The sequence below is a fragment of the Eimeria tenella genome, genomic scaffold, assembly GCF_000499545.2.
Source record: "Eimeria tenella Houghton genomic scaffold, Eth_scaff13, whole genome shotgun sequence".
Taxonomy (NCBI): Eukaryota; Apicomplexa; class Conoidasida; order Eucoccidiorida; family Eimeriidae; genus Eimeria; species Eimeria tenella.
Window position 1 is genome coordinate 103148 of NW_013541502.1, and position 71326 is coordinate 174473.

Here is a 71326-nt window from a genome sequence, read left to right on the forward strand (position 1 = left end):
GTGAAGACATAAATCGATCAATTCAAGGAATTAGAGACAGCAAGTACGGACAGCCACAGACAATGACGCAAGCAAGGAATAAATGGGGAAAGGGCAATATTACACACGCGAGAAACGACGCTACACGCTGCATTGTCAGCACCTGTTGAAAACATGGCACGCAAACCTTGGCTATCAGTTCGCTAGCTCAGATGTTAAAAACAGAAGCGACTACATCCCATACGAATTGCTTCAAAGCTTTTGTTTAACAGAGTTTTGTTTGATGAACATCAAGGCAGATAACTTGTACAAACTCACGCGAACGTTTCCTGTTTGTCTTGGGTTATGTGTCTTCTTTTCGTCTAAACCTGTTCCTCTTCCTGTCTGCCACCGTTAATACCTGCCTCCGTTTTCTCCCTTTTGTCACAACTCTTCTGTTTTACTTTGGTGCTTCATTCCCACATCGGCCCTCTCTGCCTGCATGTGTACTTTCCCACCCCTGTCCCTATTTTTTAATCTTCGTCTCTCTTTCAACCCCACCCTGCCTAGGCTTGTCCCTATCTTGCTTGTTTTGCCTCATTCTCCATGTGTTGCTCTGTTTGCGTGTGTCCGTCTCCCGGTGCATGCCTCCTATCTGCATGACTATCAATGTCTTCTCCAGGAGGAGTTGATCCCTCCAAAACTGCATGGATGCCGATATTCTGTAAAGGTTGCCTCTTTAGCTGCTGCTTTTGGAAAATCTCTTCATCGTGTCTCCAGGCGTCGTAGGAGTATTCTGTGAATGGCTTGGGGGCCGAGGGTGAACAAAAAAGCATACGCTTTAACGCGATTACTTCTTCTAATGATGGGCGAAGTCCCTGTTTATATATACGTATCGCGGAAAGCAGCCGGTTCGCTAATTGTGTGTTGTAGTTGCGGACGCGGGGGCGGACAGAACCCCCCCCATGAAAGTAATAATTTGTTCGGAAGCCACCAACGAACCTTTCCCACCATGAGGACAGTTCCATGGCCTCTCCAAACAATTGTATGGCAGAAATGATGAAATCCATGGCGAGAAAATCCTTTCCCAGCACGGACACGGCCACAGCTGGTCGCCTCTGCTGGGACCTGCCCTGAGCCTGGGTCCACACAATATCTATCAACCTCTCCAACGCGTCCATAAACGTTTCAGTTCCTGCTTGATCAAGCGAATTTCGGGTCAGTAGCTGCCGCAAAGTCTTCATATAGGGTAAGGTCGATAGATTGCTGCGATGGTGCAGGAACAGACGCTGTGGTACCAAGTGTCGTGGCTTGACACCAAACTCCACAGACGGCAAACGCACAAAAGGATGACCAGCACAGGGATGCGTTTTTGGAGATGATATACGGAATTGCTGCAAAGCACTATGTGAGCACGCTCCCTCAACTTGGATAGCTGAGATCGGTGAAACCACGCCCAGGCCTCCATGGAGATGGTAAATTATATAGCTCCGCTCAGAGGTATTTCCTCCTGCAGAAGATATTGCTGGAGGCGCCGGGATAAGAGCGGGCCTTGCAGAAGAGTCGCCGTCAAGTTGGGGCAGATGAGGACCTAGGCTAGTAGGCGCTGGATTGGCCGCGCCCTCAGACGAGGAATGCATCACACCTTCGGGCTTCTCTACGCACTTTGTTTCTTCCGTACGTTGCTGCTCGTGGGCCTCTGCCGCTTCCTGCAACATGGCCACAAGGCTTTCTATCATTGATGCGGATTCTGTGCCAGCAGTGGCTTGTGCCGATGGCTGAGCTATACCCATATCTGTTTCCAGCTCCAGGCAGTGTTCCGCTATCTGGCAAAGTTCAGCACTTTCGTCTGGTAGCCATCCAGAGGCCAGACGGCGAGGTGTTGATCCTGGCTGCCTCTGCGGAACCTCTCGGGCAGCTTTGCAGATGACCCCAATGACCAGAATGGACAGGATTAAAGCCGTAGCAGCTAGAAACCGCGGCAATGAGTTTCTGCGCCGATCTTGGAAGCGGCGTTGTGGATGACCTGTGGTGGACCGAAGAGGCCCATGCGCTAGGCTAAGATGTGGAAGAGAAAATGCTGTTGTCTTATCGTCACCTAGAACTCGGTAGTCCTGCGCGTCACCCCGCAGCTGTCGCTGCTCTTTGTGAGCAGAAACTGTAGCCAACATTGAGAGGTTATCAAAAGGTATGCAATATGGGTCTATCAGTGATGAGGAGAGGCGAAGAAGTCTGTCTGTGACGCCTTACAGTGCAGCCCACGAACATGTAAACTTTTTTCCAGAAAGAGCGCAGATATTTCCACCGACAGGGAGTTCTGTAAGAGCCCATAAACGTCGTGAAAGGCATCAAACTATAACTTTTTGTTCCTTATATGTCGACCGCAGTGCAAATCAGGGCGTGGCGACGGTCTTGACCACCAACGCGCATCGAGAATGCCATGGGGTCTCCCAAAGCAGAGACTCCTATGAGCCTGAAGCTAATCAAACTGCGCTCAGGAATAAAGTAGAAAAAGAAAAGAAAGGGACAAAGGTAACTGTGTTTTCATGCAGACAGCTACGCTACTCACGGGTCACAGGTAGAGCATGCCCAATGATTAAAGCGACAAAAAGGCAAGAGCAGACGAGCTATCCAAAAATTGGTAGAATATATCAATTGTTACCTGCATTGTTCGCGTCTAAACCTGTGTTGCTGCTGCAGCACCGTTTTCAGCTTCTATCGATCCTTGTGCAGATCAGTGACAACATCGACACTGTTCCGCCCTGTTAACTTGCTGCGTGGAATTGGGTGAAACACAGTTACAAGTGGACACGCTCAGACAAGTGTGAACCGAAACAGAAAAGAATAGAGGAAGAAATAGGGGAAACGGGACGGGAAAAATACTTCAAGAGAGGGAAAAACCAGACGAAACAGAAGGAGACCTGTTTTAGCATTCCGCTCACGGGCGAAGAGTAACATGACCACTACAGTAGCAACGACTGGCATAGCCGGAAGGCATGGCACAAAGGGAACATCGACGGCATCTCTTATGCTGCTCCTGTATGTAGAAACCGTTTCACATTCAACTGTTAAGTGGGGTTTGCACGCCTTACGAGGACGAGAGACAATTGAAAATGCTTATTCTGCACACACCTCTACGATTTGAGAGCTGAAAATTCGAATTTTCGTAAAAGCTCGATGAATTACATTAAAGAAGGAACGGAAGTTAAGTGAACCAGGATGGTAGGAGGTCAGTCAGTCAATTTCCATGCGAGTATTGGTTGCAGTCGCAGCAGCTCCTGTCTTGACGAGTCAACTGATACGAGTTGAGCAGCCTATTTACCATTCTGGCGCAACTTGCAGTCGTATTAGAAATTCTTTTTCAGGACAGTTATTTTGTAGAACGCCAGTGTGCCAGTCTTCAACAGAGCGCGTATGCTAGTCCCCAATACTGGCTAGTCCATACTCTGTCAGTACTCACGCACTCTACTACACATAAATAGACATATTAAACATGTAGGAATGCCGGGGAATCCAGGTGAGTCCACAAATACAATTATACTCGATGGCCGGCTGTCACATGGTCATGATGTCAACGCAGAACGTGTGTGAAGAACTCAGGGAATTGTGGGACGCAAATTCTCCATAGTCCATGAATGCAAATGTGTAGGTAGGGCGGCACAGAGCGAAAGGTGAATTGACGAATGCGGGACTCCATCTGAATGGCGTCTCCTGCTTGTTTCGCAGCGGCTTTTTTAGTGGGCGCGGAAAACAGGACGCTCCTAGTAAGCTTGCGGCAATGAGTGGGGGTCAGGAGGGTCTGCGTGTGTCTTCGTTCTGGGTATAGGGTGTTCCGACTCTGGAATGGGTTCCGGTGGCGGAGGTGGAGGTGGGGATGGCAGGTTGCGTTGTCTGGGTCATCGCAAACGAATGACGGCGAGCTTCCTGTAGTTCTCAGGCCGACCACGAGAGCGAGGAGCCGGGTGCGGTTGTTGTACTACAAGCATCAGTGATGTTGGCGGTGTATCGTGCGAGCAAGTGTTGGGAAGGCCTGGGCGGCGAGACAAGGCACCAGCCATCTGATTGGGCGCTAAGTGATGTGCAAATCCGGGAACTCGGCTTGGAAGTCTAACCACCGCGCAGTGCGTCCGCGCAGAGGCTTCGATGCTTGGAGTAGTTGGAGATGGCAGAAAGCTTGATGATCAGTATACGCCGTAACCGTGGCAACAAGGAGCAAGTTAGACCACTTCCTCAGGGCCCTGACCAACGCCAAGAGTTCTTGATTGTAGATCGAGTACTTCTGCTGCGTAGGGTTCATGACTTGACTGCAGAAACCGATCGTGTAGTGCACAGGCAATACAATAGGGTCTGCTGGTGATCGTAAGAAAATAGCTAGCTGGCGGCCTACAGGAGGTCAAAACGCTGAACTAGGACAGGACCCTTTTACTAGTATCGGAGTAAGGCAATTTATCAGCAAATTAGCATGTATACACTAGAATGGTCTGTGAATACCTGGAGATTGGGGCTGGCGATAGCGCCGCCACCGGTGCAGGCCTCCTCCCCACAGGGCCAAAGAGGAAAGAACCCCGAGTGGGGAGGATCTTCAAGAAAATAGATGTTGAGAAACTTGAAATAACTACATTTTGTGATATGTCGATTGTTGTTTCAAGGAGACGCACCGAAGGAAGACGGTTATCATATGCCCCTACTCGTGGGGCGGGTAGCAGCGTAGTCGCAGCAGTAGGTGTAGTGCACAGGCACTACAATCGGGCTTGCTGGTGACCTATAGAAGATAGCTAGCTAGCGACCTACAAGGCGTCGCAAGTGGAGGAGGACAGGACCCTCCTACTAAGATCAAAGTAAGGCAATTCGTTTGCGAATTAACATGCATACACTAGAGGTGCCTGAAAATGCGTGGAGACTGGGGGCGATAGCGCCGGCACCAGTGAAGGCCACACAGGGCCTAGGAGGCGAGCACCCCGAGTGGGGCGAATTGAACGACAACAGATTTTGGAAACTTAAGAATAACTGTATTTCGATATATATAAGCTACTGTTTCAAGGAAATGGGCCAACGTTAGGTGCCGACCATAGGCCCTGCTCGAGGGGGCAGGTAGCAGCGTAGGCGCTGTGCACTACATTTGGGGCCTGTTCCGGGATTGAAATCTTAGTTCTTTCCGGACTTGGGAGTAGAAATACTATATTTTAATAACTCACGCCTAGAATTCTTCTCTCGGTAAGGGATGCATCTCCGCAACGGCCGCGTTATCGGCCCCACACCGCAGGAGACTTCTACAATGTCAGTGAACAAAATGCCGAGCGGGACGCCGGCCCATCATCGCCATGCTACTCCGAAGTCCACCGTGGCAGAGCGGCTGCATGGGCATAAGGAGGCGCCCCCGCAGGTGATACCTATGACCAATGTTATGCCACGGGACAGTCCCTTCGTCACGTGCGACCAATTCCAATCCGCTATGAGTGTGATAAGAACTGTTATAGAGGGGACCGTGGAATCCGGCGCAACGACTCCCATACTACCAGGAGACGGCAGCACTATGCAGGCCTTTCTGCTGCGCATCGAGCACCGGTACACCCAGATGGGACTGGAACCGCGCGAGGAGGGAAATGCACTTATTGACCACCTCGTGAGCCTGGCTCTAGCGTATTGGATGTATCTACGGAGAACTATCGACCTAGGCGGCTAGGCGACAGTACATCGCAGGCTTTTGGAGCAGTTTGACAAAACAATGTCGCAGAGTCAATTGTTAACGGAGTTGGCTAAAGTACGGTGGAATGGTAGCCCGAAGGAATACACGGACCCGTTTGCGGCTGTAGCGGAGCGTGGTTTGGGTGTTGCCCCCGACGAACTCGCTGACTATTACTGCACCGGGCTACCGACAGACCTCCACCTTCTAATAACCAATAACGGACAGGTGAAAGTCAGTCGTGGGAACAAGTGGCGACAGCCGCAACACGGCTCTACGAGCCCAGGCAGAGTATGCTGGACTTGGACAAAGGACCAGTCGAGCCATTAGGGCTGCTATCCAAGCTAATGGACTCCAGGGGCGCCAGGAAATTTAAAATCGACCTGGGGGAACCCACGCGAACTGCTGTGAGTGTCAGGGTCGCGGACATCCGGCACGTGTCTGCCCCAGCAAAGGGGAACGTACGAAACGTCCGGGGGAAATATGCAAGAAGTGTGGCGGTGTGGGAACTTATGTTCGGAACTGTCCTACGTATGAACGAGGCCGGCCCGAGCCGGCGGGCAAGAGCAGTAGGGAGCCCACCCGTCCTAGTACTGAGAAGACAGAACGGTTAAACATGCGGGCCTAGGCGTGGTTGGAGACGAGCGTTCTAGGCCGCACAGCCATGGCAAAGGGATGATATGTGCGGCAGCAGCAGGCCCTAATGCCATTCCAGTCTCCCTTGAGTCGGAAAGCCAACTCCTCAGCACTGCGAGAAGAACTAATACGACCGATGGGCACGCAGAAGGGACTGAGCCGCTTTCGGAAACGCGGTGGGAGTATGGGTCGGCGTCGATTCTGAGTGAAGAGGCTCCGGAAGCGACGACGGATAGCAGCAGAAGTCTGCAGAGACAACGGAGAACGGCAATAGATCAGACGCGACAGAGAGTGTGCCACACTGGTGGAGGGAGACTTTTCCGAAAGAGTCTCACGACCAAGGGGGAGCATTGTGTTGTGCGGGTGCGACGGCGGTACTTCGCGTTGACCTCGCAGGGAGTCCTTGTGAGGCCCTCTTGGACACTGGGGCTTCGAGAAGTTTCATTAGTCCTAAAACAGTCGAACGACTGCAGCTGAAGGTGCGGAGACTTCCAGAAGAGCATAGGTTTGCCGTAGCTACAAGTGAACAACTACGCATTGATCGGGTTGTGACGGGATTGACGATGTGGTGCCGACATGCACGTTTTTTCGGGAACCTTTTAGTGGGAACCGTTCCCTATGAATTAGTCTTGGGTTTGGATTGGCTGACAGAACACAAGGTGGCGTGGTATTTTCAGTCTGACAAACTCCGAACCTATGTGAATGGCCAGTGGTGCGAGTTCCCGGTCGTTCGGACTGGTGAAGCAAAGCCGCAAGGTGACAGTCCCACCGTAGTCCACCCAAGGACCCCAGCAGAGCAAGCATATGAGATATTGGCCAAACAAGTGGCAGGTATGTCAGCCGAGCAGGCAGCTATACTCCTACGCCCGCCTCCAAGGAGGTATACGTCCCACGCATAAGTCCCACGGGAAGACTACGACGAAGGCGCCGATAACGTCGCTCGTTCGTCAGGCGGCGGCTGACACAAAGAATCTCAGGGCTCCATTGCACGGTTTGCATCTCATACTGGCTTTGCCCGAAGGCGGTTCGGCGGTGCCCCTAAGGTTCTCGGATGAATAGCAAGGCGCGCTTTGTTGCGCGTTAATTGGGAATCAACCCACGTCCTCCGGCTGGCGTAGTCCTTTGGCCTCAACCGCCTCGGCGGCAGCGGAGAGTGACGAGGAGTCTCCCTGGCCGATGGCAAAACTCGAGCACACTCTGTTCGACGAATGGATAAATTCGACAGAGGCGCAGGATATTCCATGTGAGAATGCCCAGGTGTTGCACGAGCATCGCGCGGTTTTTCCGGATAAATTACTAAAGGGATTACTGCCGAAGCGCCCTCATGATCACCATATTCTACTTGTGCCTGGAAATCTTCCAGCGAAATCTGCAATATACCGTATGACCCCAGATCAGCGCACATTCCACAAACAGGAGTTAACTAAATTATCGGACAGTGGTTGGATCGGAGCGACCTACTCGTCTATTTGCTCCCCTACGATCATGGTAGACAAACGTGATGATGGTTCCGGGGAGCGGAAGATGCGTATGGTTGTCAATTTCCAGGCTCTAAGTGCCCTTACGATAGCCCCTGATTTTCCACTACCTCCCATTCAAACCATTCTGGAGATGCTGGGAGGCGCCAAGTATTTTTCTACTTTGGATCTTGAAGCAGGATTCCATCAAATACGTATGACTAAGGAAGACCGGTGGAAGACGGCTTTCCGGTCCGTTCTGGGACTGTTCGAGTACCGAGTAATGCCCTTTGGCCTTAAGGGTGGTCCGGCTACGTTCCAGGCCAATACTAATGCCTATCTACAACCTTTGTTGGGATAGGGCGTTATTGCGTACCTATATGATGTACTTATCTATAGTTCCGATCTCTCTGGGCACGTTTCTCTGCTGCGACAAGTCCTTAATATTTTTTTTAGGTATCAATTCTACCCAAAATTCCGCAAATGCAAGTTTGCAAGGCAAACAATTACATATTTGGGTTATACCACTTCTGCTGCGGGGATCAAACCTGCAAAAGACAAAATTGAAGCCATCCGGCATTGTCCAGAGTTACTGGAGAACAAAACGCAAGTGCGCCAGTTCCTCGGTACCATAAATTACTGTCGCACGTTCATGGGACCGGACTATGCAGACGTTGCCCGGCCGCTGGTTGACCTTACGCGTAAAGACGTTAGTTTCGAATGGACAGAGCTTCACACGCAAGCGGTGCGGCAGCTCAAACAGCGCTTAATCGACTTCACTACATTACAAGTCCCTGACACCACGAAAACCTTCGAGTTATACACAGATGCCTCTGGTTATGCGATCGGAGTAGTTCTGGAACAAGACGGCAAGCCCATCGGCTTCCTCAGCCAAGTCATGAACCCCACGCAACAGAGACACTCGATCTACGATCAGGAACTAACTCTTGGGGTTGGTCATGGCACTGGACAAGTGGTCGCACTTGCTCCGTGTCTCCAAGGTAACGGCTTACACTGATCATCAAGCTCTCACCCATCTCCAACGAATCCAAGCATCGAAGCCTCTGCGCGGACGCACCGCCCGGTGGCTAGACTTTCTTGCGGAGTTCCCGGATTTGCACATCACTTATGTTCAAGGAGCGCGCAATCAAGTTGCTGATGTCTTGTCTCGTCGTCCCGGTCTTCCTAACACCTGCTCGCACCACTGATGCTCGCAATAGGACATGTGAGCGCGGCTCCCCGCTCTCGTGGGCGGCCTGCCAACTACAGGGAGCTCGCCGGAATTCGTTCGCGACGACCTAGACGACGTAGCCTGCCGTCCGCACCTTCACCTGCGCCGCCGGAACCCAACCCAGAGGCGGAACATCCTACACTCACAGCGAAGACACCAGCTGACCCTCCTGATGTGCGCCAATGGCCTCAAGCTTACTCGAAGTGTCCCGTTTTTCGCGTTCCCTACAATGCCGCAGCAAAACAACCAGGAGAAACTCTGCAAATCGAGTTTCGTGATCGCCAATTCACCTTTCGCTACGTAGAGCCTTACCTGCACATCCGCCTTCATGGACTGTGGCGCATCTGCGTCCCAAAATTCCCTGAGTTCCTTACTCAAGTTCTGCATTCACATCACGACAATGTCATAGCCGGCCATCGAGGCCAGAAGAAGACCTTTGCGGCTCTCAGCAAGCACTACAACTGGCCAGGAATGCGCGCCTACACTACTGCTTATGTTGAGTCATGCACTCACTGTCGAGCGTCAAAGTCTCTTAACCAGAAGCCTGCAGGCCTTCTTCAACAGTTGCTCATCCCTTCTCGTCGGTGGGCGCACGTGACTCTTGACTTTATCACAGATCTTTCCCTTACAACGAACAGGGCACGACTCCATTCTTGTCATGGTCGACTCCCTCAGCAAGATGGCTCATTTCGTTGCTGCAAAGAAGCCATTCACAGCAGCAGACACTGTGGAGCTTCTCGCAGACCGTCTTATCCGCTATCACAGCTTTCCAGAGGTGCTCATATCGGACCGCGACCCCCGTTTCCAGTCGGATCTCTGGAACCAACTCTGTCGCCGCTTTAACATCAAACGGCGCATGTCCTCGTCCTACCATCCCCAAAGCGACGGCCAAACTGAACAGGTTAACCGCACACTGGAGCAGATGCTTAGTACCTATATCAGATCTGACGAACGCGAGTGGGAGCGTTTGCTTCCGGCCTTGGAACTTGCCTACAACACAACAAGTCATTCATCTACTGAGCTCTCTCCCTTCGAGGTCATGATTGGCGAGAGCCCGTTGACTGCTGCGGACCTTGATATCGTAGGCGAGTTAGCTCCTACGCTCACTCCTCCGGTGACTAAGCTTTTCCGGCAGCTCTGCGACAGAGCACAGAGTCACATCCTGAAGGCAAAATGGCAGCAGAAGTGCTACGCAGACACAAAGCGTCGAGCAATGGAGGAGACAAGGTCTGGCTCAGCAGCAACCACCTACGCCTTTCAACAGCTGCCCTAAGTTCGAGCCCCGTTACCGTGGAGCCTTCGAAGTCATCGAACGCATAGGAACTGTCGCTTACCGTTTCGCTCTGCCTCCCACCTATGAATGCCATAACGTTTTCCACGTTTCGCAGGTAGTTCCCCACCGCCCCCGCCCTCCCGCTTTGGTTCCCCCGGCAACCGACGGCGCCTAGCCTCCTATCCACGATGTAGCAGGCAATCCCACTGAGGAATACGAAGTCGGCTATATTATGGACAAACGCGGCTCGGGAGATGCAGCCCAGTACCTCGTGAAGTGGCGCGGGACCCCTGCAGATCAAGCCACATGGGAGCCAGCTCACCACCTTACAGGCTGTCCTGCTTTGCTTCGCGCTTGGCGCCGCGGCCAAAGAAGACATCTTCAGGCTCGAAACAACATTGGTCCTTCCGAGGCGTAGAGGTGTGGGTCCGTCACATTCCACTGCCTGCAGCACGGGCACCCTTCAATGAGGAAGGGGGAGGGAGCGCCGCGCACCGTGTGCACTCACGGCGTTAGCTTTAGAAGAGCGCAGAGATTGAAAAGGCAAAAAGTAATGCATTTCCGTGTAGTTCTCTTCAGTCCGGCAAGGGGGGAAGTTGTAGTGCACAGGCACTACAATCGGGCTTGCTGGTGACCTATAGAAGATAGCTAGCTAGCGACCTACAAGGCGTCGCAAGTGGAGGAGGACAGGACCCTCCTACTAAGATCAAAGTAAGGCAATTCGTTTGCGAATTAACATGCATACACTAGAGGTGCCTGAAAATGCGTGGAGACTGGGGCTGGCGATAGCGCCGGCACCAGTGAAGGCCACACAGGGCCTAGGAGGCGAGCACCCCGAGTGGGGCGAATTGAACGACAACAGATTTTGGAAACTTAAGAATAACTGTATTTCGATATATATAAGCTACTGTTTCAAGGAAATGGGCCAACGTTAGGTGCCGACCATAGGCCCTGCTCGAGGGGGCAGGTAGCAGCGTAGGCGCTGTGCACTACATTTGGGGCCTGTTCCGGGATTGAAATCTTAGTTCTTTCCGGACTTGGGAGTAGAAATACTATATTTTAATAACTCACGCCTAGAATTCTTCTCTCGGTAAGGGATGCATCTCCGCAACGGCCGCGTTATCGGCCCCACACCGCAGGAGACTTCTACAATGTCAGTGAACAAAATGCCGAGCGGGACGCCGGCCCATCATCGCCATGCTACTCCGAAGTCCACCGTGGCAGAGCGGCTGCATGGGCATAAGGAGGCGCCCCCGCAGGTGATACCTATGACCAATGTTATGCCACGGGACAGTCCCTTCGTCACGTGCGACCAATTCCAATCCGCTATGAGTGTGATAAGAACTGTTATAGAGGGGACCGTGGAATCCGGCGCAACGACTCCCATACTACCAGGAGACGGCAGCACTATGCAGGCCTTTCTGCTGCGCATCGAGCACCGGTACACCCAGATGGGACTGGAACCGCGCGAGGAGGGAAATGCACTTATTGACCACCTCGTGAGCCTGGCTCTAGCGTATTGGATGTATCTACGGAGAACTATCGACCTAGGCGGCTAGGCGACAGTACATCGCAGGCTTTTGGAGCAGTTTGACAAAACAATGTCGCAGAGTCAATTGTTAACGGAGTTGGCTAAAGTACGGTGGAATGGTAGCCCGAAGGAATACACGGACCCGTTTGCGGCTGTAGCGGAGCGTGGTTTGGGTGTTGCCCCCGACGAACTCGCTGACTATTACTGCACCGGGCTACCGACAGACCTCCACCTTCTAATAACCAATAACGGACAGGTGAAAGTCAGTCGTGGGAACAAGTGGCGACAGCCGCAACACGGCTCTACGAGCCCAGGCAGAGTATGCTGGACTTGGACAAAGGACCAGTCGAGCCATTAGGGCTGCTATCCAAGCTAATGGACTCCAGGGGCGCCAGGAAATTTAAAATCGACCTGGGGGAACCCACGCGAACTGCTGTGAGTGTCAGGGTCGCGGACATCCGGCACGTGTCTGCCCCAGCAAAGGGGAACGTACGAAACGTCCGGGGGAAATATGCAAGAAGTGTGGCGGTGTGGGAACTTATGTTCGGAACTGTCCTACGTATGAACGAGGCCGGCCCGAGCCGGCGGACAAGAGCAGTAGGGAGCCCACCCGTCCTAGTACTGAGAAGACAGAACGGTTAAACATGCGGGCCTAGGCGTGGTTGGAGACGAGCGTTCTAGGCCGCACAGCCATGGCAAAGGGATGATATGTGCGGTAGCAGCAGGCCCTAATGTCATTCCAGTCTCGCCTGAGTGGGAAAACCAACTCCTCAACAGTGTGGAGGGAACTAATACGAGCGAAAAGGACGCGGAAACGACTCAGAGTGAAAAGTAGACGCTTTTTGTGTCCTCATTCGGTAAAAAGATATAAGTTAATTTGATCGGCCAACACGATGACTTTTGTAGCGTTCTAATTATCAAGGGTGCAGTGAGAGTCAGCAGCAGTAACAGCAACAGCAGCAGCTATGGTATGAACAGCACTAACAGAATACCGCTTACTCTGTGTTACGTTTTGCTGTGAGGAAGAGCAATTAAGAAATAAGCAAGCGAAATTGCACAAATATTAGAAAAAATGAATGACTAAAGAAACTGAAAGGCATACGAGCAGTAGGAAAGAGGGAAAAGCTAGACAGAAAAAATTCACAGGCGACCAGCCGAAAAGTTGGAACACATATCTCTCGACTGAGGCAAGTGAACCGAGAAGTCAGTAGGGACGCACGCAAAGAAATCAGAACAGAAGCTAATAGCCACACACAGAGAAGAAATTTAATAGGGGAGAAAAAGGAGCAAACTGTTAAGGGGATGCAAGCCAAGAACACTAGGTAGAAGTCTCCTTAGCTCAAACAACAAGAGCTTCAACGATTAGATCCTGACACAGGCAAAATAAGTAAGAAAGTTAAATTTCGGTCTTGGCAATCAAGAGAGGGGATCAGTTTCTCACGAAAGTGACCCGTTTGGATATTAACATATCCACCAGGGAACACCGTAGAGCACGTGGCTTTGGCAGGACACACCACAAATGTAGCTTCAATCTCAAATGAAAGGCTAGAACCATTGTACTAGAAAGCCTCACAAAGAAAGTACGAGAATTTGATAATTAAATTTGTTGATACTGCGGAAACCGTCCTCTGCTGCGCTGTTCACCTGGGGTGGTTCGGCTTTCCCCACGTCAGGCATAATGCACCCGCTCGAGGCTCACGGATGAAACGTTACGAAACTAGTCTGGTATTCGCTTTTCAATATGATATAATGACTAACGCTACTGTATAGTCAGCAGTCGGCAGACGCTGCTGTTGATTGTGCAAGCCGCACCTGCCGACTGCAACTTGATGATCTGCTCCTGACCTTAAAAGGTCAGGAGCAGAGGCACGCCAATAGTGGCCACGCATTGAAGGCTTCTTGTGTTATTTCCTTAGTGTCATAGTCTAATAATGTCTGTTTAAACTTTAAATTGATGCAACATAGACTGCGGAAGTATCGTCAGAATCGAGTGCCTGCGTCTCAGTTGTACCTTGAGTGGAGCGATGCAGATCAGGGCAGACACACGAGGCAGAGCTCAATAAAGTGTGATTTTCATGACACTGTATGGAAAGAAAGGGCTTTTTCCAAGCATTGCTGCATTTCGTCGACCAAGATGTATCGCTGGCTCTCGGTCTGTTTCACCTTGATCGTTGCCGCTACGGAGAACCTGTTCTTCGAAGTAGAAGCTACACATTCGCCTACTATGCAGGCCCAACACCCTGAAAATGAACCATATAGGCAGATGTGGAAGACTCCTTTAATTTTAGGCCGGAGTGGACAGTCTTTTACACCTTTTTTCGCGAGCCTCATCTTCATCTTGGCAGCAGTAGCTGTCGGTTTTGTCGTAATGCAGTGTTATAAGTCCCTAAAAGCTCAATGGAGAGACAGAAATGGCGGAGATCGTGGGCGGCGAATGTCGATAGATGACAATATACGTGACTCTGTAAGCTAGATATTTCAAATTCCGGAAACAAATCGCGGGATCAGTCCCATTCATTCCGGATTTTTTATTGTGGTGGAATCAACCATCCTAGCCTCCTTTTTCGCTTGCACTGAGTATGGCCTTCATGGTATTTTTGGCAGCGCGATGCCGAAAAAGCATATTTGGGCACGTAAAAAACAGACGATGAGTGTGACATGAGACACTTTATCTGTTTGGGCGTTCCGCATGGCTACCAACTTATCGTTCGGGACAAGCATTCGTTTGATTCTCCCTGAATCTCCCTTTACATCTCATCAAGCATACACTGCGAGGAACCGTTGTCTTCTTAATTTTGTATTGGTGGGGCGTGGATACCTGTGGTAGTCACTTCCTAGCGGAAAGAAGTGTTGTTACACGAAAGGATTTTGGCTAACTGCAAATGCGGCAAGGCAGGTAGAATTCATACGGTGCTCCGTGGCGAAAGTAGCAGTACAATTTACAAATTCCAAAAATGCGAGCGCAACAAAATACAACTGGGCCATATTGTTTTCAGCTTCTAGGACGCTCGTGGAGCATCCTAGAGAATGCACGAGGTTGCTGAAGTGCCGCGATGCTTATCGCTTTTGCGCGCTTTTCTTGACCCGAATGCCCTTTTATCGTCTTCCGCTGGTCTTTTGTTTCGGCTGCTGCCATACTGTTCATGTACTGAGCCTAGGGGCTGGCGATCATGCTTGTGCAAACAATAAAATAAACGACAAGTGGACGCGACCCCAGGGATGGAATTGAGTAATGCCGATTGACATTTCTTTCAGTAGACACAAACAGGGGATGTTGGTTGACTTTGAACATTGCACAGGCCATGCCTTCTGGCTCTGGAGGTGTACTGTGGTACACCACGCAATTAGCTGATGTGTTGGTACAGATCGAACTACTGAGGACGACGTGGGATCAAGCACTCACAAATAGAACTACGGCACAGAATTGCCAATAAACGCTGAGAAATTGCAATGGATGGCGAACTGTTCAGGAGTCGACACAACGCACCCATAGTGCATCCGGTTACTTAGGATGCCTCATCTGAAGAACTGTTGAAGTAACAATCGACGGTGAAATATGGAGAGGTAGTGGCCCACACTTTGCATAGTTGCAGTGCTCATGGGTCTGAGGTTTCTACGGAAGCTCGTATGTGCATCAGGCGATGGGCCCAAAAGTCCGCAAAACTACGAAGACTCAGAAGACTCTGACCCATCAGAAAAAAGGAAACCATCCAGAAAACCACAAAATAAAACCTCAGAAAAAGTAGGAATTTATCGAAGAGACAATGAATGGCTACCTATGCTGAAGGCGTCAGTCTACACGCTATCTACTGGTACAGTTTCGACGTTTTGGCAGGCGTCTCTGCTCGGCGTTGCACGGTAGTGGCACTAGTAACACGCTGCAGTGAAGCATCTAATACCACCCTGCTGAGCGTGCTGTGTCTTGGTAACTTGACGAGTGAGATATCTGAAATTTTGTGTTATGCAGTTCGACCTTCAGGGCGCAACAATGCCTGAAGTGTTGTACTTGCCGCGCTGTTGCTTAAAACACTCGGAGGATATTGGATGCTGAGGACGAAGGTGGCGTGCAAACAAGGGAGCTGCCGTCCGATGAAGATTGCTATGGACCACACAACTCATAACTGGCTTTCATTTTATTCAGTTTGAGTGCAAATTAGAGATTCTACGAAATTTCGTTGTTTCGCTGGAGGTGTCCACGTCTTTTAGCCGTATACATGAAACAACACGCTGTTCGCACGTTTGCGTATTTTCATAATGGAATCGAAGTGAAGGCGAGTTCTCAACATGTTGGCCAAAACCACTTCCAGCGTCTGTGTTGGCTTGAATACCCTGCAAAACTTGTCTCTGAGAAGCTGCTACATGGAATAGTGAACGTGCCTGTGCTCAGACGCAACCCCATGGAAACACGTATTTAGACCGTGTATCCTTTCATCACATTCCGGCAACGATACGCACTGGCTGTAGGTATGGTTTTAGCCAATTAATAGTTTGGGACTTCGCCATGCATGCACGGTGGATCTGTGGCGCTAAAGAGATTTTAGTCGGGAACTCCTTCCTGTTTTTTCGTTCTGTTCGTTCGCGTGAAGGGTGCGCTGCAATCCATAATTCAGGCTTGCTTTATCTCGGCTTTTAGGAGAGAATTCCGTGCCCCTGGAAGCTTTTGTGGGTGCGAACGCTTCCGATTGTGACAATGCTGTCCAGATGGAGACCATCAATCCCATCTTTGGCGCGTGCCTTGACGAAGTCTTCAAGGCAAGCTGAGGTTCCACTGGCAAGCTGTAAACTGTTGTGGAAAAGCGAATGCTCCTGAAGTGCAGAAACATACGTGCACCCCTCGCGTACCACGTTATTACACTACGTGCAGTACTTGCTTAACCGGCAAATGCACTCTTTTCTAGGCAACAGTGTATCCTTCAACATCATTATTCCATATTCAGTCTGCGAAACAATTGTAGTTGCCTTTGACGCAGGCAATTGTCACATTTTGCACAGCTCAGGCAACTGTGGATACTGTCAATAGGTGCTGACAAAAGCTTGTCTTCGTCTAAGCTCCTTACACCGGAGCTTGTTGCCTGGTTCCCAAGAGATTTTTGGCTTCGCTTTGAGGTGGCATTCCCTTAAGCATGTGAGGGTTCTGCGTGGACTTTTGTAGCGATGCGGGCTGCAACGTTCTTGTGCTTACAGCGAGTGCGTGGGACTAGACAATCTTTGCTTACGCACTTCTTAGCTTAGCTAATTGTGTTTGTTTTTGCCAATTCCCAGCTCACTTTTATGCAGTTCAGCTTCTGTAACATGCATGGGCGGCGACCAAGGAAGAAGGTCCAGACACGTCGTTCCTCTCACTTATCCTTTGCATACAGTGCCATGTGTTTTCGAGAATAAGACAAAAGATCAAAGTTGTCTCACTAAGATTTTTACTGCTTTCCTAGGTAAGCTCAGATACCGCGTTACTGGTTGATTTTGACTTTGTGAAACACTGCACGATGATGTGTCCAATGATTTCAACGCCAACGAGAAAATGTGCTCGCTGCAAAGGAGTTCAACTGTTCGCTGTCTTCATAATGTGATATACTGGTAATGCAGACGAAAAAGGGGCTTTATTTCTTTTTTGGGCGATATTAGCAAAACAAAAGTCTGGTGCGCAGGATATATAAAATGGCCGTTCGCGCGAAGCACACCAGTGTATTCAACAAATATCAATCTCAAGTAATTCGAAAACTACTTGGCTAGTTCAACCAGCACCGCAAAACCTGGAATTTAGCGCTTTTAGCGGAGATGCGGGCACATTGAAGCACCGCGTATAAGCGCGTCCACACACAAACATGGTGCCTCCGTCTGCCGCCATGTGTGCATGCCTATGAAGAATGAAGGGTACTTCAAGAATGACTGGTTATATATCTTTCAATGTAATAAACAACATTCGTATTGGCCTTACGATTGTTGTTTATTCGGGCTTGGGCTGTTGTCAGTTGATACTTTGGTTTTTGAAGGCGAGGAGCACGGTTCGGTGCTCTTATGTCCTGCATTTTGATGTACTTCATGTTTTTTGTGCCTATAGAGAGTGAGAGAAACTAAACATACTTAGTGTGAACCCACAGGTGTCTGCTATGCTGCGTGAGTTGAGTGTTGTAAGTGACAGAGATCATATAGAGATGCGTGTTGTAAGTGACAGATCATATATTCCTGGAAAGAAGATGGAAGGGACCGCAGTCAATGTTCACACTTTCGCTGCACTAAAATTGTTTTCCATAACGGGTCTTTTGCAACCCCTAAGTAGGGTCTAAGCCAGAGCAACGGGCGGGGCAGGAACTCACAGTTCATTATGTGCACGCTTCGAGGAGATGTGACATAAGCTTCTTTCAGGTGAAGATATTAATTGCCCTGTCTTGAGTGAATAATGAGTAGTACACAGATCAGCAGCTCCCTTAGGCTTTGTCCCTGTGTCTCATGCAATCAGAAATCCTAGGCATATATAGTATCGGGCTCAATTTTTTCTTAGCTGCCTGGAGTATGTTCTCGTGTTCAAGCGCAGTGAAGCACGGCGCAGCATGCCAACTTTTAAAGGGCCTTCGTCGTCCTAAAGGATGCCGAATCTTGTAGATAAAGCGCAGTGCCAGCAACTGCTAGCAATGCGAATGGCATATTCAGAACACTAAGCCAAACCAAACCAATTACGGGTTGCATATCATACATCAACTTGCCAAAACGAAACGGTTTGCCTCATATTCTGTTATGCAAATTCCGGTCAGCTACTGTCGAGTCCTTGGCATTTGCGATGGAGCAGGGATGGCGTCAGGGGGTGACGTGGGGCGTTGTAATGTAGCCGGGAGCAGGGGCAAGTTTACAGCTGGAGTGGGACTAGTTGACTTGGCATTGGCTTTGGCGGCCGATTTGTTGTTGACTCGAGTGTTGCATGTCGCTCCATGAATTGCGGTTTGTGCAGACAGTCCAATGGTTTTGGGATTTGCTGCCGGTTTATCTGCGAAGACTGGGTGCTTGTTTCAGAGTGTGGTTGGAGTAATGGCAACCTGTGTCATGAATTGTTACTTTTGTGTAAGGGCGTTTGATACGCTGCTTGGCGTTTAGAGCTGTCGGCAAGTTACGCCGAATTGTCGAGAAAACTTGTTTGGGCAAACCAGACTGTAGGAGGCAGAGCGTGATTTGGGGAGTCGAGGTTGCCAGTGGACCCGTGTGTGTGTGTGTGTTTCGCAAAAGTAGGGGAACCTATTTTGCGATTTTGCGATTTGGTTGAGTAGTTTGTTGCGTCAGCAGGGCGTTGGCCGAGTGCGTGCGCCTAGTGTTTGATATGGGTTTGCTCGCGAACGGAACGAATAGCTGACCATTTGGCTCTCCACTTTGTCGGTCTTGAGCAAAGAGGATGCTCGTGTCGACAGTTTTTGGTAGCTTTGTTCCCGTATGCTTTTTTGAACGCAAGACGTACCAAACGCATGACAGCAGGCCTAGAAAAGCCCAGTGCTCGCTTTGTTCCTGGCGGCACCGATCGGCATTCGTATTTGTGGATCGACTGCGGTGGGCTAGAATTTTTGTGCGAGTGGGTTGCAGCGAGTTGACAGGTGGTGTGGTTGCTTGTGTTTATGGGCTGGGCCGCGTGTCATGATTCGTTTTGCAGCATCTGAAACGAGTCAATATGACCAAATGACGAGCCGTGTTGCGTTCTGGAAATTCCAGTCAGCTACTGTCGAGTCCTTGGCATTTGCGATGGAGCAGGGATGGCGTCAGAGGGTGACGTGGGGCGTTGTAATGTAGCCGGGAGCAGGGGTAAGTTAGCAGCTGGAGTGGGACTAGTTGACTTGGCATTGGCTTTGGCGGCCGATTTGTTGTTGACTCGAGTGTTGCATGTCGCTCCATGAATTGCGGCTTGTGCAGACGGTCCAATGGTTTTGGGATTTGCTGCCGGTTTATCTGCGAAGACTGGGTGCTTGTTTCAGAGTGTGGTTGGAGTAATGGCAACCTGTGTCATGAATTGTTACTTTTGTGTAAGGGCGTTTGATACGCTGCTTGGCTTTGAGAGGTGTAAGCAGGTGACGCAGAATTGTCGACAAACCGCCTTGGAGCAAACCAGACCCTGCGGGACCTACCACAATGAGGGATCTAGAATCTAGGAGCGTGCATGGCTGTGTGCCACTTAAGAAGGTATGACGGGGTATTGCACGGCGTAGCTGATTAGTTGCGTCAACAGGGCGTTGGCCAAGTGCGTGCGCCTAGTGTTTGATATGGGTTTGCTCGCGAACGGAACGAATAGCTGACCATTTGGCTCTCCACTTTGTCGGTCTTGAGCAAAGAGGATGCTCATGTCGACAGTTTTTGGTAGCTTTGTTCCCGTATGCTTTTTTGAACGCAAGACGTACCAAACGCATGACGGCAGGCCTAGAAAAGCCCAGTGCTCGCTTTGTTCCTGGCGGCACCGATCGGCATTCGTATTTGTGGATCGACTGCGGTGGGCTAGAATTTTTGTGCGAGTGGGTTGCAGCGAGTTGACAGGTGGTGTGGTTGCTTGTGTTTATGGGCTGGGCCGCGTGTCATGATTCGTTTTGCAGCATCTGAAACGAGTCAATATGACCAAATGACGAGCCGTGTTGCGTTCTGGAAATTCCAGTCAGCTACTGTCGAGTCCTTGGCATTTGCGATGGAGCAGGGATGGCGTCAGAGGGTGACGTGGGGCGTTGTAATGTAGCCGGGAGCAGGGGCAAGTTAGCAGCTGGAGTGGGATTAGTTGACTTGGCATTGGCTTTGGCGGCCGATTTGTTGTTGACTCGAGTGTTGCATGTCGCTCCATGAATTGCGGTTTGTGCAGACGGTCCAATGGTTTTGGGATTTGCTGCCGGTTTATCTGCGAAGACTGGGTGCTTGTTTCAGAGTGTGGTTGGAGTAATGGCAACCTGTGTCATGAATTGTTACTTTTGTGTAAGGGCGTTTGATACGCTGCTTGGCGTTTAGAGCTGTCGTCAAGTTACGCCGAATTGTCGAGAAAACTTGTTTGGGCAAACCAGACGGTAGGAGGCAGAGCGTGATTTGGGGAGTCGAGGTTGCCAGTGGACCTGTGTGTGTGTGTGTTTCGCAAAAGTAGGGGAACCTATTTTGCGATTTTGCGATTTGGTTGAGTAGTTTGTTGCGTCAGCAGGGCGTTGGCCGAGTGCGTGCGCCTAGTGTTTGATATGGGTTTGCTCGCGAACGGAACGAATAGCTGACCATTTGGCTCTCCACTTTGTCGGTCTTGAGCAAAGAGGATGCTCGTGTCGACAGTTTTTGGTAGCTTTGTTCCCGTATGCTTTTTTGAACGCAAGACGTACCAAACGCATGACAGCAGGCCTAGAAAAGCCCAGTGCTCGCTTTGTTCCTGGCGGCACCGATCGGCATTCGTATTTGTGGATCGACTGCGGTGGGCTAGAATTTTTGTGCGAGTGGGTTGCAGCGAGTTGACAGGTGGTGTGGTTGCTTGTGTTTATGGGCTGGGCCGCGTGTCATGATTCGTTTTGCAGCATCTGAAACGAGTCAATATGACCAAATGACGAGCCGTGTTGCGTTCTGGAAATTCCAGTCAGCTACTGTCGAGTCCTTGGCATTTGCGATGGAGCAGGGATGGCGTCAGAGGGTGACGTGGGGCGTTGTAATGTAGCCGGGAGCAGGGGTAAGTTAGCAGCTGGAGTGGGACTAGTTGACTTGGCATTGGCTTTGGCGGCCGATTTGTTGTTGACTCGAGTGTTGCATGTCGCTCCATGAATTGCGGCTTGTGCAGACGGTCCAATGGTTTTGGGATTTGCTGCCGGTTTATCTGCGAAGACTGGGTGCTTGTTTCAGAGTGTGGTTGGAGTAATGGCAACCTGTGTCATGAATTGTTACTTTTGTGTAAGGGCGTTTGATACGCTGCTTGGCTTTGAGAGGTGTAAGCAGGTGACGCAGAATTGTCGACAAACCGCCTTGGAGCAAACCAGACCCTGCGGGACCTACCACAATGAGGGATCTAGAATCTAGGAGCGTGCATGGCTGTGTGCCACTTAAGAAGGTATGACGGGGTATTGCACGGCGTAGCTGATTAGTTGCGTCAACAGGGCGTTGGCCGAGTGCGTGCGCCTAGTGTTTGATATGGGTTTGCTCGCGAACGGAACGAATAGCTGACCATTTGGCTCTCCACTTTGTCGGTCTTGAGCAAAGAGGAGGCTCGTGTCGACAGTTTTTGGTAGCTTTGTTCCCGTATGCTTTTTTGAACGCAAGACGTACCAAACGCATGACGGCAGGCCTAGAAAAGCCCAGTGCTCGCTTTGTTCCTGGCGGCACCGATCGGCATTCGTATTTGTGGATCGACTGCGGTGGGCTAGAATTTTTGTGCGAGTGGGTTGCAGCGAGTTGACAGGTGGTGTGGTTGCTTGTGTTTATGGGCTGGGCCGCGTGTCATGATTCGTTTTGCAGCATCTGAAACGAGTCAATATGACCAAATGACGAGCCGTGTTGCGTTCTGGAAATTCCAGTCAGCTACTGTCGAGTCCTTGGCATTTGCGATGGAGCAGGGATGGCGTCAGAGGGTGACGTGGGGCGTTGTAAAGTAGCCGGGAGCAGGGGCAAGTTAGCAGCTGGAGTGGGACTAGTTGACTTGGCATTGGCTTTGGCGGCCGATTTGTTGTTGACTCGAGTGTTGCATGTCGCTCCATGAATTGCGGTTTGTGCAGACAGTCCAATGGTTTTGGGATTTGCTGCCGGTTTATCTGCGAAGACTGGGTGCTTGTTTCAGAGTGTGGTTGGAGTAATGGCAACCTGTGTCATGAATTGTTACTTTTGTGTAAGGGCGTTTGATACGCTGCTTGGCGTTTAGAGCTGTCGTCAAGTTACGCCGAATTGTCGAGAAAACTTGTTTGGGCAAACCAGACTGTAGGAGGCATAGCTTGATTTGGGGAGTCGAGGTTGCCAGTGGACCTGTGTGTGTGTGTTTCGCAAAAGTAGGGGAGCCTATTTTGCGATTTTGCGATTTGGTTGAGTAGTTTGTTGCGTCGGCAGGGCGTTGGTTGAGTGCGTGCGCCTAGTGTTTGATATGGGTTTGCTCGGGAACTGAACGAATAGCTGACCATTTGGCTCTCCACTTTGTCGGTCTTGAGCAAAGAGGATGCTCGTGTCGACAGTTTTTGGTAGCTTTGTTCCTGTATGCGTTTTTGAACGCAAGACGTACCAAACGCATGACGGCAGGCCTAGAAAAGCCCAGTGCTCGCTTTGTTCCTGGCGGCACCGATCGGCATTCGTATTTGTGGATCGACTGCGGTGGTCTGGTATTTTCGTGCGAGCGGTTTTTCGGCTAATAAGAGTTAGTGACAGTGTCTCGGTGTTCGGGTGAGTAGCGTTGAGTTGATGTGCGGGTCGGTAACGCGGCATTGGCCTTGGCAGCCAACTTGTCGGTGACGTCAATATTGTATTTTGTTGCGCTTTCTATCAGGCATGGACCCTTTTAATTGTCATGTTATCTTCCGTGTTCTATGTTCTGCTATCCCCAAAAGTGTTTCTGAATTGAAACGTTTTGGAACCCGAGAGTAGCGTGTAATACTGGCGTTTATTTCACTTGGATGCTTTGTGGTCTTCCTCGCATGCATCGCAGCGATTAGCGAGAAACGCAATTCCTTTAGGAATCCTGGTGGTGCTGATTTGCAGTGTACGCCATATAACGTCGCGGTGTCTACCGTTCAGCAGTATGTATATCTGAGCAAGGCAACTGGCGTTTTTCATTTGAAACGTTTTTCATCAAGGAAGTGGTTCTCCAGCGGTTGCCAGGATCAGGCTTGTTCATGTGTCATCGTTGAGGGCTGTTTCTTTTTTCACCCTTAAAGAGTGCTCCTGCTGAGGTGTCTCTAATTTAGTATGGTCACGTATTGGAGGCGGCAGTGTCTTGGTAGCGTAAGCCGTTTGAATGCGTAAGCCTCTTTGTATTTGAGTTGTTGGTTTTGTGGCAGCAATGGTCTCCGCGTGATGCCGCTCGAACGGCGACGTGAAATATGCTTTGACTGTTACCCATCGTGCAGCTTCTGGCTGATATTATGATATAAACGTGTGTCTGAGGATCTGATTTACGGACCCGCGACGGCCTTGATGAAGGTCCCACTTTAACAGTGGTGGCGTCGTAAGTGGGGAAGCGCGCTGGTAGATTTATATATGGCTCCAACGACGAGCAACGCACATCCAAACCCCAACACTGTTGCTCCTCGTTCCGTCAACACTCAGTTGGCATTTTGTGCTTCACATCTGGGGACTAGCCAAAGCTAAGAAGCGAAAAAGTGCAACCAATGGTAGGAAGTGAATGCTGGTTGCCATTTCAATGCAGATGCTTCATAGATGCATCGGGGCAGCTCGCACCCACAGTAGCTAGAAACCTTGATGTTTCGAAACATTGTTCTCAAATTCTCCGAAACTGGCAGACTGACTACTACCATAGGGACCCAAATCAGCGATTGCCCGTTGCACGCTTGAGTGCTAAACAAAGCTGCAGCTTTTAAGCAGCAGCAGTACCTGATCGTAGTGATACTGACTTAAACGTAGCAGCTGAGGAGTGTCGATAAAGCATTGAAGTGGCGAGCACGTCGCTAGAAAGAATGCCTAGAGCCTGAATTCTCGGAGACACCGCACCTCGTAAACACAAAGGAGGTGGCCGCCATTTTACCCGGTCCCCGGCAACCCGCAAATGTAAAGTAACGGTGACGGTGGGATCGAACTACTGCAGGACTGCAGGACTATTTGTCTAAAGGTCTTCATCTCAGATTGTACGTTCTGATGATTATCAAGATACCTGGGAGGGTAAGGAACGTGGCAATTAGTGACGGAGGGCCTGTTAGCTTTACATTTTCAGGGCGTAGACTGAGAGGCGAACAAAGCTACCATCGCCTTTCAGGTCGTGTGTTCCTTTCTGCGCACTGACAAAACGGCCACTTCGGCAAGAAATGAAATTGATAAGCGCTACGTGATTTAAGCGCCAGAGGGCGTTTTCTGTAGCGTATAGCAAAGGACGCCTTTTCGGCATTATCAAATTAGGTTGTAGGTTCCTTAAGGCTCTAAGATATTGTCTAGTTAGTGTGCTGCTGACAAAATGCAACGGAAAAACAACTTCGTCTGTTTCCTGTGTCTTATCAAAAAAGCAGTGAACCTTGGAAAGGGCGCTATAATGCCTTTAAAATGTAACCATAACCATGCATAATAGAATGAAGCGAAAGCAGGAACTACCCTTAGTGTGATCATACCCGCAGCTTGTGAGTTTTACTTTTGGTCTCAGAATTTTACAAAGCAAGCACACTGACCATAGAAGGCGGTCTGCAATTTCTTTCCACCACAAGATCAAGTAGCCTCGGAAGGAACACTAGCGTGGCTGAAGGAGCTAACGTCATATCTGGCCGCTGGAATCAAAGAAACAATTTTAGCGTAGCTCTTTGCCATCTTAGCTTGTACGCTGTTGCTTATGATGCAGATTTGCCGTGATATTTTTACGTTTGTATCTTATCGTGACCATTGTATTTGCTCCATGTGCGACACTGGGTTGCGGCTCAGTCAAAGCCATTAGTTGGTCGCCTGAGAATGTTGCGGCATAACAGCAACAGGTTCAGTGAGCCACAAGAAAGAATTCAGGCCACCTGCTACCTTCAGATTGCCCGGCATCCGTATGGAGCAGATTCAAGTTCATGTTTTTTATACCAATGGACAGGGAGTGCGCAAAAAGTTTTTGCAGTCATACATGGACAGTGGAACTGAGCTAAGGTTGCTGGGCTAAGATTTCGTTCTTCTGAGCTCAGCACGTGTGGCGTCTTTTGGTTAGCTTGGAAGTAAACTGGGAATTAACTCTCCCACAACAATGCATGCTGGCCCGATGATTTCGTTATGGATCGTGAACATGAGACAAACCCATGCACATGATTGTAATACGGATACTGCTAGAGCTGGAGCCTTTGTGCATATTCAGGCCTTTGAAACCGAGAATATTTGAACATTGTTGTTGAGTAAGCCAGGAAAGAGTCAGCTGTGCTCGACTAAAACACAGTTGGTAGGTCTGCGGCCTGCTAGATAATTTTCGCGAAAGGTGGTACGTGCTTGTGAAATAGCTCATTTGTGTGTTCTAAATCGTTGCTCGCACAAAATTAAGTCTCCAGTAGCTAGCAAGAGTGGTTCAACACTGCAGCAAGCCCTGTTTGATCGAAAAGACCGGTCGCAGAAAACCTGCGAAGGTTTGGTGACGGCCTCACCTCAGTGGATAGTGGAAGCACAAGACAGCTCGTAGGTGCATATTTTAAGTTGGTGAGGATATATATTGGCCGCGCTCACGTAGAATGAATTTTGTCATTTTAAATTCCGGTAGGTAGTGGGGTAGACGTATTAAAAATAATAGTAGCACTTAGTGCACGCCTCCATGTACAGCGTCTCAGGGACACAAATGACATTTTGCGATTTTGTGGAAGCTGTTTAAAGATAAACTGTCTTGACTCAGCTTGTACGGCATCTATTTGGATGATCATGTCATGGGACAAGATAGAAGATTATGATCACTCTCCCCCAGAAGCTTGCAGGTAGAAGAGCTGCCAAACTTCGACGCAGAATGATAGAAATGCAGCTAGTGCGCCGCATTATATAACATTAAAAAAATTTATTGAATAAAATTAATTGTACATACGTTCAGCCACACATCGCCAGACAATCCCTCAACCCCAAAGTTTGAGGTGTCCATAATTTTTCTACGTTTGATTCAGTTCTAAGAACAGTAGCCTGCAAACCAAGGCACTCTAGTGGTGCACTTCTCCGTCCATATATTGACGAGGCTGGTAATGGGTGACTGATTTGTCCACCTGACAAATGTTTTTGCAGGCTGTGGGAGATACATCTCATCGACTCCTGGCGTACACTTCAGTTGCCGAGCTTAATGCGCCGTACACCTTTCGAAGAGACATCATACGTCATGCGTGCTCTTAGTAAAGACGATTAATCATTTTCAGCTAGTACGCTCTAAGCCTGTCTCCACCTGTATTTATGTGTTTCGGTAGACTCATCTGAGATGCGATTGCATTCAAAAAGCAGCCAGTTGTCGAAGCTCCCCTCTGCTTTGTCCCTTGCGTGCAAGATGTTATTATCGAAGCGTCCTCCCATTCGCACGCTACAGTATAACACACTGCTTGCAATGCAATCGCATAAAGGCATGTGCGGCAGTATCAAACGCATCAAGTTGAGCATTGCGTTATGAAAAGCTGTGCGATACCTCTATGTTTGCGCTGATCTTGTGTCATCAGTCTGATTCCCTGCTATAATGGTTCTAGAGTGATAGTTCTGCAAGTGGCAGCGAATTGAACTGTGCAAAAGGCAGTGCGTTTTCGTGTGTTGATGGCTACAGGCACACTTGGATATAGCTTGAGGTGTTGGACTAAGGGAGGCCCTGTCAATTTGTGCTCAGCGACACGACACTGTTCAGGTTGTGGGGATGCACCAATCACAAAAAACCAAAATTTCCAGCTCACGTGGTTGCACGAACAACATATTCAAGCCTTTTCTTCTTTAGTGAGCAACAACTGCCTAGGCGTTTTGTATGTCACACTTCGAACTACTAGTGTTTACCAGCTTGCCATATTGGTCTCTTCAGGGACAATGAAAAGGCGGTAGACGTGCCAGGCTCACGTGGGCAAAGGCAAAGTTACTCCATATACTAGGTGGTATTCCACTGTTTGCTGTAATTAGCCTTAGTTTCTGCGGCCTGGTTGTAGGCGTTTCACATCTGCGGAAAGGTTTGTAGAGTGTTTGTGCAGGCAGTCCGTCGTCTCGCGCTCCTACTAGCTGATACTTGAGCATCTCTTTTGCTACGAAAAACCGGCTTGGAGTGTCGTTGGGATATGAAGAGATCACAATCTTCTGGGCAGTACTTCGATGCATTGCCGAACCATATGCACGGCAAACCTTTTTTCATGCGGCACACCGTAGTGCTTGTGGGTTTGTCTTAGCGCTGAGTGCGCAGGGTTCTTTTGGCCGTTAGCCCTCATCTTGCCTTATTAAGGCCACGAATTTGGCTCAGTGGCTACTTGCGACGAATTCTTTTTACTCGTCTGCCAATTGTGCTAGCCAGCAACCAGCAAAAGTCCCTTCCAGGCAGTGCGTGCGCACGCTCTGGTGCCTGCTTTGGTGCCTTTCGGCACGTGCGGAAGTAAGATCTGCTTTGTAAGAGCCGATATGTCTAAGGGCACCTTGCAGTGCCCTTAGACAAGTCGGCTGTAGTCGCTGGACAACTCGGCTGTAGTCGCTGTCAAGTTATTTATATTTTTCTTAAGCACAACCCCACTCTCATTCGCGTGAGTACAAACCAGCGCTCCTCTGAACCAGATGGAAAGGACCAATACTGGTCCCCGGCAGCGAGAAGCCAGAGTAATTGCGTGGCTCGACGACTAAACGAAGCCATAACGATGTAAATAGAGCAAATGTATAGAATGCGTTGCAATCCAAAGTAATTGTGACATTTTCTGTTGAGCTTTTGGAAAGTTCTTTCAATTTGAACGACACTATATGATTAAATGGAAGCCGCAGAGTCCGTTAAATATTTTAGAACCTGTACAATTTTCCCTGAATTCCTGCACGCTGCGTACTCGAGACATACTCAAAGCTTCGACGTACATTATTAAGCTGTTGCTGGCCACTAATGCCGCACTGAAGCATTTGCTGACGTACCAGTACCACTACCAAACGGGTCTTTATCGTGTTGACGTAGCTAGGAGGAGCAGTACAATTTATTACAAATCTTGTTTACAGCTTCTGTAAAATTCCAACCGATGTGTATCCACGTACTGGGGCCTCTCTTTGAACTTCGGAAATTGCGTGCAATGATTTCAAGATGTCACGAGCACTTTAATGTACGAATTCAAGTGAAAGTTTGGGTATTTCCTCGTCCGTCCATCAGGGCTTCTTCATGAACTTTTTCACTGATGCTTTTTCCTGGCACGGCATGATGAGCGGAAATTTCATTGCAACGTGGATCCGTGCTACGATGCAGAATAGCGATAAGACGGGAAAAAAGCATCCACATTTTCAGAAAATACTGGGCAGCGTTTTGTTGCGTCACATCCTGTAATGATCCACTACCGATTGGCTACGCAGGACCAGACGCAAGCCCATCGCGAGAATAGCTGCATCGTGTCAGTTCGTGAGTAATCAAATCCTGGCATGCTAGAAAAAACGTAAGGCAACAATATATATATATAAACAGCATCTATTGATACAAGCAACGTCGAGTTGGTGTCACCTACACTTTGATAATCAATCAGGGAGTGAGGCTTCTTGCCTTGTTTTAATTAATGTTGTCAGCGCTCTACAAGGTAAGCCTTCAAAGAAGCCAGGAAAATTGCGCTGTCGGAGGGGCCTCTTGGTACTCCATGTTCCGGAGGTGTATCCGTTTGCTAGACATGTTAAAACATAGCTTAAGATGCCTTAGATACCCTGAAGGGCTCTACGCCTTAGCCAGGCACTGCACTTTTCCCGTGCAGTTTCTCAGTGACACCGTACATACACAGCCACATTTTATGGTTGTTCCTAGCTTTCAAACCACAGGTGCCAATTACAAACTCAAACATAATGTGTGGAATTTGCCATCATTGGCAAATTCCACACGTTATGTTTGAGTTTGTAATTGGCACCTGTAAGTTAAGTCTAACGCTCGCCAGAGTTTATAAAATCAGGCCCCCGAAAATGGCGCCGTTTTGCGCGACACATCGTTGGAGTTTGCTTCCGAGCGATCAGATATGGATTACGTGCGTGGTGCAGGCACGTTTTGCTGGCCCCCATTTTAGACATGGTCGCACCATCCACAAGCGAACTAATTAACAACAGATGAGTTGAGCTGAATAACTCTAAAACCAAGACAACGTGCTTCAGCATATCGAAATCTGAATGACGCTGTGTTACTATGAGGACAGATACTGCATTTGTTTTCTCATGTGGACCTCTCCAACTGTTTTCTTAGAACTCTGGACATAGATGATGCATGAAATGGCTGCTGTAAACTCGAATCTACCATTTGCAAGGCCATTCTTAACAACCCGAGGGAATTTCAGTGCGATAAACCTGCCCGTTGGATGCAACGCAACGGTGGTAAGAAGTAGTTCAACTCCGTGCTCTGCTACATTTTGCTAGCGTGTTTCTGGGTTTCATAGTTTCTCCGTACACGCAGATGTGCCACTAGAGTACGCTTCGCAGCACATCAATGTGTGCGTTGAACGCTACTGCATTCTTGATGAAGATTCTGTTAAAGTTGCGTTGTTAGGACACGAAAACACGTGTTAAGTCAGGGCCCTCCAACAGAGCGCAGAAACATGCAAACGTGCGAAATACAAACGGTAGGTCTCATTTTCATCTGGAAATAACTGAGGATCTGCGTCTCCACCGATTGGCGACGAGCACTTCTCACAGGCTTCAGTTTAATAGGCTCGACATTTAAATGAAAGCGAAGCACTGTGAAACCATTCAAAGGGATCTGCAGTTAATCACAGCTGGTGGTGCAGCATCAAGATCGGGTAAGCCCTGTTTAAACAGCTCAGGGCATAACAACTGCAATTAACGCGGCTTAGTTTTGATGGGAACTTTAGTGCAACTCTGGAGGTGACAAAAAAGCTGCAGGAGCAAAATGAGTAGTTTCCAACGTGCATTATGTAGTGTTGAACATTGTTTCTTATGGAGAAAAGAGCATAAACTGCTTCTATGGATATGAATTCATATTCAAATCCTGTTGAAAATTTGGTCAAGAGCCTCGTTGGCAGCTACGAAAGAAACAATTCGTCTTCACCAACGCGAGGAAAGCTCCTACTGGTAGCGCTGCGCATCGTGGTTTCTTTGATCGGCGAATTATGCCCTAGTACTTTGACAACTGTTACGATGCAGGTATCATATTGGTTCATGAAAGCATAATATTGATTGTGCCTGTGTATCTGGCGACGAGAATTCGTCGCCAGATACACAGGCAGCTGCTAAATTGAATCACTGAATTAAACGCGCACGAGATGCATCTGGGATGATAGACTGTTCTTCGATGCATGCAGGGTTGGTTCACTGCAGATTGTGAGATTTGCGCGGACCCGTTAGGGTTTCTTGGGCCGTTGAAGCGCATGTCACGAAGTGCGCTACAACCAGCGGCCCGCGTGCAAAGCAAGTAGCTATCTAGAAACGGGTGCGGACAAGAAAAGTACAACTGATGAACAAAAGCGAAGCATCGAGAAGACCGACCGGCGATGGTCTGTGCTGAACACGTCGTCTGCATACTGTCCTGTAACTTCACTATTAGGGCTGTAATTGTGCACTATGTTTGAAATAGAGCCTTATTTCTGTGTAAGGTGATGTTGCCGTAAAAGTGCGTCGTCGAGCTTTTGCAGTTAGCATGCCCGAAATCGAATGACCTCGACGCCTCTTAAGGCCATTTTCGGCCTTCGCTATCAAACGGTCGTCTGAGCCGCACGATATCTATTGACATCCTCGTCACAATATTGCTAGAGTGTCATGCATATCTAAAATTGCATAGGGATGCCGAGCGAGACAAAGCGACGTCATACCTGCTGGTAGGTATCTAGTCTCGTGACAGGCCGAAGGCGCTTTCACTTCAAGCAGGCAAATGCAACGGCCGACGTCGGCCTGTACATGTTGTTTGGGATGCGCATTGATTTCATGGTGCGGTGTGCAGAACTCCATGAGTCCTAAAGTGCTGTGCCAGCTGGCGTAGTTGTCCGTATGAGCGAACGCCTCTGAATGGGGCCGCTTGGCCTTTATGCAATGCTGAGCCACTTGCTGAATCCCATTTCCTCACTGCTGGCAGAAGCATCGCGTTGCCCCAGACAACACGCAACTTGCTACGTCCTAAGCTGCCTATATGAGAGGACTGGTGAGTGAAACACGCTGCGCTTGGCGAAGGAGAACGATGAGATCGGAATTGTCTGGATGCGTGTGCTCCAGATCCGAAGTTGATTAGGTTTGGAGTACGCAAAAAATTAACTCGTGTTGCATTTTCTCCGCGCAGTCTGTGAGTGTGTGTGGATTTTGAACTGGTAAGTGAAACAAGCTGTTTGCTTCAGTGGCACACAGCAGAGTAAATCGGCGAGTTCAGAGTTGTGTGGACGTGTGAGTTCCAGATCTGGCGCGAATCCGGGCTGAGGCACGCAAAAAGTGGGATCCTGCATAATTTTCTCCGAGCAGTCTGTGAGCCTGTATGGATTCAGAATTTTGTGGCCCAGCGCTTGTTGGGGAGTGAGCAAACATTCAGTGTCTCTCATACCGACTACTGAGGAAGTAGCGATTTGCGTTTTGTCTGGGGCGAAGCGATGCTAGCACCTCCAGAGGAAAGCTGCGATTCAGTAAGTGGCTCATGAATGCATAAAGGGCAAGCTGTCCCCCATACACCGAGCAAGGCGCTGTTGCACGGTTTTGTCGCAATGCTGTTTTCGGAGTCTTCCAGTGGCAGTGTTCTGTGAAACGCAGTAGGCGCGTTTTGGCGTTTCGAGAGAAGCTTATGTTGTGAGCCATTGCAGTGGTTTACTGTAGTTCCCGTTTTGGGGGTATTGTAGTGGTGACAGAGGTACAAAGCGTTGCTCAAGATGCCATGCGCTTTTGGGATGCGCGTTGATTTCATGCTGCGATGTGCAGAACTCCATGAGTCCTAAAGTGCTGTGCCAGCTGGCGTAGTTGTCCGTATGAGCGAACGCCTCTGAATGGGGCCGCTTGACCTTTATGCAATGCTGAGCCACTTGCTGAATCCCATTTCCTCACTGCTGGCAGAAGCATCGCGTTGCCCCAGACAACACGCAACTTGCTACGTCCTAAGCTGCCTATATGAGAGGACTGGTGAGTGAAACACGCTGCGCTTGGCGAAGGAGAACGATGAGATCGGAATTGTCTGGATGCGTGTGCTCCAGATCCGAAGTTGATTAGGTTTGGAGTACGCAAAAAATTAACTCGTGTTGCATTTTCTCCGCGCAGTCTGTGAGTGTGTGTGGATTTTGAACTGGTGAGTGAAACAAGCTGTTTGCTTCAGTGGCACACAGCAGAGTAAATCGGCGAGTTCAGAGTTGTGTGGACGTGTGAGTTCCAGATCTGGCGCGAATCCGGGTTGAAGCACGCAAAAAGTGGGATCCTGCATAATTTTCTCCGAGCAGTCTGTGAGCCTGTATGGATTCAGTATTTTGTGGCCCAGCTCTTTTTGCGATGCTCATTGGTTCCATGGTGCGGTGCGCAGAGGCGCATGAGTCCTAAAGTACTGTGCCAGCTGGCCTAGTTTTCTGTCTGAGCGAACGCACTTAAAAGCTTGGGAATATTTGTTTTGGCGAGTGAAACATGCTGTTTGTTTGAGTGCCACTCGGCGACGGAGAACAATGATATAAGAAATATCTTCATTCATGTGCACTTGATCAAGTACTGATTAGCGTTGAAATACGGAAAAAACGGAATCCTGAGGGAAATTTGTGTGTAGTTACTTCTGCAGTTTTTGCCAGCTGACGGTTTCCTGGGTGGGATGGTATCGTATTTGCTGCTCTTCGTGATTCATATACTTCGCCAAAGAAAGGCTTTGTCGATGCACATTGGACGTCTGACACTTGTAATAACTTAGGGGCACTTCCATGATAAACTATGCACGCTGACCACAACACATTGTAATTGCGCACTTCGGTGTGGAGGACGGCCAGGGGGGCAAGGGACCTTCGAAAAGCGCATAGACTGAAATGAAGAATGTTCTGCTAAAGTTAGCTTTTCGTGAACGTCCTACGTAAATGTCGCCATGGCCATCACGTACAGGAGTTCATCGGCAACGCATAAATCATGCGCGGACAAGTGCCTTTGCTTGACGGCCTCTAGCTGTCTTGGTTTGCTAGAGAGCTGGGATAGAGCGCAAAACGCCCGAAAGAAAGCAGCATGTGGAATTTGAGCACGAAATTGATTGCCTGGTGGTGTGTGTCGATACACGGCTGCAATGCTTACCTGCTCACCGCTTGTGCCATCCATTAGAGGAGGTCCTGGCAAAGGTTTGACATTAAAAATGCAGCAGCACTGTGCGAGTTAAGTATTTCATCGGTGAAATGCTTTCCCTCTCATAACACGTGTTTGCAAACTGCATACCGCGAGATACGATGTGCATTTCGAAATAATTGCCGACTTGCATAGGTGAGTCCCCTTGCACCTAAATTGTAGAACTGGGAAGTACACTGTGCACAATGTTACTGCACCGTCGGCTGTACTCGCTGGGATGACGTTACAGGTACTTTTAGCGGTCCCGTTCGTTAGCTGTTTGGTGCGTGGTAATTAATAGGCATCACACACGCTGGCGGCCATCAGCCATATCCTTTACCCGCCCTGTAAGCGCAGCATATTATGGATGGTGTCATGGACACATCACAGCTTGAGGGAGTGAGCGTCAGTCACGGAAGTTGTGACACGCTGTTTTGGCTGTGGCTAGTCACGCTGATATTCAAGCGAGGTCAGCGATTGTGCACCGAGTAACAAACTTTGAAATTCGAAGCTACTGCTTTTATTTCAGGGACTTTACGTTGGTTACACATTGAGAGGAGTCTATGTATTGCCATGACCCTGGTGTACATGAAGCCAGTGTTGAAAAGTGCACGCCTGCACTTTTTTCATCAGTTTTGAGTTGGGCATACGTGGTATTGCATGATCTTCAATCCTTTTGCCGTGCCATAGCTTGTTCTGATCTGAGGACGTTGTAAGATTCCATTCTGCAGCCGGTGAGTTCGTGGAGTGGGGTGTCACAAGAGTTAGATTCTTATTAACCAAACGGTCGTACACTGGGATGCGAGCTCAATCTATTTTCCGCAGTTGGGCACATTCGGCATCTTTATTACGGCACTTTGCGAAGACGCACAACTGAAACCTATACAACTGCGAAGCGTTGTATAGTTGTGTAGTTTGGTGCAGGTGTTCCCCCAGAAAAACCTTGAAACTAGATGGTTTCTATGGCAAAAATAGTGGCAATTGCATTTCACTGAGAAATCGTTTCCCCTCGACGAAAATGCGCTCGTCACTTTCAGCAATGCAGCATATAATTTGGACGCACACGCAATGGCCAAGGATACCATAACCCGTGCGCGAGCTACTGCTACTGTTTCTGCCGCATGCAGGCAGTACGTGAAGGCAGAAACAATAGGATCCCTGCTGATTCACTGAACCGATTACGAGCTGTGCGCTCAGCCCAAGCCCCAGCCAATAATCTAGGACACTCGTAGGAACTATAGAATAAATCACCTTTGTTTGGTAAGTTTAGACGGTGCAAAACAGCACATTGAAGTGCTCTATGCAATCGTGCCCACGGCGATATAAGTCACATGTAGCTTGTGCGTGGCATTGACGCCACAATGTTTTAGTGCTGTGTTGGCAATGCCCGGGACCATTTCCAGTGTCATTGCAGCGGACAGGTGCTGCGGTTTCGCGCGATATTTAAACCTCTTGTGTGGTGGCGTTGTGGAGGTGATGACACGATGACGCTTGGCGAGACGCCGTGCGAAGCGCTTGGTGCGTGGTGCACATCACTTGCACACTAGTACATCGCACTCATGCGTCTGGTTACTACAATGGCGGCGGAGCGAAAACATTGGTGGAAATTTGCAGAGGCTGCTGCTCTAGGGAGTGAGTGTCGTTGAGAAGAGGGTGTCCAGAATGCATTTCGCCAAATGCGTGTCATGTAAACGGGCATTTGCTCGGCATTCATGTTGAGTTGCATTTCGTTTGTTGCGATTGAGGAGGTGTAATGCAATAGTGAGAGCGTTTGTGGTGTATGTTTGTCATTCTCGCTAGGAAACCGTTCGGTGGATTTGCAGTTGTGCGCTGAGCTCCAGCGAAAGCGGGATCAGCATGAGTTGCACGGAGTTGATCATTTCAGGAGTTTCTGCCGCGTTGTGTAACTCGAGACTCGCTGCATTGGCGTGCTTATTAACCACGTATTGTCAGGGTCGGATAAGGCACGTGTACAATTTATTTTTTGGATGGAAGATGCGTTACGCTATGTTATATTTTGCTTTCAGTTGTTCTTATCAGGGAACCTCCAACAGTCAGCTCGATGAGGGCGCGAGTTTCTGTTTGCAGCCTGTATGTTTGTCAAGTGTGGGGCTGCACCGAAGAGCCTACTTGATAGCACAAATTTTGCACACTTGCGCATGCGTGCAGTGCCTCCTTGTAAGTTCAGCCTGCGGGCCGTCTCGTGTGCAACGCCTTGCAGAGGAATCAACTTGAAATGCGTGCTGCGTGGTTCATGCGCCACTTCGTGGTGTTCCTTCTCGGTGTTTGGGCGATGAATGGCGGCGTGCCAGAGGGTGGTTCGCGTATGCTTGCGTCTATCTGGGAAGCGATTTGTTTGCGGCGAGGATGCGCCTGTCACGCTTAGCCTCACGACGAACTGTGGAGCGCATTGCCGTCTTTTCCCTGTGTGCTTTTGGCTTTGTATTGGGTGTTGCTGATGCTGTGCGAGACGTTGGTGAGTGTCGGAGGGACGCCGGTCCACGAGATATTGTTGGAGCTGCTCGGGAAGTTGTTGGGTCGTGGTGAAACCCTGGTTCACGAGCTACGCTTCCGCTTTCTGTGCGGTCCGCAGCCAGTACGTCGCAGCACAGGGCGTGGAACAATTGATAGTCATTTGTAGCGGTTTCTGGTTTTGATGCCAGCGTTGAAAGTGAGACGTGCCTGCTGAAGACTGGAGAATGCAAGTATTTTATTTCGAGACGCCGGCACGCGCTGCATGCAGGTTGAACAGTTTTCCGGAGTTGTCCTGTAGCTCGTAGCTCTTGCGTCGGCGTGACCCCATGGTTTTCGAGCGTTTTGGTGGCATAGCCAGCGAGCCTTTCGAGAGTGGTTGCAGGTGAAAGGTGCTGCGGTTTCTCACGATATTTAAGCCTCTTGTGTGGTGGCGTTGTGGAGGTGATGCCACGATGACGCTTGGCGAGACGCTGTGCGAAGTGCTTGATGCGAGGCGAGCATTACTTTCACGCTAGTACATCGCATTCACGCGTCTGGTTACTGCAATGCCAGGAGGATAAAAAGTGCTCGATACCTGCAGAGGCTGCTGCTTTAGGGAGTGAGTGTCGTTGAGAAGAGGGTGTCCAGAATGCATTTCGCCAAATGCGTGTCATGTAAACGGGCATTTGCTCGGCATTCATGTTGAGTTGCATTTCGTTTGTCGCGATTGAGGAGGTGTAATGCAGTAGTGAGAGCGTTTGTGGTGTATGTTTGTCATTCTCGCTAGGAAACCGTTCGGTGGATTTGCAGTTGTGCGCTGAGCTCCAGCGAAAGCGGGATCAGCATGAGTTGCACGGAGTTGATCATTTCAGGAGTTTCTGCCGCGTTGTGTAAGTCGAGACTCGCTGCATTGGCGTGCTTATTAAGCACGTATTGTCAGGGTCGGATAAGGCACGTGTACAATTTATTTTTTGGATGGGAGATGCGTTACGCTATGTTATATTTTGCTTTCAGTTGTTCTTATCAGGGAACCTCCAACAGTCAGCTCGATGAGGGCGCGAGTTTCTGTTTGCAGCCTGTATGTTTGTCAAGTGTGGGGCTGCACCGAAGAGCCTACTTGATAGCACAAATTTTGCACACTTGCGCATGCGTGCAGTGCCTCCTTGTAAGTTCAGCCTGCGGGCCGTCTCGTGTGCAACGCCTTGCAAAGGAATCAACTTGAAATGCGTGCTGCGTGGTTCATGCGCCACTTCGTGGTGTTCCTTCTCGGTGTTTGGGCGATGAATGGAAGCGTACCAGAGGGTGGTTCGCGTATGCTTGCGTCTATCTGGGAAGCGATTTGTTTGCGGCGAGGATGCGCCTGTCACGCTTAGCCTCACGACGAACTGTGGAGCGCATTGCCGTTTCTTCCCTGTGTGTTTTTGGTTTTGTATTGGATGTTGCTGATGCTGTGCGAGACGTTGGTGAGTGTCGGAGGGACGCCGGTCCACGAGATATTGTTGGAGCTGCTCGGGAAGTTGTTGGGTCGTGGTGAAACCCTGGTTCACGAGCTACGCTTCCGCTTTCTGTGCGGTCCGCAGCCAGTACGTCGTAGCACAGGGCGTGGAACAATTGATAGTCATTTGTAGCGGTTTCTGGTTTTGATGCCAGCGTTGAAAGTGAGACGTGCCTGCTGAAGACTGGAGAATGCAAGTATTTTATTTCGAGACGCCGGCACGCGCTGCATGCAGGTTGAACAGTTTTCCGGAGTTGTCCTGTAGCTCGTAGCTCTTGCGTCGGCGTGACCCCATGGTTTTCGAGCGTTTTGGTGGCATAGCCAGCGAGCCTTTCCAGAGTGGTTGCAGGTGACAGGTGCTGCGGTTTCTCACGATATTTAAGCCTCTTGTGTGGTGGCGTTGTGGAGGTGATGCCACGATGACGCTTGGCGAGACGCTGTGCGAAGTGCTTGATGCGAGGCGAGCATTACTCTCACGCTAGTACATCGCATTCACGCGTCTGGTTACTGCAATGCCAGGGGGATAAAAAGTGCTCGACACGTGCAGAGGCTGCTCTTCTAGGGAGTAAGTGTCGTTGAGAAGGAGTCCAAAATGCGTTTCGCCAAATGCGTGTCATGTGAACGGGCATTTGCTCGGCATTCATGTTGAGTTGCACTTCCTTTGTTGCGGTTGATGAGCTGTAATGCAATAGCGAGAGCGTTTGGGGTGTATGTTTGTCATTCACGCTAGGTAACCGTTCGGTGGACTTGCAGTTGTGCGCTGCGCCCAGCCAAAACGGCATCAGCATGAGTTGCACGGAGTTGATCATTTCAGGAGTTTCTGCCGCGTTGTGAAATTCGGAACTCGCTGCATTCGCATGCTTACGAAACATTTATTGTCAGGGTCGGATAAGGCACATGTGTACAATTTATTTTTTGGATGGGAGATGCGTTACGCTATGTTATATTTTGCTTTCAGTTGTTCTTATCAGGGAACCTCCAACAGTCAGCTCGATGAGGGCGCGAGTTTCTGTTTGCAGCCTGTATGTTTGTCAAGTGTGGGGCTGCACCGAAGAGCCTACTTGATAGCACAAATTTTGCACACTTGCGCATGCGTGCAGTGCCTCCTTGTAAGTTCAGCCTGCGGGCCGTCTCGTGTGCAACGCCTTGCAAAGGAATCAACTTGAAGTGCGTGCTGCGTGGTTCATGCGCCACTTCGTGGTGTTCCTTCTCGGTGTTTAGGCGATGGATGGAGGCGTACCAGAGGGTGGTTCGCGTATGCTTGCGTCTATCTGGGAAGCGATTTGTTTGCGGCGAGGATGCGCCTGTCACGCTTAGCCTCACGACGAACTGTGGAGCGCATTGCCGTTTCTTCCCTGTGTGCTTTTGGTTTTGTATTGGATGTTGCTGATGCTGTGCGAGACGTTGGTGAGTGTCGGAGGGACGCCGGTCCACGAGATATTGTTGGAGCTGCTCGGGAAGTTGTTGGGTCGTGGTGAAACCCTGGTTCACGAGCTACGCTTCCGCTTTCTGTGCGGTCCGCAGCCAGTACGTCGTAGCACAGGGCGTGGGACAATTGATAGTCATTTGTAGCGGTTTCTGGTTTTGATGCCAGCGTTGAAAGTGAGACGTGCCTGCTGAAGACTGGAGAATGCAAGTATTTTATTTCGAGACGCCGGCACGCGCTGCATGCAGGTTGAACAGTTTTCCGGAGTTGTCCTGTAGCTCGTAGCTCTTGCGTCGGCGTGACCCCATGGTTTTCGAGCGTTTTGGTGGCATAGCCAGCGAGCCTTTCGAGAGTGGTTGCAGGTGACAGGTGCTGCGGTTTCTCACGTTATTTAAGCCTCTTGTGTGGTGGCGTTGTGGAGGTGATGCCACGATGACGCTTGGCGAGACGCTGTGCGAAGTGCTTGATGCGAGGCGAGCATTACTCTCACGCTAGTACATCGCATTCACGCGTCTGGTTACTGCAATTCCAGGGGGATAAAAAGTGCTCGATACGTGCAGAGGCTGCTGCTTTAGGGAGTAAGTGTCGTTGAGTAGGAGTCCAAAATGCGTTTCGCCAAATGCGTGTCATGTGAACGGGCATTTGCTCGGCATTCACGCTGAGTAGCATTTCGCTTGTTGCGGTTGATGAGCTACAATGCAATGGCGAGAGCGTTTGGGGTGTATATTTGTCATTCACGCTAGGTAACCGTTCGGTGGATTTGAAGTTGTGCGCTGCGCCCAGCAAAAACGGCATCAGCATGAGTTGCACGGAGTTGATCATTTCAGGAGTTTCTGCCGCGTTGTGAAATTCGGAACTCGCTGCATTCGCATGCTTACGAAACATTTATTGTCAGGGTCGGATAAGGCACATGTGTACAATTCATTTTTTGGATGGGAGATGCGTTACGCTATGTTATATTTTGCTTTCAGTTGTTCTTATCAGGGAACCTCCAACAGTCAGCTCGATGAGGGCGCGAGTTTCTGTTTGCAGCCTGTATGTTTGTCAAGTGTGGGGCTGCACCGAAGAGCCTACTTGATAGCACAAATTTTGCACACTTGCGCATGCGTGCAGTGCCTCCTTGTAAGTTCAGCCTGCGGGCCGTCTCGTGTGCAACGCCTTGCAGAGGAATCAACTTGAAATGCGTGCTGCGTGGTTCATGCGCCACTTCGTGGTGTTCCTTCTCGGTGTTTAGGCGATGAATGGAGGCGTACCAGAGGGTGGTTCGCGTATGCTTGCGTCTATCTGGGAAGCGATTTGTTTGCGGCGAGGATGCGCCTGTCACGCTTAGCCTCACGACGAACTGTGGAGCGCATTGCCGTTTCTTCCCTGTGTGCTTTTGGTTTTGTATTGGATGTTGCTGATGCTGTGCGAGACGTTGGTGAGTGTCGGAGGGACGCCGGTCCACGAGATATTGTTGGAGCTGCTCGGGAAGTTGTTGGGTCGTGGTGAAACCCTGGTTCACGAGCTACGCTTCCGCTTTCTGTGCGGTCCGCAGCCAGTACGTCGTAGCACAGGGCGTGGGACAATTGATAGTCATTTGTAGCGGTTTCTGGTTTTGATGCCAGCGTTGAAAGTGAGACGTGCCTGCTGAAGACTGGAGAATGCAAGTATTTTATTTCGAGACGCCGGCACGCGCTGCATGCAGGTTGAACAGTTTTCCGGAGTTGTCCTGTAGCTCGTAGCTCTTGCGTCGGCGTGACCCCATGGTTTTCGAGCGTTTTGGTGGCATAGCCAGCGAGCCTTTCGAGAGTGGTTGCAGGTGACAGGTGCTGCGGTTTCTCACGTTATTTAAGCCTCTTGTGTGGTGGCGTTGTGGAGGTGATGCCACGATGACGCTTGGCGAGACGCTGTGCGAAGTGCTTGATGCGAGGCGAGCATTACTCTCACGCTAGTACATCGCATTCACGCGTCTGGTTACTGCAATGCCAGGGGGATAAAAAGTGCTCGATACGTGCAGAGGCTGCTGCTTTAGGGAGTAAGTGTCGTTGAGTAGGAGTCCAAAATGCGTTTCGCCAAATGCGTGTCATGTGAACGGGCATTTGCTCGGCATTCACGCTGAGTAGCATTTCGCTTGTTGCGGTTGATGAGCTACAATGCAATGGCGAGAGCGTTTGGGGTGTATATTTGTCATTCACGCTAGGTAACCGTTCGGTGGATTTGAAGTTGTGCGCTGCGCCCAGCAAAAACGGCATCAGCATGAGTTGCACGGAGTTGATCATTTCAGGAGTTTCTGCCGCGTTGTGAAATTCGGAACTCGCTGCATTCGCATGCTTACGAAACATTTATTGTCAGGGTCGGATAAGGCACATGTGTACAATTCATTTTTTGGATGGGAGATGCGTTATGCTATGTTATATTTTGCTTTCAGTTGTTCTTATCAGGGAACCTCCGACAGTCAGCTCGATGAGGGCGCGAGTTTCTGTTTGCAGCCTGTATGTTTGTCAAGTGTGGGGCTGCACCGAAGAGCCTACTTGATAGCACAAATTTTGCACACTTGCGCATGCGTGCAGTGCCTCCTTGTAAGTTCAGCCTGCGGGCCGTCTCGTGTGCAACGCCTTGCAGAGGAATCAACTTGAAATGCGTGCTGCGTGGTTCATGCGCCACTTCGTGGTGTTCCTTCTCGGTGTTTAGGCGATGAATGGAGGCGTACCAGAGGGTGGTTCGCGTATGCTTGCGTCTATCTGGGAAGCGATTTGTTTGCGGCGAGGATGCGCCTGTCACGCTTAGCCTCACGACGAACTGTGGAGCGCATTGCCGTTTCTTTCCCGTGTGCTTTTGGTTTTGTATTGGATGTTGCTGATGCTGTGCGAGACGTCGGTGTTGGTGAGTGTCGGAGGGACGCCGGTCCACGAGATGTTGTTAGAGCTGCTCGGGAAGATGTTGGGTCGTGGTGAAACCCTGGTTCACGAGGTACGCTTCCGCTTTCTGTGCGGTCCGCAGCCAGTACGTCGCAGCACAGGGCGTGGAACAATTGATAGTCATTTGTAGCGGTTTCTGGTTTTGATGCCAGCGTTGAAAGTGAGACGTGGCTGCTGAAGAGTAGAGAATGGAGCGACTTCATTTCGACACGCACGGTGCGAGGCTTCATCCGTGTTGGACAGTGTTGCGGAGTAGTCTGCTGAGCTCCCTGCGTAACGCGTATCTCTTGCATCGGCGTGTATTCGTGGAATTCGAGCACACGCTCGCTACAATGGTAAATAGTCCACCGTTCGCTGTGCTTTTGGATTTGGATGCTAGACAAGTGCGTGTTTAAGTGTGTGTTAGTCTTAATTGGCGACATGAATGTCGCCGCTGAATGGTCAAAGGCGAACGGCCTTCCTGTACTATCGGAGGCAGTGGCAAAAGAGATATCGCGTCCAAGTGTCTTCACGCGTCGCAGTCGAGCAGGGGCTGCGATACAGCGCATGCTCGCCGTCTAATTTGACTGTGGGACGAATGGCTTGTAAACCTCTGAGGGGAGTGCTGCTTCAGGGGGTGAGTGTCGTTGAGCAAGACTAGTTGGCACTACGCTTCAGACTTGGGTGGTCATACGAGTTCACAAATATCAGATATGTTAGCAGCAGGCGTATCGTATTTGCATATTAAGTACGAAACCAACTAATGTGCCGCTTTCAACACTTTCGCCGTGATGTGCGCAGCTAACGTTTCCGCCTTGAACGGCCCAAATTCGACCTTAGTGTTTGCTGTGTGTGTGTGGAACCAAGTTGCCTTTTTGAGAAGCAATTCGCGCTTTGTATTCAAGAATGGACGCGTCGGAGTCTTTGTGAAGGGTGTATCAAAAAATTGAGAAATGCGTAGGCGTCGTCTTTGTTACTGTCTGGGAACAAGACATTTCGTTTTGCTTTGGAGTCGTGACTGAATTTCTCACATGGAAAGCTTCGGGATTGCGGATGCTTTGCGCGAACTGTTGGTGAAGCTTGTTAGTCATTTAAGTTCGACGCGACTTAAGTTTCCATGATAGGGGCAACCACGACAGCGCAGTGATGTCTGCATTTCTGTTTCACAGCCCAACACGTTTAATGCTTTTGATGCACGCGCAACAAGGATGTGAATTTACAGTACCTTCGAGCGTTGTGTGATTGGTGCGCTTGCCCCAGTGCACCGCCTATTCTAGCTGATTCATCATGTTCGCGGCTTGAAATACTACATCATTTGAGCTACTTAGGTTCTGACCAAAGTGCGTCTGCGTGCAGTTTGGATGCGGCTCTAACGCTCAACGGGCAAGTGTCTGGTTTGCCTCTCTACATTTTCTTCGTTGGGTGATCTTGCCTTGTGGCAGCACGGTTTGTGATTTGCGGGGCCAGCTAATTCTAAACAGCACGCGTGAATTCTTTTTGCTTTTTGCTTTAAATGTGTGGCCTGCAGACAGTAAGCCGAGGATGACGATATCGGAGTTTCGTTCTAGTTTATAGCTCTTGCGTCGGCGTGAAGCCATGGTTTTCGAACATTTTGGTGGCATAGCCGGAGAGCCTTTCCAGCGTGGCTGCAGCTGACAGGTGCTGCGGTTTCTCACGATATTTAAACCTCTTGTGTGGTGGTGTTGTGGAGGTGATGCCACGATGACGCTTGGCGAGACGCTGTGCGAAGTGCTTGATGCGAGGCGAGCATTACTTTCACGCTAGTACATCGCATTCACGCGTCTGGTTACTGCCATTGAAGCGCAGCGGAAACGTTGGTGGATATTTGCAGAGGCTGCTGCTGTAGACAGTAAGTGTCTTTGGCTACCAGGTGTCCAGAATGCGTTTCGCCAAATGCGTGTCATATGAACGGGCATTTGCTCGGCATTCATGTTGAGTTGCATTTCGTTTGTTGCGATTGATGAGCTGTAATGCAATGGCGAGAGCGCTTGGGGTGTGTGTTTGTCATTCACGCTAGGTAACCGTTCGGTGGATTTGAAGTTGTGCGCTGAGCCCAGCCAAAACGGCATCAGCATGAGTTGCACGGAGTTGATCATTTCAGGAGTTTCTGCCGCGTTGTGTAACTCGAGACTCGCTGCATTGGCGTGCTTATTAAGCATGTATTGTCAGGGTCGGATAAGGCACATGTGTACAATTTATTTTTTGGATGGGAGATGCGTTACGCTATGTTATATTTTGCTTTCAGTTGTTTTTATCAGGGAACCTCCAACAGTCAGCTCGATGAGGGCGCGAGTTTCTGTTTGCAGCCTGTATGTTTGTCAAGTGTGGGGCTGCACCGAAGAGCCTACTTGATAGCACAAATTTTGCACACTTGCGCATGCGTGCAGTGCCTCCTTGTAAGTTCAGCCTGCGGGCCGTCTCGTGTGCAACGCCTTGCAAAGGAATCAACTTGAAGTGCGTGCTGCGTGGTTCATGCGCCACTTCGTGGTGTTCCTTCTCGGTGTTTGGGCGATGAATGGAGGCGTACCAGAGGGTGTATGCTTGCGTCTATCTGGGAAGCGATTTGTTTGCGGCGAGGATGCGCCTGTCACGCTTAGCCTCACGACGAACTGTGGAGCGCATTGCTGTTTCTTCCCTGTGTGCTTTTGGTTTTGTATTGGATGTTGCTGATGCTGTGCGAGACGTTGGTGAGTGTCGGAGGGACGCCGGTCCACGAGATGTTGTTAGAGCTGCTCGGGAAGATGTTGGGTCGTGGTGAAACCCTGGTTCACGAGCTTCGCTTCCGCTTTCTGTGCGGTCCGCAGCCAGTACGTCGTAGCACAGGGCGTGGAACAATCGAGAGTCATTTGTAGCGGTTTCTGGTTTTGATGCCAGCGTTGAAAGTGAGACGTGCCTGCTGAAGACTGGAGAATGCAAGTATTTTATTTCGAGACGCCGGCACGCGCTGCATGCAGGTTGAACAGTTTTCCGGAGTTGTCCTGTAGCTCGTAGCTCTTGCGTCGGCGTGACCCCATGGTTTTCGAGCGTTTTGGTGGCATAGCCGGAGAGCCTTTCCAGCGTGGCTGCAGGTGACAGGTGCTGCGGTTTCTCACGATATTTAAACCTCTTGTGTGGTGGCGTTGTGGAGGTGATGCCACGATGACGCTTGGCGAGACGCTGTGCGAAGTGCTTGATGCGAGGCGAGCATTACTCTCACGCTAGTACATCGCATTCACGCGTCTGGTTACTGCAATGCCAGGGGGATAAAAAGTACTCGATACATGCAGAGACTGCTGCTTTAGGGAGTAAGTGTCGTTGAGAAGGAGTCCAAAATGCGTTTCGCCAAAATCGTGTCATGTGAACGGGCATTTGCTCGGCATTCATGTTGAGTTGCATTTCGTTTGTTGCGGTTGAGGAGCTACAACGCAATGGCGAGAGCGTTTGGGGTGTATGTTTGTCATTCACGCTAGGTAACCGTTCGGTGGATTTGCAGTTGTGCGCTGCGCCCAGCCAAAACGGCATCAGCATGAGTTGCACGGAGTTGATCATTTCAGGAGTTTCTGCCGCGTTGTGAAATTCGGAACTCGCTGCATTCGCATGCTTACGAAACATTTATTGTCAGGGTCGGATAAGGCACGTGTACAATTTATTTTTTGGATGGGAGATGCATCACGCTATGTTATATTTCGCTTTCAGTTGTTCTTATCAGGGAACTTCCAACAGTCAGCTCGATGAGGGCGCGAGTTTCTGTTTGCAGCCTGCATGTTTGTCAAGTGTGGGACTGCACCGAAGAGCCTACTTGATAGCACAAATTTTGCACACTTGCGCATGCGTGCAGTGCCTCCTTGTAAGTTCAGCCTGCGGGCCGTCTCGTGTGCAACGCCTTGCAAAGGAATCAACTTGAAATGCGTGCTGCGTGGTTCATGCGCCACTTCGTGGTGTTCCTTCTCGGTGTTTAGGCGATGAATGGAAGCGTACCAGAGGGTGATTCGCGTATGCTTGTGTCTATCTGGGAAGCGATTTGTTTGCGGCGAGGATGCGCCTGTCACGCTTAGCCTCACGACGAACTGTGGAGCGCATTGCCGTCTCTTCCCTGTGTGCTTTTGGTTTTGTATTGGATGTTGCTGATGCTGTGCGAGACGTTGGTGTTGGTGAGTGTCGGAGGGACGCCGGTCCACGAGATGTTGTTAGAGCTGCTCGGGAAGTTGTTGGGTCGTGGTGAAACCCTGGTTCACGAGCTACGCTTCCGCTTTCTGTGCGGTCCGCAGCCAGTACGTCGCAGCACAGGGCGTGGAACAATTGATAGTCATTTGTAGCGGTTTCTGGTTTTGATGCCAGCGTTGAAAGTGAGACGTGGCTGCTGAAGAGTAGAGAATGGAGCGACTTCGTTTCGACACGCACGGTGCGAGGCTTCATCCGTGTTGGACAGTGTTGCGGAGTAGTCTGCTGAGCTCCCTGCGTAACGCGTATCTCTTGCATCGGCGTGTATTCGTGGAATTCGAGCACACGCTCGCTACAATGGTAAATAGTCCACCGTTCGCTGTGCTTTTGGATTTGGATGCTAGACAAGTGCGTGTTTAAGTGTGTGTTAGTCTTAATTGGCGACATGAATGTCGCCGCTGAATGGTCAAAGGCGAACGGCCTTCCTGTACTATCGGAGGCAGTGGCAAAAGAGATATCGCGTCCAAGTGTCTTCACGCGTCGCAGTCGAGCAGGGGCTGCGATACAGCGCATGCTCGCCGTCTAATTTGACTGTGGGACGAATGGCTTGTAAACCTCTGAGGGGAGTGCTGCTTCAGGGGGTGAGTGTCGTTGAGCAAGACTAGTTGGCACTACGCTTCAGACTTGGGTGGTCATACGAGTTCACAAATATCAGATATGTTAGCAGCAGGCGTATCGTATTTGCATATTAAGTACGAAACCAACTAATGTGCCGTTTTCAACACTTTCGCCGTGATGTGCGCAGCTAACGTTTCCGCCTTGAACGGCCCAAATTCGACCTTAGTGTTTGCTGTGTGTGTGTGGAACCAAGTTGCCTTTTTGAGAAGCAATTCGCGCTTTGTATTCAAGAATGGACGCGTCGGAGTCTTTGTGAAGGGTGTATCAAAAAATTGAGAAATGCGTAGGCGTCGTCTTTGTTACTGTCTGGGAACAAGACATTTCGTTTTGCTTTGGAGTCGTGACTGAATTTCTCACATGGAAAGCTTCGGGATTGCGGATGCTTTGCGCGAACTGTTGGTGAAGCTTGTTAGTCATTTAAGTTCGACGCGACTTAAGTTTCCATGATAGGGGCAACCACGACAGCGCAGTGATGTCTGCATTTCTGTTTCACAGCCCAACACGTTTAATGCTTTTGATGCACGCGCAACAAGGATGTGAATTTACAGTACCTTCGAGCGTTGTGTGATTGGTGCGCTTGCCCCAGTGCACCGCCTATTCTAGCTGATTCATCATGTTCGCGGCTTGAAATACTACATCATTTGAGCTACTTAGGTTCTGACCAAAGTGCGTCTGCGTGCAGTTTGGATGCGGCTCTAACGCTCAACGGGCAAGTGTCTGGTTTGCCTCTCTACATTTTCTTCGTTGGGTGATCTTGCCTTGTGGCAGCACGGTTTGTGATTTGCGGGGCCAGCTAATTCTAAACAGCACGCGTGAATTCTTTTTGCTTTTTACTTTAAATGTGTGGCCTGCAGCTAGTAAGCCGAAAATGACGGTATCCGAGTTTTGTTGTAGCTCATGGCCCTTGTGTCGGCGTGATGCCATGGTTTTCGAGCATTTTGGTGGCATAGCCGGAGAGCCTTTCCAGCGTGGCTGCAGCTGACAGGTGCTGCGGTTTCTCACGATATTTAAACCTCTTGTGTGGTGGTGTTGTGGAGGTGATGCCACGATGACGCTTGGCGAGACGCTGTGCGAAGTGCTTGATGCGAGGCGAGCATTACTTTCACGCTAGTACATCGCATTCACGCGTCTGGTTACTGCCATTGAAGCGCAGCGGAAACGTTGGTGGATATTTGCAGAGGCTGCTGCTGTAGACAGTAAGTGTCTTTGGCTACCAGGTGTCCAGAATGCGTTTCGCCAAATGCGTGTCATATGAACGGGCATTTGCTCGGCATTCATGTTGAGTTGCATTTCGTTTGTTGCGATTGATGAGCTGTAATGCAATGGCGAGAGCGCTTGGGGTGTGTGTTTGTCATTCACGCTAGGTAACCGTTCGGTGGATTTGAAGTTGTGCGCTGAGCCCAGCCAAAACGGCATCAGCATGAGTTGCACGGAGTTGATCATTTCAGGAGTTTCTGCCGCGTTGTGTAACTCGAGACTCGCTGCATTGGCGTGCTTATTAAGCATGTATTGTCAGGGTCGGATAAGGCACATGTGTACAATTTATTTTTTGGATGGGAGATGCGTTACGCTATGTTATATTTTGCTTTCAGTTGTTTTTATCAGGGAACCTCCAACAGTCAGCTCGATGAGGGCGCGAGTTTCTGTTTGCAGCCTGTATGTTTGTCAAGTGTGGGGCTGCACCGAAGAGCCTACTTGATAGCACAAATTTTGCACACTTGCGCATGCGTGCAGTGCCTCCTTGTAAGTTCAGCCTGCGGGCCGTCTCGTGTGCAACGCCTTGCAGAGGAATCAACTTGAAATGCGTGCTGCGTGGTTCATGCGCCACTTCGTGGTGTTCCTTCTCGGTGTTTAGGCGATGAATGGAGGCGTACCAGAGGGTGGTTCGCGTATGCTTGCGTCTATCTGGGAAGCGATTTGTTTGCGGCGAGGATGCGCCTGTCACGCTTAGCCTCACGACGAACTGTGGAGCGCATTGCCGTTTCTTTCCCGTGTGCTTTTGGTTTTGTATTGGATGTTGCTGATGCTGTGCGAGACGTCGGTGTTGGTGAGTGTCGGAGGGACGCCGGTCCACGAGATGTTGTTAGAGCTGCTCGGGAAGATGTTGGGTCGTGGTGAAACCCTGGTTCACGAGCTACGCTTCCGCTTTCTGTGCGGTCCGCAGCCAGTACGTCGCAGCACAGGGCGTGGAACAATCGAGAGTCATTTGTAGCGGTTTCTGGTTTTGATGCCAGCGTTGAAAGTGAGACGTGCCTGCTGAAGACTGGAGAATGCAAGTATTTTATTTCGAGACGCCGGCACGCGCTGCATGCAGGTTGAACAGTTTTCCGGAGTTGTCCTGTAGCTCGTAGCTCTTGCGTCGGCGTGACCCCATGGTTTTCGAGCATTTTGGTGGCATAGCCGGAGATCCTTTCCAGCATGGCTGCAGGTGACAGGTGCTGCGGTTTCTCACGATATTTAAACCTCTTGTGTGGTGGTGTTGTGGAGGTGATGCCACGATGACGCTTGGCGAGACGCTGTGCGAAGTGCTTGATGCGAGGCGAGCATTACTCTCACGCTAGTACATCGGACTCACGCGTCTGGTTACTGCAATTCCAGGGGGATAAAAAGTGCTCGACACGTGCAGAGGCTGCTGCTTTAGGGAGTAAGTGTCGTTGAGAAGGAGTCCAAAATGCGTTTCGCCAAATGCGTGTCATGTGAACGGGCATTTGCTCGGCATTCATGTTGAGTTGCACTTCGTTTGTTGCGGTTGATGAGCTGTAATGCAATAGCGAGAGCGCTTGGGGTGTGTGTTTGTCATTCACGCTAGGTAACCGTTCGGTGGATTTGCAGTTGTGCGCTGCGCCCAGCCAAAACGGCATCAGCATGAGTTGCACGGAGTTGATCATTTCAGGAGTTTCTGCCGCGTTGTGAAATTCGGAACTCGCTGCATTCGCATGCTTACGAAACATTTATTGTCAGGGTCGGATAAGGCACGTGTGTACAATTTATTTTTTGGATGGGAGATGCGTTACGCTATGTTATATTTTGCTTTCAGTTGTTCTTATCAGGGAACCTCCAACAGTCAGCTCGATGAGGGCGCGAGTTTCTGTTTGCAGCCTGTATGTTTGTCAAGTGTGGGGCTGCACCGAAGAGCCTACTTGATAGCACAAATTTTGCACACTTGCGCATGCGTGCAGTGCCTCCTTGTTCAGCCTGCGGGCCGTCTCGTGTGCAACGCCTTGCAAAGGAATCAACTTGAAATGCGTGCTGCGTGGTTCATGCGCCACTTCGTGGTGTTCCTTCTCGGTGTTTAGGCGATGAATGGAAGCGTACCAGAGGGTGGTTCGCGTATGTTTGTGTCTATCTGGGAAGCGATTTGTTTGCGGCGAGGATGCTCCTGTCACGCTTAGCCTCACGACGAACTGCGGAGCGCATTGCCGTCTCTTCCCTGTGTGCTTTTGGTTTTGTATTGGATGTTGCTGATGCTGTGCGAGACGTTGGTGAGTGTCGGAGGGACGCCGGTCCACGAGACGTTGTTGGAGCTGCTCGGGAAGATGTTGGGTCGTGGTGAAACCCTGGTTCACGAGCTACGCTTCCGCTTTCTGTGCGGTCCGCAGCCAGTACGTCGCAACACAGGGCGTGGAACAATTGATAGTCATTTGTAGCGGTTTCTGGTTTTGATGCCAGCGTTGAAAGTGAGACGTGCCTGCTGAAGACTGGAGAATGCAAGTATTTTATTTCGAGACGCCGGCACGCGCTGCATGCAGGTTGAACAGTTTTCCGGAGTTGTCCTGTAGCTCGTAGCTCTTGCGTCGGCGTGACCCCATGGTTTTCGAGCGTTTTGGTGGCATAGCCAGCGAGCCTTTCGAGAGTGGTTGCAGGTGAAAGGTGCTGCGGTTTCTCACGATATTTAAGCCTCTTGTGTGGTGGCGTTGTGGAGGTGATGCCACGATGACGCTTGGCGAGACGCTGTGCGAAGTGCTTGATGCGTGGCGAGCATTACTCTCACGCTAGTACATCACATTCACGCGTCTGGCTACTGGCATGAAAGCGCAGCTGAAACATTGGTGGATATTTCAAGAGGCTGCTGCTTTAGGGAGTAAGTGTCGTTGAGAAGGAGTCCAGGATGCGTTTCGCCAAATGCGTGTCATGTGAACGGGCATTTGCTCGGCATTCATGTTGAGTTGCATTTCGTTTGTTGCGGTTGAGGAGCTACAACGCAATGGCGAGAGCGTTTGGGGTGTATGTTTGTCATTCACGCTAGGTAACCGTTCGGTGGATTTGCAGTTGTGCGCTGCGCCCAGCCAAAACGGCATCAGCATGAGTTGCACGGAGTTGATCATTTCAGGAGTTTCTGCCGCGTTGTGAAATTCGGAACTCGCTGCATTCGCATGCTTACGAAACATTTATTGTCAGGATCGGAGAAGGCACATGTGTACAATTTATTTTTTGGATGGGAGATGCGTTACGCTATGTTATATTTTACTTTCAGTTGTTCTTATCAGGGAACCTCCAACAGTCAGCTCGATGAGGGCGCGAGTTTCTGTTTGCAGCCTGTATGTTTGTCAAGTGTGGGGCTGCACCGAAGAGCCTACTTGATAGCACAAATTTTGCACACTTGCGCATGCGTGCAGTGCCTCCTTGTACGTTCAGCCTGCGGGCCGTCTCGTGTGCAACGCCTTGCAAAGGAATCAACTTGAAATGCGTGCTGCGTGGTTCATGCGCCACTTCGTGGTGTTCCTTCTCGGTGTTTGGGCGATGAATGGAAGCGTACCAGAGGGTGGTTCGCGTATGCTTGCGTCTATCTGGGAAGCGATTTGTTTGCGGCGAGGATGCGCCTGTCACGCTTAGCCTCACGACGAACTGTGGAGCTCATTGCCGTTTCTTTCCCGTGTGCTTTTGGTTTTGTATTGGATGTTGCTGATGCTGTGCGAGACGTCGGTGTTGGTGAGTGTCGGAGGGACGCCGGTCCACGAGATGTTGTTAGAGCTGCTCGGGAAGATGTTGGGTCGTGGTGAAACCCTGGTTCACGAGCTACGCTTCCGCTTTCTGTGCGGTCCGCAGCCAGTACGTCGCAGCACAGGGCGTGGAACAATTGATAGTCATTTGTAGCGGTTTCTGGTTTTGATGCCAGCGTTGAAAGTGAGACGTGGCTGCTGAAGAGTAGAGAATGGAGCGACTTCGTTTCGACACGCACGGTGCGAGGCTTCATCCGTGTTGGACAGTGTTGCGGAGTAGTCTGCTGAGCTCCCTGCGTAACGCGTATCTCTTGCATCGGCGTGTATTCGTGGAATTCGAGCACACGCTCGCTACAATGGTAAATAGTCCACCGTTCGCTGTGCTTTTGGATTTGGATGCTAGACAAGTGCGTGTTTAAGTGTGTGTTAGTCTTAATTGGCGACATGAATGTCGCCGCTGAATGGTCAAAGGCGAACGGCCTTCCTGTACTATCGGAGGCAGTGGCAAAAGAGATATCGCGTCCAAGTGTCTTCACGCGTCGCAGTCGAGCAGGGGCTGCGATACAGCGCATGCTCGCCGTCTAATTTGACTGTGGGACGAATGGCTTGTAAACCTCTGAGGGGAGTGCTGCTTCAGGGGGTGAGTGTCGTTGAGCAAGACTAGTTGGCACTACGCTTCAGACTTGGGTGGTCATATGAGTTCACAAATATCAGATATGTTAGCAGCAGGCGTATCGTATTTGCATATTAAGTACGAAACCAACTAATGTGCCGCTTTCAACACTTTCGCCGTGATGTGCGCAGCTAACGTTTCCGCCTTGAACGGCCCAAATTCGACCTTAGTGTTTGCTGTGTGTGTGTGGAACCAAGTTGCCTTTTTGAGAAGCAATTCGCGCTTTGTATTCAAGAATGGACGCGTCGGAGTCTTTGTGAAGGGTGTATCAAAAAATTGAGAAATGCGTAGGCGTCGTCTTTGTTACTGTCTGGGAACAAGACATTTCGTTTTGCTTTGGAGTCGTGACTGAATTTCTCACATGGAAAGCTTCGGGATTGCGGATGCTTTGCGCGAACTGTTGGTGAAGCTTGTTAGTCATTTAAGTTCGATGCCGGTTGCTTGAGAACTACCACGTCTTTGAGTAACTTGCACGCCTAATGGTGTTACGTCGTGTTGCTTCCTTGTCAGATGATTTCGTCGTGCTGGTGAAGCAATGCGCAATCTCCAAAGCGCTTTGAATAAATGAACAGTGGCGCGCTGCGTGATGTGCTTATGTGCGGCATGCAGAAGGTATGTTCAAGACAGACTGGAGGGTTCGACTGCTGGATCCATACGCTTCTGTATTTATTTCCAAGGAGCTCTGAGTGCTCCAAGGCTTACAGATTGAGAGACAATTGCATAAATGTGGAGTTCTTTGCACAGCCTCGATTCAGCGATGTCTCGTGCTCCTAACTCTTGTGTCGGCGTGAAGCGATGGTTTACGAGAGTTTTGGTGGCATAGCCAGAGAGCCCTTCCAACGTGGTTGCAGCTGACAGGTGCTGCGGTTTCTCACGATATTTAAACCTCTTGTGTGGTGGCGTTGTGGAGGTGATGCCACGATGACGCTTGGCGAGACGCTGTGCGAAGTGCTTGATGCGAGGCGAGCATTACTCTCACGCTAGTACATCGGACTCACGCGTCTGGTTACTGCAATTCCAGGGGGATGAAAAGTGCTCGACACGTGCAGAGGCTGCTGCTTTAGGGAGTAAGTGTCGTTGAGAAGGAGTCCAAAATGCGTTTCGCCAAATGCGTGTCATGTGAACGGGCATTTGCTCGGCATTCATGTTGAGTTGCACTTCCTTTGTTGCGGTTGATGAGCTGTAATGCAATAGCGAGAGCGTTTGGGGTGTATGTTTGTCATTCACGCTAGGTAACCGTTCGGTGGACTTGCAGTTGTGCGCTGCGCCCAGCCAAAACGGCATCAGCATGAGTTGCACGGAGTTGATCATTTCAGGAGTTTCTGCCGCGTTGTGAAATTCGGAACTCGCTGCATTCGCATGCTTACGAAACATTTATTGTCAGGGTCGGATAAGGCACATGTGTACAATTCATTTTTTGGATGGGAGGTGCGTTACGCTATGTTATATTTTGCTTTCAGTTGTTCTTATCAGGGAACCTCCAACAGTCAGCTCGATGAGGGCGCGAGTTTCTGTTTGCAGCCTGTATGTTTGTCAAGTGTGGGGCTGCACCGAAGAGCCTACTTGATAGCACAAATTTTGCACACTTGCGCATGCGTGCAGTGCCTCCTTGTTCAGCCTGCGGGCCGTCTCGTGTGCAACGCCTTGCAAAGGAATCAACTTGAAGTGCGTGCTGCGTGGTTCATGCGCCACTTCGTGGTGTTCCTTCTCGGTGTTTAGGCGATGGATGGAAGCGTACCAGAGGGTGGTTCGCGTATGTTTGTGTCTATCTGGGAAGCGATTTGTTTACGGCGAAGATGCGCCTGTCACGCTTAGCCTCACGACGAACTGTGGAGCGCATTGCCGTCTTTTCCCTGTGTGCTTTTGGTTTTGTATTGGATGTTGCTGATGCTGTGCGAGACGTTGGTGAGTGTCGGAGGGACGCCGGTCCACGAGACGTTGTTGGAGCTGCTCGGGAAGATGTTGGGTCGTGGTGAAACCCTGGTTCACGAGCTACGCTTCCGCTTTCTGTGCGGTCCGCAGCCAGTACGTCGCAGCACAGGGCGTGGAACAATCGAGAGTCATTTGTAGCGGTTTCTGGTTTTGATGCCAGCGTTGAAAGTGAGACGTGCCTGCTGAAGACTGGAGAATGCAAGTATTTTATTTCGAGACGCCGGCACGCGCTGCATGCAGGTTGAACAGTTTTCCGGAGTTGTCCTGTAGCTCGTAGCTCTTGCGTCGGCGTGACCCCATGGTTTTCGAGCATTTTGGTGGCATAGCCGGAGATCCTTTCCAGCATGGCTGCAGGTGACAGGTGCTGCGGTTTCTCACGATATTTAAACCTCTTGTGTGGTGGTGTTGTGGAGGTGATGCCACGATGACGCTTGGCGAGACGCTGTGCGAAGTGCTTGATGCGAGGCGAGCATTACTTTCACGCTAGTACATCGCATTCACGCGTCTGGTTACTGCATTTGAAGCGCAGCGGAAACGTTGGTGGATATTTGAAGAGGCTGCTGCTGTAGATAGTAAGTGTCTATGGCAACCAGGTGTCCAGAATGCGTTTCCTCAAATGCGTGTCATGTGAACGGGCATTTGCTCGGCATTCATGTTGAGTTGCATTTCGTTTGTTGCGGTTGATGAGCTGTAATGCAATAGCGAGAGCGTTTGGGGTGTATGTTTGTCATTCACGCTAGGTAACCGTTCGGTGGATTTGCAGTTGTGCGCTGAGCCCAGCCAAAACGGCATCAGCATGAGTTGCACGATGTTGATCATTTCAGGAGTTTCTGCCGCGTTGTGTAACTCAAGACTCGCTGCATTGGCGTGCTTATTAAGCACGTATTTTCAGGGTCGGATAAGGCACGTGTACAATTTATTTTTTGGATGGGAGATGCGTTACGCTATGTTATATTTCGCTTTCAGTTGTTTTTATCAGGGAACCTCCAACAGTCAGCTCGATGAGGGCGCGAGTTTCTGTTTGCAGCCTGTATGTTTGTCAAGTGTGGGGCTTCACTGAAGAGCCTACTTGATAGCACAAATTTTGCACACTTGCGCATGCGTGCAGTGCCTCCTTGTAAGTTCAGCCTGCGGGCCGTCTCGTGTGCAACGCCTTGCAAAGGAATCAACTTGAAGTGCGTGCTGCGTGGTTCATGCGCCACTTCGTGATGTTCCTTCCCGGTGTTTGGGCGATGGATGGAGGCGTACCAGAGGGTGGTTCGCGTATGTTTGTGTCTATCTGGGAAGCGATTTGTTTGCGGCGAGGATGCGCGTGTCACCCTTAGCCTCACGCTGAACTGTGGAGCGCATTTCCGTTTCTTTCCCGTGTGCTTTTGGTTTTGTATTGGATGTTGCTGATGCTGTGCGAGACGTTGGTGAGTGTTGGAGGGACGCCGGTTCACGAGATGTTGTTGGAGCTGCTCGGGAAGTTGTTGGGTCGTGGTGAAACCCTGATTCACGAGCTACGCTTCCGCTTTCTGTGCGGTCCGCAGCTAGTACGTCGCAACACAGGGCGTGGAACAATTGATAGTCATTTGTAGCGGTTTCTGGTTTTGATGCCAGCGTTAAAAGTGAGACGTGCCTGCTGAAGACTGAAGTATGCAAGTATTTTATTTCGAGACGCCGGCACGCGCTGCATGCAGGTTGAACAGTTTTCCGCAGTTGTCCTGTAGCTCGTAGCTGTTACGTCGGCGTGAAGCCATGGTTTTCGAGCGTTTTGGTGGCATAGCCAGAGAGCCTTTCCAGTGTGGCTGCAGGTGAAAGGTGCTGCGGTTTCTCACGATATTTAAACCTCTTGTGTGGTGGCGTTGTGGAGGTGACGCTACGATGACGCTTGGCGAGACGCTGTGCGAAGTGCTTGATGCGTGGTGCACAACCCTTGCACACTAGTACATCGCGCTCATGAGTCTGGTTACTACAATGGCGGCAAAGCGAAAACATTGGTGGATATTTGCGGAGGCTGCTGTTTTAGGGAGTAAGTGCCGTTGACATGGAGGAGTCCAAAATGCGTTTCGCCAAATGCGTGTCATGTGAACGGGCATTTGCTCGGCATTCACGCTGAGTTGCATTTCGCTTGTTGCGGTTGATGAGCTACAATGCAATGGCGAGAGCGTTTGGGGTGTATGTTTGTCATTCACGCTAGGTAACCGTTCGGTGGATTTGAAGTTGTGCGCTGAGCCCAGCCAAAACGGCATCAGCATGAGTTGCACGGAGTTGATCATTTCAGGAGTTTCTGCCGCGTTGTGAAATTCGAGACTCGCTGCATTCGCATGCTTACGAAACATTTATTGTCAGGGTCGATAAGGCACATGTGTACAATTTATTTTTTGGATGGGAGATGCGTTACGCTATGTTATGTTTTGCTTTCAGTTGTTCTTATCAGGGAACCTCCAACAGTCAGCTCGATGAGGGCGCGAGTTTCTGTTTGCAGCCTGCATGTTTGTCAAGTATGGGACTGCACCGAAGAGCCTACTTGATAGCACAAATTTTGCACACTTGCGCATGCGTGCAGGGCCTCCTTGTAAGTTCAGCCTGCGGGCCGTCTCGTGTGCAACGCCTTGCAAAGGAATCAACTTGAAGTGCGTGCTGCGTGGTTCATGCGCCACTTCGTGGTGTTCCTTCTCGGTGTTTAGGCGATGGATGCAGGCGTACCAGAGGGTGGTTCGCGTATGTCTGTGTCTATCTGGGAAGCGATTTGTTTGCGGCGAGGATGCGCCTGTCACGCCTAGCCTCACGCTGAACTGTGGAGCGCATTGCCGTTTCTTTCCCGTGTGTTTTTGGTTTTGTATTGGATGTTGCTGATGCTGTGCGAGACGTTGGTGAGTGTCGGAGGGACGCCGGTTCACGAGATGTTGTTGGAGCTGCTCGGGAAGTTGTTGGGTCGTGGTGAAACCCTGATTCACGAGCTACGCGTGTCTATTTTTGCGTTGGTTAGCAAGTACGTCATCACATAATATGGCACCACTGGTATTTTGTTTTGCAGCGGCTCTTTGTTTTGATCTCAGCGTATGCTCGAGCGGTCATTGTGGGACGTGGCGTTTAAAGGCTAGGGAATGCAACGGCTTTACTTAGACACGCCGGCACGCGCTGTCTTCACGTTCGACTGTTTTGTGCAGTCGTCAGTTCAGTGTGTAGCACGTAGCTCCTGCGTTGGTGTCACACGATCGCTTTTGAGGGTCTTGGTGACATCGTTGGGGTTGTTGTTGGGGTTGTGCTCACCATGCTTCAATATTTTCTTCGCAGCGCGTGCGTCCGCCAGCTGCCCGTGCACGGGGAGTGCACTGCGTGACGCTGCTCAGGCGCACAATAAGCTTAGGTCTGTGTGCTAAAGTTTTGGTGCAGGGACTCCGCAAGTGCTGTCGAATGCCCCTCCGCTTGAAGCGTTTGGTGTGTTACGCCGTTGAATGTATTTTTTTGGGGCGAATATGCTGCGAGCCGCGACTAGTTGCTGGGAGCCTGTTTTGGGTAGACTCACACAGCTTAACCTTCAGCTGCTCTGTGTGGTAGCGGCTACTGAGTGTTATCGCGATATGGAATGCAGTCTTTATTCAACTGGGCTCCGATGACCGCGAGTGGAGCGTCACGCCGCTGCTATAGACGCTAAGAGAGACTATCAATGCATAATAAGAAAAGCATATACGCTAAAATTAGGGTGGTTACCGAGGGTATCCCTGAAGCCTGTACAATGCCGTGTGGCGACTTACTAAGAAAGGCTAGCGCCAGTATTTCCACTATTTTGAGCTGCAGCATGCCATTCGTCTTGTCCGTTTTTTGTCATTCTGACTAGCTAGAGCTTTAAAGGGAGAGAAAAACCTTATTATCTGGTGCCACAGCCAGTGCCCAACAAAGGGTTGACCGTGGTTCCCGTGTTCCCCAGTGATAATGGACTTGGCCTCATCAATATTAGCTGTTCCTTCGGGCATACCTGCCGTTTTTCTTTGGTGTAAAGTTGCATATACGGCAAGGTATTAATATTTAAAACCTAAATAGAGAATCACAATGCATCCGACAAGGGCGTGCTTTGATCTATTTTTGGCTTCCTACTGAACTGTGTGGATGCTCGATGCCTGTCTTTTGTCGAACGCATGGCGCCTGGGGCCAAATTTCGCAAGCGCTCATTCTAGTCACGCTTGGTGAATATCTTGAAGTGCTAGAATGGCTTAGCTGAGCCGTCCGTATCTTTGGTGCTGCATGCGGCAAAAGCTTGCAAGTGCACATATACGTGGAAAATGCCGCCCTATCCATGTGCGTATTGCAGCAAGTACGAACAATTTGAATTAACACATTCCCCATTAAATGCCTAAGCCAGCTTGCATTGATACAAAATTTGGGGGGTGTTTATTACGAGAAACATGAGTGGTGTATCAGCTTCTGAGGAAAAAGACGCCTCTCGTTCAAAAATACGATGAGCAGCGCAGGTCATGGTTGCTGTTCTGCGCCCTCCAGAATGTCTGACTGGTTGTATGTACCGGCAAACGTCTCTCCTTCGTTGTTTCTCTTGGTAGTGCTATATAAAGTTAAACTAAAGAATCAATAAACAATGATCGACCCTAGTCATGTAATCTAAATTCTGTCTGTTGCATGTGCAGAGTGTGCATGAGTGCATTTCACCGAGCAACTCATGCGATGCACGATGTACTTTGCTCGCAGTCTCTGGTTGACTCTTTTCTGGAAAGTAATCGTCTTCATCTCACGATCTCTTGGTTTTCTATAGGGTTTTCATCTGCAGGCAAAGAACGAGTGAGACTTTGCCAATCTTTCTCGCGGATTTTCGAATATGCTCCAGAATAATCGTTTTCGTTCTTCAAATCAATTACTACATCCCCAAAAAACGCATTTCTTGCATGCAGGGAGTACGTGTTTGTAGGTGATTGGCGTCGGAACGTTACTTTTGGCCAATACGAGGCGTCGGAAATAAATTTCGTTTGTACGAAGATCGATTTTCCGTCTGTGTGAGCTGCTTTGTGTAGCGTGTAGGAGTCGTCATCGTTTCAGGCATTTGCTTTTTCCCTTGTCTTTTACAAAACGCCAGCATATACCATGCTGGGGACCGTGATGTCTTGGCTGTTATAGACTCCACGTTTCTTATAGACGATGAGAGACTTTCCTTCTGATTTTCAAACGGTTCGCTGCAAAGGTGGTTCTCTCCACTTGGTATCGGTATCTCCCCGAATCCTGGTACCTATGCTTGCCCTTTTCCCGCTTTTCCAGGGGACCGTATCAAAGATGAAGGCATGCTGGCTTTGGAAATCCGACGCACAAAAACTAGAGCTGCTGGGCTTTATGCTCGAGAATAACCTGCAAAACCTCGACAAGCTTTGGCTGATACTCCGAAGGCTGTAAGCAAAATGGAGTCGCAAAGTACTACTGGTTTGCATGGTGCTCATATCAGCCGCAGCAGGATTCGCAGGCTCTCGTGGCGTTTCATGTGCTCCTCGCTAGATGGGAACAGATGAATCGCGATAAATGTCCTCACTAAACCGCCTCGCGACTGCATTTTAGCAGTTTCTGCCCATAAAGGTTCGATAGACAATGGAAATTATCCGTCACTTGTGATATGGATTCCCCCCATATATCATATGTGTTCAATTAGGCTGCACAGTAACACAATGTGGAGCTTTGCTGGCTGTGTAAAATGAAACGTTTCGAAATTTCTGCTGCTCACAATCTGTGATTACTTTTATATCATGATACAAGCGGCTCTGGAGAAACTTTCCACATCTTGCATTTAGCCGGTATGTGACGATACTCGTTTTTCCATCCGTGTACACTTGCCGTTGAAGCCAACACTGCTGATGCTAGCAACGAGATTCAATCGAACCGCGAAACAGAGGGCATTGCCACACATGCCGATAACCAGCCTCTACAGGCCTCGAGTAAATCCATATTCTGCCAAGTCGTTAGTACGGTGGAAAAACGTTATATTATTCTGAAAAGGTGGATCTTTCAGAAACTATCATCCTGTGAGAAAAGTCGTCTTTCACTGCACGGCAATCCAGAATAAAGCTGCCCGGAAACGATCCAGTCACCTGGCGCAGAACCATATCCTGTTGCTGCTGCCGTATTATTTCGCATGCTTTAACACCATTTTCGGCAGTGCGAACGGGAGCATGTTGAAAAATACATTAAAGCACACGAGCGTCTTGTTCTGAAAGCCTCATCAACGCCTCGTGCGCAAGCTGGAGTTTATACCATTCTTGCAGTCATTTGCATTGTCTTGTGTGTTTTGTTTCATGCACGCTGCCATGGGAACACCGCATAAACACGTTTCAAATCTAAATTAGTGCGCTTCGGGGATATCACAGTGTGCATGCTGTGACAGAATGTCCGCACCTCCGACAACCTTCTGGGCCATGCTGTGTGTCGATGGAGCGTATTGTACGTTAATGGTGCAACTGGAACATTTTCGTTACCATTCATGTCTTTGTCGGTTTGATGGGAGGTACCTTTGAGGCTCTGCAAAGCTCATTTTCTACATCGTTCCCGTAAGCTGATACACATCGCATGTGGTGGTTTCAAAAGCATAGAACGGCAGGGAGTACGCGACAACACGTTTAATCGAGACGGCGGTTTTGATTGTCTCAAGACGTTCGTGTTGCCGCATGCAGAAAATTTGTTATCAATGGCTAGCTGTGAGCAAGGTACCTTTCCCAGTGCACAGCAGTTGCCTTTCCCTACCAACACTGATATACTTTGGATACGGATAATAAAGCCGCTGTCCTTTCTTCAGCTTTGCAGCTGCTTCCCGCAATATGTTTTGTCCACAGAAGCCAGTAGCACATTTATCTAAAGAGGCTTATGAGCCTCCCGTGTCGGCCGCTGCCGTGTATTTTGTAGTTCAGTTCATCTAGAGAAGCCAGTTGTCCTGCAGGCCGCACATTTACGATTGGCATATTCTACACGCTGCTCTGATCGTCGCGTGCACAGAACGCAGCCGTGCGTTTCTGCTATAAGAACCACGCGAAGCGCCTCACAAAAAATGTAGCGTCCCCTGCCGCTCTGTGCGCAACAGCCGGAACCTGCGGGTACCTGTGCATTGCTTGCTTGCAGAAAGTGAGTGTATAAGGCGTGCGAAGCGTTCCAACGACTCATTAAGACGCACAGCCGAAAGAGCACCCGGGTAGTGTGCGTTGGTCATAACACGCAGTGGGCATTCACTAAAATGCAAGCAGCTTCGTTCTGAAGGCAAATCTTTACACAACAAAAGACACGCACAGCTTGGATCATGCATATGCAATGTATTGCACAGCTGTGGGAGAACGATGCACGTTGGCTTTGAGTTGCTCAAATGCCCTAATGTTGTGGTGACGCTGCACTGCTGGTGCTGAGGCACAGTCCCTTTAAAATATGGAGACTACTAGTGCGCACAGGGTAAAGCTGTCGTGAGTTACCAGGTGTCGGTGGAACGCGTCGGCAGGGCTCTGACGGGGAAAATCTGTTTTGTGAGGCCGCTGCGTTTGGGTTGTATACAGCCAGTATGTGTCGACGGACTTTGTTTGGCCTCATGGTTTCAGGTTGCAAGCGTAGTTGGGGGAATGCGAATGCAGAAAGCAAAAAACCTTTTGCGGAGGCACCACAAATGCGCTTTTGTTGCGTTTGAGATGTTTGCCTTTCGCTTTGTTTGGAAAATGAAGAAAACGAGGTGCTGCCCAAGACATTTGTGTTTCTTTGCGCATTGTTGAGAAGCATATGTCGAATTCAAATTTGTGGATTGGCAGGGAGTAAGTGTCGATGGGAGAAGGTGTGGAGAGGTGGCGTTAATCGCTTCGTGCTTGCCATCGGTCAATACACAAGTTTTGTTGTTATGTGGTACCTGTGAGCATGCAGAGACTAACGGTGAACACGAAGTGCCTGTCTTATTTCTGTGGACGTGCCGTGCCGTCGGCTGGAGTGCATTCTGTAGTTTATTTCATCTAGAGAAGCCAGTTGTCCTGCAGGGCACATATTTTCGATTGGCATATTCTACACGCTGCTCTGATCGTGGCGTGCACAAAAAGAAGTCGTGCGTTTCTGCTTAAATGGCACGCAGAGCGCCTCACACAAAATGTAGCGTCCCCTGCCGCTCTGTGCGCAACAGCCGGAACCTGCGGGTACCTGTGCATTGCTTGCTTGCAGAAAGTGAGTGTATAAGGCGTGCGAAGCGTTCCAACGACTCATTAAGACGCACAGCCGAAAGAGCACCCGGGTAGTGTGCGTTGGTCATAACACGCAGTGGGCATTCACTAAAATGCAAGGAGCTTCGTTCTGAAGGCAAATCTTTACACAACAAAAGACACGCACAGCTTGGATCATGCATATGCAATGTATTGCACAGCTGTGGGAGAACGATGCACGTTGGCTTTGAGTTGCTCAAATGCCCTAATGTTGTGGTGACGCTGCACTGCTGGTGCTGAGGCACAGTCCCTTTAAAATATGGAGACTACTAGTGCGCACAGGGTAAAGCTGCGGTGAGTTACCAGGTGTCGGTGGAACGCGTCGGCAGGGCTCTGACGGGGAAAATCTGTTTTGTGAGGTCGCTGCGTTTGGGTTGTATGCAGCCAGTATGTGTCGACGGACTTTGTTTGGCCTCATGGTTTCAGGTTGCAAGCGTAGTTGGGGGAATGCGAATGCAGAAAGCATAAAACCTTTTGCGGAGGCACCACAAATGCGCTTTTGTTGCGTTTGAGGTGTTTGCCTTTCGCTTTGTTTGGAAAATGAAGGAAACGAGGTCTAGCCCAAGACATTTGTGTTTCTTTGCGCATTGTTGAGAAGCATATGTCGAATTCAAATTTGTAGCTTGGCAGGGAGTACGCGTCGATGGGAGAAGGTGTGGAGAGGTGGCGTTAATCGCTTCGTGCTTGCCATCGGTCAATACACAAGTTTTGTTGTCATTTGGTACCTGTGAGCATGCAGAGACTAACGGTGAACACGAAGTGCCTGTCTTATTTCTGTGGACGTGCCGTGTCGTCGGCTGGAGTGCATTCTGTAGTTTATTTCATCTAGAGAAGCCAGTTGTCCTGCAGGCCGCACATTTACGATTGGCATATTCTACACGCTGCTCTGATCGTCGCGTGCACAGAACGCAGCCGTGCGTTTCTGCTATAAGTACCAGGCGAAGCGCCTCACACAAAATGTAGCGTCCCCTGCCGCTCTGTGCGCAACAGCCGGAACCTGTGGGTACCTGTCCATCGCGTGCGTGCAGGAAGTGCGTGTGTGAGGCGTGCGACGCGTTCCAACGACTGGTTGAGAAGCACAGCCGAAAGAGCACCCGAGGAGTGCGCGTTGGCCATAACACGCAGTGGGCATTCACTAAAATGCAAGGAGCTTCGTTCTGAAGGCAAATCTTTACACAACAAAAAGCACGCACAGCTTGGATCATGCATATGCATTGTATTGAACGGCTGTGGGCGAATGATGCGCGTTGGCTTTGAGTTGCTCAAAATGCCCTAGTGTTGTGGTGACGCTGCACTGCTGGTGCTGAGGCACAGTCCCTTTAAAATATGGAGACTACTAGTGCGCACAGGGTAAAGCTGTCGTGAGTTACCAGGTGTCGGTGGAACGCGTCGGCAGGGCTCTGACGGGGAAAATCTGTTTTGTGAGGTCGCTGCGTTTGGGTTGTATACAGCCAGTATGTGTCGACGGACTTTGTTTGGCCTCGTGGTTTCAGGTTGCAAGCGTAGTTGGGGGAATGCGAATGCAGAAAGCAAAAAACCTTTTGCGGAGGCACCACAAATGCGCTTTTGTTGCGTTTGAGATGTTTGCCTTTCGCTTTGTTTGGAGAATGAAAAAAACGAGGTGCTGCCCAAGAAGTTTTGGTTGCTTGGTACATTGTTGTGAAAAGTAGGAGCATGAAAAGAAGCGGTTCATATGAAGTACAGTAGCCATGACAACGCGGTTGAGGGCGCCTATAAGTATATGCCCAGGTTGTGCTGAGTGTACGCCTTCGGCCTACGTTTGCGCGAATGCTTTGCACCATAAAATGATGCATTTCATGACGCACTTGGGCCACTGGAGAGCCTTAGTGTTCAGGCACACAACGACACCAGCAGCAGCAGCACCCGAAGCAGAAGCAGCAGCAGCAGCAACACCTGCACTGTGAGTACAGCAATACTTCATCTGCATTGGCGACCTTTAGCAAACCTCGTGTGGAGACCCAGCGTTTGGTTTGTGTAGGATGCACGTGCGGCGCTCCGCGTTGTTACCTACTGTTGAGTACCACACGTGCGCTGGACGAAATGTCTTAACAATTGGACAATGCATATCATGAAGCGACCCACTGCCGGATGCTTCCAAAGTCTTGCGTTCTGCGACACAGGCACATCCTGTGTCGTCGAAGAAAAGTATGCATGCTACAGGGAGTACGCCCGAGCTTCGAGATGTGTGTGCAAGTGACCTAGTGCGTAGCACAATCAAGGAAATGCGTTTTTGCCATTAGCGAACATCGCTACAAAATTGGATGCTGCTCGTCTCTGCGTTTGGCCAGCAGCATGCGTGGTTTTCGTTTGAAGTGTGAGACAGTGTTTCTGCATCGTGCTGCTTTGCCTTTTGACGTGAGTTTATGAAGTAGATGCCGGTGATTTGCTTAACGCCTTCTTGCCACTCGTGAGTGTGTTTATCGATGTTGACGATGGTGTTGGAGACCCAACTGAGAGGATTTCGTTCGGGGTTTGTTTGACGAATATTTGAAACTTTAGCTTGCTGCTCAAGTGCATTCAGTTGCTCATACTGGACACAGCGAGCAGTGGTTGGCTGCTTGCTGAATTTTACCTGGCTAGCCAGTACGCGTGTGGAATTGTTGCGAGGTATTTTCAGTCTAGAAAAGGAAAGCACGTCGCATCGCATTGGGTGCGCCAACTGGTACCACAATCATCACCCCCGCTACATTCAGTGTGAAGGCGTGTCGCTCTGAGAAGATATTTAGGCGTCAGCTAGACAACGATTTTCAACTACATAACCAGACACCGTGTCTCTGGTCAGAGACACGCGGTGCTTACTTCTGTAGTGTCGAGAGTTTCGCGGCCCTAAGTTCCAGTTGCTTTGAGTTGCGTTTCAAGGTGCAGCAATATTGCACCCTGACAAATACTCGGCATTACTGTGACTGCGAATATGGTTAGATTTTTTCCCTGCCAGCACGTGATTAAATATTGACAACTTCGAGTAATTCTCATAATTTCCAGAGGTCCTTCACCTTAACGTGGCGTGCAGCCAGTACGTGAAGCGTGGAGTTCTATTTATGCGGTGCATGCTGCAGAAGTGTGCAGGCTTTGCATGAGCGTTTTGTCAACTGCAACGGGTTCGGTGCGCGCAATGATGCAGCAAACGACATCTCTTCAGCTTCTCACGAATTCTAAATAAGATGTTTTTGGCTGGACTCGTGCGCAAAACAGCGTATGTGCCATGGCTAACTACCCGGCGAAGGTTGCCAACAAGAGGTGCTCATTGACGTGCTCCTCTTTTTTCCCAGTGACGGGTTCATGGTGCACTCTACGGGAGCAGCGTGAAGTTTCTAAAGAAAATCGCCCTGTAAAGGAAATGAATCTTGGAGCTAGGCGCCAGTTTTGCTCGAGTGCAATTGGGTGGTTTTAAGAGGAAACACCACCATATGCTGCTTAGCCGAGGATGCATTGCTCCTGCAGCTCTGCGTTGCGATGCATGCTGTCGAGCGGATAGCCTTAAGTCTTAAGGGCTTCGATTGTCGGGCATGCGGTCTCCCATCAAGCTGTTGCAAGGTCACTATGAGATTATGCCAACACATTATCAATGACGCCATTCGCCCTGGACGATCTGTTTCGCGTCAGCCGCGCACAAGCATAGCATGTGTCGAATTCAAATTTGTGGCTTGGCAGGGAGTACGCGTCGATGGGAGAAGGTGTGGAGAGGTGGCGTTAATCGCTTCGTGCTTGCCATCGGTCAATACACAAGTTTTGTTGTCATTTGGTACCTGTGAGCATGCAGAGACTAACGGTGAACACGAAGTGCCTGTCTTATTTCTGTGGACGTGCCGTGCCGTCGGCTGGAGTGCATTCTGTAGTTTATTTCATCTAGAGAAGCCAGTTGTCCTGCAGGCCGCACATTTACGATTGGCATATTCTACACGCTGCTCTGATCGTCGCGTGCACAGAACGCAGCCGTGCGTTTCTGCTATAAGTTCCACGCGAAGCGCCTCACACAAAATTTAGCGTCCCCTGCCGCTCTGTGCGCAACAGCCGGAACCTGTGGGTACCTGTCCATCGCGTGCGTGCAGGAAGTGCGTGTGTGAGGCGTGCGACGCGTTCCAACGACTGGTTGAGAAGCACAGCCGAAAGAGCACCCGGGTAGTGTGCGTTGGCCATAACACGCAGTGGGCATTCACTAAAATGCAAGGAGCTTCGTTCTGAAGGCAAATCTTTACACAACAAAAAACACGCACAGCTTGGATCATGCATATGCATTGTGTTGAACGGCTGTGGGCGAATGATGCGCGTTGGCTTTGAGTTGCTCAAATGCCCTAATGTTGTGGTGACGCTGCACTGCTGGTGCTGAGGCACAGTCCCTTTAAAATATGGAGACTACTAGTGCGCACAGGGTAAAGCTGTCGTGAGTTACCAGGTGTCGGTGGAACGCGTCGGCAGGGCTCTGACGGGGAAAATCTGTTTTGTGAGGCCGCTGCGTTTGGGTTGTATACAGCCAGTATGTGTCGACGGACTTTGTTTGGCCTCATGGTTTCAGGTTGCAAGCGTAGTTGGGGGAATGCGAATGCAGAAAGCAAAAAACCTTTTGCGGAGGCACCACAAATGCGCTTTTGTTGCGTTTGAGATGTTTGCCTTTCGCTTTGTTTGGAAAATGAAGAAAACGAGGTGCTGCCCAAGACATTTGTGTTTCTTTGCGCATTGTTGAGAAGCATATGTCGAATTCAAATTTGTGGATTGGCAGGGAGTAAGTGTCGATGGGAGAAGGTGTGGAGAGGTGGCGTTAATCGCTTCGTGCTTGCCATCGGTCAATACACAAGTTTTGTTGTTATGTGGTACCTGTGAGCATGCAGAGACTAACGGTGAACACGAAGTGCCTGTCTTATTTCTGTGGACGTGCCGTGCCGTCGGCTGGAGTGCATTCTGTAGTTTATTTCATCTAGAGAAGCCAGTTGTCCTGCAGGGCACATATTTTCGATTGGCATATTCTACACGCTGCTCTGATCGTGGCGTGCACAAAAAGAAGTCGTGCGTTTCTGCTTAAATGGCACGCAGAGCGCCTCACACAAAATGTAGCGTCCCCTGCCGCTCTGTGCGCAACAGCCGGAACCTGCGGGTACCTGTGCATTGCTTGCTTGCAGAAAGTGAGTGTATAAGGCGTGCGAAGCGTTCCAACGACTCATTAAGACGCACAGCCGAAAGAGCACCCGGGTAGTGTGCGTTGGTCATAACACGCAGTGGGCATTCACTAAAATGCAAGCAGCTTCGTTCTGAAGGCAAATCTTTACACAACAAAAGACACGCACAGCTTGGATCATGCATATGCAATGTATTGCACAGCTGTGGGAGAACGATGCACGTTGGCTTTGAGTTGCTCAAATGCCCTAATGTTGTGGTGACGCTGCACTGCTGGTGCTGAGGCACAGTCCCTTTAAAATATGGAGACTACTAGTGCGCACAGGGTAAAGCTGCGGTGAGTTACCAGGTGTCGGTGGAACGCGTCGGCAGGGCTCTGACGGGGAAAATCTGTTTTGTGAGGTCGCTGCGTTTGGGTTGTATGCAGCCAGTATGTGTCGACGGACTTTGTTTGGCCTCATGGTTTCAGGTTGCAAGCGTAGTTGGGGGAATGCGAATGCAGAAAGCATAAAACCTTTTGCGGAGGCACCACAAATGCGCTTTTGTTGCGTTTGAGGTGTTTGCCTTTCGCTTTGTTTGGAAAATGAAGGAAACGAGGTCTAGCCCAAGACATTTGTGTTTCTTTGCGCATTGTTGAGAAGCATATGTCGAATTCAAATTTGTGGATTGGCAGGGAGTAAGTGTCGATGGGAGAAGGCGTGGAGAGGTGGCGTTAATCGCTTCGTGCTTGCCATTGCTCAGTACACGTTTTGTTGTCATTTGGTACCGTGAGCATGCAAAGACTGACGGTGAGCACGAGGTGCCTCTCTAATTCCTGTGGACGTGCCGTGCCGTCGGCTGGAGTGCATTCTGTAGTTTATTTCATCTAGAGAAGCCAGTTGTCCTGCAGGCCGCACATTTACGATTGGCATATTCTACACGCTGCTCTGATCGTGGCGTGCACAAAAAGAAGTCGTGCGTTTCTGCTTAAATGGCACGCAGAGCGCCTCACACAAAATGTAGCGTCCCCTGCCGCTCTGTGCGCAACAGCCGGAACCTGTGGGTACCTGTCCATCGCGTGCGTGCAGGAAGTGCGTGTGTGAGGCGTGCGACGCGTTCCAACGACACATTAAGACGCACAGCCGAAAGAGCACCCGGGTAGTGTGCGTTGGTCATAACACGCAGTGGGCATTCACTAAAATGCAAGGAGCTTCGTTCTGAAGGCAAATCTTTACACAACAAAAGACACGCACAGCTTGGATCATGCATATGCAATGTATTGCACAGCTGTGGGAGAACGATGCGCGTTGGCTTTGAGTTGCTCAAATGCCCTAATGTTGTGGTGACGCTGCACTGCTGGTGCTGAGGCACAGTCCCTTTAAAATATGGAGACTACTAGTGCGCACAGGGTAAAGCTGTCGTGAGTTACCAGGTGTCGGTGGAACGCGTCGGCAGGGCTCTGACGGGGAAAATCTGTTTTGTGAGGTCGCTGCGTTTGGGTTGTATACAGCCAGTATGTGTCGACGGACTTTGTTTGGCCTCGTGGTTTCAGGTTGCAAGCGTAGTTGGGGGAATGCGAATGCAGAAAGCATAAAACCTTTTGCGGAGGCACCACAAATGCGCTTTTGTTGCGTTTGAGATGTTTGCCTTTCGCTTTGTTTGGAAAATGAAGAAAACGAGGTGCTGCCCAAGACATTTGTGTTTCTTTGCGCATTGTTGAGAAGCATATGTCGAATTCAAATTTGTGGATTGGCAGGGAGTAAGTGTCGATGGGAGAAGGTGTGGAGAGGTGGCGTTAATCGCTTCGTGCTTGCCATCGGTCAATACACAAGTTTTGTTGTCATTTGGTACCTGTGAGCATGCAGAGACTAACGGTGAACACGAAGTGCCTCTCTTATTTCTGTGGACGTGCCGTGTCGTCGGCTGGAGTGCATTCTGTAGTTTATTTCATCTAGAGAAGCCAGTTGTCCTGCAGGGCACATATTTTCGATTGGCATATTCTACACGCTGCTCTGATCGTCGCGTGCACAGAACGCAGCCGTGCATTTCTGCTATAAGTACCACGCGAAGCGCCTCACACAAAATGTAGCGTCCCCTGCCGCTCTGTGCGCAACAGCCGGGACCTGTGGGTACCTGTGCATCGCGTGCGTGCAGGAAGTGCGTGTGTGAGGCGTGCGACGCGTTCCAACGACTGGTTGAGAAGCACAGCCGAAAGAGCACCCGAGGAGTGCGCGTTGGCCATAACACGCAGTGGGCATTCACTAAAATGCAAGGAGCTTCGTTCTGAAGGCAAATCTTTACACAACAAAAAACACGCACAGCTTGGATCATGCATATGCATTGTGTTGAACGGCTGTGGGCGAATGATGCGCGTTGGCTTTGAGTTGCTCAAATGCCCTAATGTTGTGGTGACGCTGCACTGCTGGTGCTGAGGCACAGTCCCTTTAAAATATGGAGACTACTAGTGCGCACAGGGTAAAGCTGTCGTGAGTTACCAGGTGTCGGTGGAACGCGTCGGCAGGGCTCTGACGGGGAAAATCTGTTTTGTGAGGCCGCTGCGTTTGGGTTGTATACAGCCAGTATGTGTCGACGGACTTTGTTTGGCCTCGTGGTTTCAGGTTGCAAGCGTAGTTGGGGGAATGCGAATGCAGAAAGCAAAAAACCTTTTGCGGAGGCACCACAAATGCGCTTTTGTTGCGTTTGAGATGTTTGCCTTTCGCTTTGTTTGGAGAATGAAAAAAACGAGGTGCTGCCCAAGAAGTTTTGGTTGCTTGGTACATTGTTGTGAAAAGTAGGAGCATGAAAAGAAGCGGTTCATATGAAGTACAGTAGCCATGACAACGCGGTTGAGGGCGCCTATAAGTATATGCCCAGGTTGTGCTGAGTGTACGCCTTCGGCCTACGTTTGCGCGAATGCTTTGCACCATAAAATGATGCATTTCATGACACACTTGGGCCACTGGAGAGCCTTAGTGTCCAGGCACACAACGACACCAGCAGCAGCAGCACCCGAAGCAGAAGCAGCAGCAGCAGCAACACCTGCAATGTGAGTACAGCAATACTTCATCTGCATTGGCGACCTTTAGCAAACCTCGTGTGGAGACCCAGCGTTTGGTTTGTGTAGGATGCACGTGCGGCGCTCCGCGTTGTTACCTACTGTTGAGTACCACACGTGCGCTGGACGAAATGTCTTAACAATTGGACAATGCATATCATGAAGCGACCCACTGCCGGATGCTTCCAAAGTCTTGCGTTCTGCGACACAGGCACATCCCGTGTCGTCGAAGAAAAGTATGCATGCTACAGGGAGTACGCCCGAGCTTCGAGATGTGTGTGCAAGTGACCTAGTGCGTAGCACAATCAAGGAAATGCGTTTTTGCCATTAGCGAACATCGCTACAAAATTGGTTGCTGCTCGTCTCTGCGTTTGGCCAGCAGCATGCGTGGTTTTCGTTTGAAGTGTGAGACAGTGTTTCTGCATCGTGCTGCTTTGCCTTTTGACGTGAGTTTATGAAGTAGATGCCGGTGATTTGCTTAACGCCTTCTTGCCACTCGTGAGTGTGTTTATCGATGTTGACGATGGTGTTGGAGACCCAACTGAGAGGATTTCGTTCGGGGTTTGTTTGACGAGTATT

At 50.0% G+C, this 71326-nt stretch overlaps 2 protein-coding genes across 2 annotated transcripts, besides 1 other annotated feature; one reads left to right on the plus strand and one right to left on the minus strand.

Annotated features, from left to right (window-relative positions):
- Positions 1 to 536: 536 nt before the first annotated feature.
- ETH_00001090 (uncharacterized protein) lies at positions 537 to 2129 on the minus strand (the record flags this gene model as incomplete). Its single annotated transcript, XM_013373291.1, has 1 exon — positions 537 to 2129. One exon carries the CDS (start codon positions 2127 to 2129, stop codon positions 537 to 539), a length of 1593 nt encoding a protein of 530 aa, XP_013228745.1.
- Positions 2130 to 5088: 2959 nt separating this feature from the next.
- Positions 5089 to 10832: a repeat region.
- Positions 10833 to 12472: 1640 nt separating this feature from the next.
- Positions 12473 to 12604, plus strand: ETH_00001105 (uncharacterized protein; the record flags this gene model as incomplete). The annotated part of the gene is made up of 1 exon (XM_013373292.1): positions 12473 to 12604. One exon carries the CDS (start codon positions 12473 to 12475, stop codon positions 12602 to 12604), a length of 132 nt encoding a protein of 43 aa, XP_013228746.1.
- Positions 12605 to 71326: the final 58722 nt, after the last annotated feature.